Source organism: Scomber japonicus, chromosome 3 (genome assembly GCF_027409825.1).
Source record: "Scomber japonicus isolate fScoJap1 chromosome 3, fScoJap1.pri, whole genome shotgun sequence".
Classification (NCBI taxonomy): Eukaryota; Metazoa; Chordata; class Actinopteri; order Scombriformes; family Scombridae; genus Scomber; species Scomber japonicus.
The window spans coordinates 4,065,252-4,137,340 of record NC_070580.1 but is presented as its reverse complement, the minus strand read 5'-3'; the positions used below and the strand labels follow the sequence as shown (position 1 = coordinate 4,137,340).

The 72,089-nt window shown below is 39.4% G+C and overlaps 1 protein-coding gene across 1 annotated transcript; it reads right to left on the bottom strand.

The window, feature by feature from the left end:
• Positions 1–14,192: 14,192 nt before the first annotated feature.
• nfasca (neurofascin homolog (chicken) a) lies at positions 14,193–69,691 on the bottom strand. The gene is made up of 30 exons (XM_053315076.1): positions 69,519–69,691; positions 64,266–64,462; positions 63,434–63,556; positions 59,551–59,721; positions 59,091–59,138; positions 53,842–53,953; positions 52,405–52,589; positions 51,485–51,614; positions 51,207–51,358; positions 50,568–50,679; positions 50,249–50,415; positions 48,758–48,905; positions 47,610–47,734; positions 45,943–45,987; positions 45,243–45,344; positions 43,852–44,049; positions 43,168–43,238; positions 42,656–42,878; positions 42,319–42,434; positions 41,910–42,120; positions 41,005–41,127; positions 40,682–40,855; positions 38,510–38,536; positions 35,371–35,601; positions 34,631–34,753; positions 30,549–30,698; positions 28,309–28,437; positions 26,148–26,217; positions 24,154–24,195; positions 14,193–14,835 (listed from the first exon to the last, which is right to left on the bottom strand). The coding sequence occupies exons 1-30, from the start codon at positions 69,689–69,691 to the stop codon at positions 14,607–14,609; spliced, it is 4,107 nt and encodes a 1,368-aa protein (XP_053171051.1). The 3' UTR covers positions 14,193–14,606.
• Positions 69,692–72,089: the final 2,398 nt, after the last annotated feature.

The following is a 72,089-nucleotide window of genomic DNA, read 5'->3' as shown; positions in this document are numbered from 1 at the left end:
GCTGGAGCCATGGTGAGAGCATGCTTTAAGTTCTGAAAAGCTTTTCGCATGTCATCAGTCCATTGAACTGCAGTGGGAGCTGACTGCAGTGTGGCTGCTCGCAATACAGAGTCCATAGCCGCATACTCAAAAATCCAGTGTCTGCAATAGTTTGCCATCCCTAAGAATGAAAGCATGCCCTTCTTAGTTCTGGGGGGAGGCATGTTGACCAGCAGTTTCACCCTTTCTGGTGATAGGAGGCGCTGTCCATCCTTCAGGAGGTGACCCAAATATGTGAAATCAGATCGGCAAAATTGCAGTTTGGGCAGTGATGTCCGCACTCAGCCAATCTCTGCAGGAGCAAGATTGAATCAGTTCGACAAGCTTCCTCGGATGGAGAGGCTATCAAAAGATCATCTGCGTACTGCAGAAGTGTTGAACCCCCTGGGAGGTGGAGGTCATTCAGGTCTCTTTTTACCGCTGCTGCGTACACTGTTGGACTCTCGACATAACCCTGTGGCAAACTCCGCCATGTATACTGCTTGCCTTTGAACGTGAATGCAAACAGATACTGGCTATCTGGATGCAACGGTATAGAGAAAAAAGCTGAACATAGATCAATGACTGTGTAGTGTGTTGAATTGGATGGTAACAAGGCTAAAATCGAATTAGTGTCTGGCACAATGGGAGCTGTGGGCACCACAATATTATTAATAGCCTGCAAATCTTGCACAAATCTCCATTCATCTGGACAATTTGCTTTTGGGATGGGCAAAATGGGTGTGTTGCATGGACTGGAAGTTTGCACCAGTACATTTTGATCCAATAGAGATTGGATAACTGTTTCAATTCCAGTAATGGCCCTGTGAGGCAAGTTGTACTGTCTGATACCTGGCAATGTGATATTTGGTTTGAGCGTGACTTTATGAGGTGGAGCCAAATTCACAAAACCTACATGATTTTTATGTTTTGCCCATAAAGATGAGGGAACCTCTGATAACTCTGATGGAAGCCCATATTCTGCAGGGTGAGGTGGCTGAAACAAAACAAATGTGCTCTCTGATAACTGAGTGTTCTCACTTAATGATAAAAATACAGTTCCTCGCCCAAGTGTATTATTGTTTGGTTTTGAGAGGCTGCTACAGCTCCTCTCAGTGCTTGGCATCGAGCTACCATTTTACCAAGATGTTTTGCCTCTTTTCCGGGCGCCTGTTGGGGTTCGTATGTGAGGCGAAGCTGGTTTGGATTTATTGGATTACTTTGACACTCTTTGGCCCAGTGTCCCTTTTTTCCACATCTGCAACAATTTAATCTCTTTTTGTTGTACTTTCTGTATGTGGGCTGCTCGCCACTCTGATATGGTGCCTGTTGCATCATCTTTTTAGACCTAGAAGTGGATCTTTCAGTAGTGAAAATATCACTCTTGTACATATCCATCAGCTTGCCTTTTGTTGTTTTCCAATCTAGTCTGCCAATCTGGGGCTGACAGTTTGTATGCTGTGGATGGCAAGGAGAGCATTCTCCTCTTGTTTCATTCCAGCATTATTATCCCACACTTGCATAAATCGCTGAATAAATTCAGGCACACTCTCATTAGGACCTTGAACACAGTCAACCACTTCTGAGAAATCACAACGCTTTTTAGCACATTTTGTTATTGCTGTTTTAGCTTCATTGTTCATCCAGTCACTCATAGGTTTGACTTGCGGCCACCAGCCATCCTGCGTTGCAGCAGGGAAAACAAACTCATCCTTACACAGAGGCCAGTGAGTGCGATATGTACATTCAAGCAACATTTGGACATCAGGCATCAGACTGTTTACACAAAATTACCGGCGCCAAGGCTCGAACAGAGCCACATTTCCCAAAGGACACAGAGCAGATAGTCCGCAATCTTGGTTTAAGCGAGGTAGAGCCAATTACTATCCCCGAAAACGTCTTTTCTTACAGCTTAAACCTCATGCGGGTCCCCCTGTGCCGAGTGCAGCCCGAAGTCGCCCCAGAAACCAAAACAGCCACAATGTGGCCCTACGAGGGGTTGAAAACACCCTCTCGTAGTCTGACCCTCCAACACCACACACTCTGTTATTACAACCAATCGTTGTCAATCACATTGATTCTGATACAGTATCCATGTTTTAGTCAAATGGATATTTCGTTTTGATCAGTGCCAATTTATGGGCTTTCTTACTTTTACTTTTGCCAATTTGCAAAATTAAAATCAAAAGGTTCTTTTATTTTGATCACGTCAAACAACGACATGGTAAGGCATAAAATTTTAAATTAGCACTTACCCAGTCGTTGTTATGTTGAGATCCTGTTCCGGTGACGCCCGTTTGATAGAGATTTTAATTATGCAGCCCATACATCAATGGAGAGAGTAGACAGGAGACCAGGATGTCTTGTATTGACTCCAGCTGCCTCTACCCCATTCAGGGAAAACAGTCAAACACATATCTGACCTCGGCTGCTATAGCAACTGTATCAGAATGCCTCCTGTTTTCCCCAAAAGGAACAGACTCACTGCTTACCACTATCTCAAAGGGAGACAGTGTCTAAACCTATCATTTGGTGAGGCCTTGCTATGAGCGCAAAGCCTAGTTTGACCCAGTGCATATTAATGATGGAAAATTCCCTAACACCTTAAACCTGCATTCTCTTTAATGGCCATTAGGGGGCGACTCCACTGACCCTACTTCTTACTTGATTTAGTACCTCAGTCAACACTTGCCTGATGTGTGTATGATCTTGGTTTAATGTGGTATTCAATAAGCATGATGTTCATTTTGTAAAAGGTCCCTTTCAGAGTAAAATACATGATTAAGCAGGTTATAATTTAGGGCGTTGCTACATTATGACTGACAGGTCACTACTACAGCATTAACATTGGTTAAGCAATGTTGGTCAGCAGCAGATGCAGAGAACAAAATCCTATAACAGCCAGAATCTGAGCCATGTCATGTTATGAAAATTAATATTTAAACTTAAAATTTACTCTGAATTTCATGAAAGAAATGAATATATGTCATCTTACTTGGAAACCAGAAGTATACATACATACAATAGAAACAATACAGACATCCCTGTTCTCCATTGTTAGCCCAGGTCACAGAGCAATCTTAATTATTTGCACAACATTTGGCTCAGTTGCTGCAGTCTTTTGTATGGAAGAAGATGTAATAATTACCCAACACTACCTCTGAGATGCTGGGCCACGGCTGCTCCCCTCCACTCCTCTCTGCCCTGCCACGGATTGGGTTGCTAATGGCCGTTATCCACTGATGTACGAGATGGCGGGAACGGCCGTCTGTTGAGGGGGGCTAGGACATTAATATTTACCAGCCTTGAGGGGGTCAAGGCAAAATGGATCAGGCCATCTTCAATAAAACATGTCACCACCAAAGCGACTACTCCTTTGTGCTCTCTCTTCCTCTGTCATTCCCACAACTAGATTTACAATCTGAGTGTGTTTTATTAATCTTAGAGCTGCTTTTGTGCATGTCGTCTGTGTAAAATGAGTAGTCGTGGTCATGGCAGTTTAATGGGAATGGTGTAATCCACTTTATCCCAGGGTACAAGGGATAAATCAATAGACTATAAAGTCCTGGTTTGGTTACTTTGTGGTGAAACATGACGATAAAAAATGATCAGTGCGGTGTCTAGGGGTGTAAAAGCTTTTATGCGAAATACTTGTGATAGATATTAAAGTTTTATAATGCAGGCTTTTAGACATTATATGAAAGGGTTTAGTGAGCTACTGGATTTGTAGATGCACCTGGCAGCAGACAGAAAAAAAGGGGTTCACCATTATCCAAATGTGATGTGCAGGGACTTCTGGATGAGCAGGTCATTGACGTACTACCATTGATTTGTGCTGGGGAGGATGTGGGTAGATCATGTATAATGTAACACTATAATGTCTGGACGGCAAAAACCTCAAACACACTACAGATGATCATGGGTGTAGTATTTATGACGTCAGCTGTGTTTTCTGAAGGGTTATTTTGAATCCTGGAGTCCTGATGTCTTTTCAATCAGGTCATGAACCTTAATTTAGGCAAAGGTCTTGAGCCAGCTGAGGTAGGCAAGCACCACTGCCCTCCCTTGCAAGTCACATATTTATAATATGCTTCTGAGTATGTATTATATGCATCTATCTGATATTTTATATTTCCTCCCTTCCTTCTTTCCTTCCTTCATCCCCCTTTCTTCCTTCCTTCCTTCTTTCCTTCCCTCCTTCCTTTCCTTCTTCCCTTCCTGTCCCTCTTTCCTTCCTTCCGCCCTTCCTCTTTTCCTTTCTCCCTCCCTCCTTCCTTCCTTCTTTCCTCCCTCCCTCCTACCTTTCTTCCTTCCTTCTTTCCTCCGTCTTTCCTTCCTTTCCTTTCCTCAATTCCTTCCTCTCTCCTTTCCTTCCTTCTTCCTTCCTCACTTCCTTCTTCCCTCCCTCCTTTCCTTCCTTCTTCCTCCCTTCCTTCCTCCTTCCTCCTTTCTGAAACTTTTCTGAAAACGGACTGGTGTGCACACAGTTTTTTTGTAAACGTGCCCGGCTATTTTCATAAACGGACATTTCACCCTCTCCGTTTACAATAAAAAACTGCGTGCACACCAGTCCGTTTTCAGAAAACTGTAACCCGTGTATATATGCCGTCAAGAGCAGCTCAAGCCCACATTAGCCAATCAGAATCCCGCATAGCAACAACAACAACGTCACTTCATTCTTCCACATAGTGCAGAGGGGTATTGCACAAAAGTAGAATAAAGAAATCCAGGATAACTGAGCAAGCGCAGCTTGATCTAGTCTGACCGGCGCATCTTGGCTTATTCGGTTGCACGTTTGCTGAGCCAGGATGAAAAGGTGCGGCTATGTCAAGCCAGGTGTAGATAGTTGGGATAAGTGCGTGTTCATGGCATTCTCAAATAGACCCATGACATCGATCACAGAATCACAGATTGGAAAATGGAAAGGTGTTGCGCGTCATTCTTCATGGCCGCTGAACAACCGCTCCTGATGGAATTTCATGATGAGGTTAAAGAAATTATAAGAAAAAAAGGCAACACAAGCACAAAGCACTGTAATCAAGGAAAGGGAGAAAGCCTGGCAGACAATCGCGGACCGGCTCAATGCATAAGTAGTGCAATTAATATACAATTATCGGGTTAAGCATAGTTCAGTGTGTAGAGCACTTGCCCCATGTGTTGAGGCTACAGTCCTCGCTGCAGGCAATCCTGGTTCAAATCCCGCACCAAGCACTCCTATCCTGCATGTCATTCCCCCTCTCTGTCTCCAGTTTTCCTGTCTCTCTCTACTAACCTGTACATCAAAGGCAAAAAGCCCAAAAAATATACTTTAAAAAAAAGTACAATTAATACAACAGTGCTCCACTAGAACTGTCAAAATTACAATTAAAGGACTAAAGAAGTTACTGTCCAAGCCCACTAATCACCAGTTTTGATTTAAATTAAATTAAACACTTTGATTTAAATGTGGCAAGTAAAAGTGTATGCTACTCAAGAAATATAATTAAGTGCAAACCATTATTATAATTAGGTGTAGGGCAGGGGGAAGGTACATCTGCAGCTGCAGGATGCACTTCTGCAGATGAGGAGACTGGACTCCAGGCTTGAGGTATCATGTCAATTTTGTGGAAATGTCTTGCTCATTTAGCCCATAATGGATATGAAGTCAGTGATTTGGTGCTAATAGAAAATAACGTGTAACAGGACCCAGATGCTGCTCAGCCTCAGAATTAGCCAAGTAACATTGTGAGTATCGGCTAGTAAATAGTACAAAGTAAATCTACTGTACGTTATACACAATAATGATACCACATGAATGACTATAAAATGACTGTTGCAATTAAACAGTCAACAGACTTTAATGAAACGACAATATAGTCTATTATATCAACATATTTAGAAAGACCATGGAAATGCTGTTAAACCCATTAATTATTTGTCACAAGATTGACAGTAGAACAACCAGATAAATCCCTGAGAATAATCTTAGCCTGGTTGTTAGCCTGTCTGGAGCAGGCTAGCTGCAGAGAATAAATCACCATAGTAACTGGGCCGGGTTAAATTTAACCTGCTTTCATGCAACCGACTTGAGGCTAAATTCAGCCAGGATAACTAACATATCCCGTCTTAATCCCTTATCCTGGTTTTGTGCAATACCCCTCTGCACTTGTATTTGCAAACACAAACATACAAAGGGATTGCACCAGAATAAATGCAACTGCTATTCTGCATGCATCTATGATCACCATAGATTGTAAACATACTGTAGATTGTAAACAATGTCGCATTTAACCCAGGAGCAGTTTCTTTCGCACAATCTGCCGTCGGCTCCCCAAATCTCCGTTTTTCTCTGTTTACATGCAAACATGTGCAAACACAGTTTTCCTAAATCTCCACTCTGTCCGGAGTTTTTAAAATAACCGGGTAAGTATAAACGGGGCCTAAGTTTCCTCGTTTTTTCCCTGTTCTCGGCCTTTTTCCATGCACTGATGCAGACCAGAGCACTACAAGAGAGACGAGCAAGTTGATAACTGCCTGTAAAGTTGTTAAAATTACCATTTTGTTCGAGTTATCAGTTTGGAGGATTTCAATACAAGGAAGAGGGATTTTTCTTTCCAAACCTGACCGTGTGAATATAGATTTTTGTCAAGTGAAAACTATGGTGAGTAAATGCTATGAACAATTAGCGTAGCATGCTCGCGATGCCGCCCACAGCTAATTATTTGCCAATTTTATTGAATATGTCTCCACTGTGTATAGTTATGTTTCTGTGATAGTGTTTAAAAACCAACCGGAGACAGATGAACATGTGCGTTGCGGTTGAACATGTATTTTATTGTGTATATCTGTGGGGAAAAAATGATATCTGTGTTGATTGTGCTAGCATATGCTATACAGTTAAGAAAACTGGTTTGAGTCTTTGAGCTAGTTGTTGAGTAAAACACACACAGCTGTGTGCAATTAAGTTTACAGAAGATAATTATTTTCATTTTCAAATTCATATACATAATTGTGTGTTAGCTGTTAAAAAGTTATTGTGCAGCCGTATATGATAGTTTATCATTGAATAATTCATGTTCATTGATTTAAGATAAAAATAGTTATACTGTACGTTAAGATAAATAGATAAAAAGATAAATATATGAAGAAGAGAGATTAAAGAGATGAATAAGATTTTATTTAAACGTGATGCTACTACCACTGCTTTATGCAGATTGTTTTTTTTGTATGAGTGGATTCTGATGGCGAGCCAGAGCCTAGACCGGTGGATCGTGGAGCGGGACGCAGGCCTACACACGTGGAGGGTGTGACGTTAGCGGGAGTTTCACTGTGCATTGGAAAGAACATCTCTTCCTACAGATAAGACATAAAACATAACATCACACTACCCGGGTAGATGAACAATTATACAACACACTGAAGGTGAACTATTACACAAACACACTGAAGAAGGACAAACTGTGAATATTGACTTAATCCAGACTTGACTTCCCTTGTGGACTCTTTTGAATTTTCTTTCCTGTTTTGTTGGGGCGACTGTGGCTCAGGAGGTAGAGCAGTCATCCTCCAATTAGAAGATTGGTGGTTCGATTCCCGGCTCCTCCAGTCTACGTGTCGATGTGTCCTTGGGCAAGAATTGTTGCGCCAACGGTGTATGAATGGTTAAATTCCCCTGATGAGCAGGTTGGCACCCAGCTCATGGGTGAAGTGGTCGCAAAGACTAGAAAGGCGCTATATGAGTACAAAACAGTCCATTTACCATTTGTTTATTATTTTGGGCCCATATTTCATAACTCATACTGTGAAGCGTTTTGTTGTTCTATTAAGAGTTATTTAGTGTTGATAACTTCTGATTAATTCATAATGTGCTTCCAATGTAAGTAATAGGGGACAAGTATTAATCTGAAACATAATCTGAGGTCTCATCATCTTGTTGTAGGGTTTCGTGGACAGTGTTTCCCTGCTGAGCTGTGATGGAGAGTAACTGTGAAACAGATCCACTTGATTTGAGTAACAGATTGTGAAGCCTCATATTAACTTTGGATAAACTTTGGTATACATGTTTGCACAGAACAAATGTACAAAACAATACTTGATGGGGTAGAACAGTGGTGCAGTGATTAGCACTAAAGCATGAAGGTTCACATCCACATTCTATCAGCAGTCTATATCGAGCTTGTCTCTTCTGTCTCTGTTGGTTTCTTTTCCTCCTGCAGCAGTTTCCACCCAAACAGTGGTAAACCTAGATCTGTGGTCTACCAGCCCTGCTCCTGGAGAGCTACTGCCCTGCATGTTTTACATATCTCCTGATTCTAATTATTAACTCATTATCAAACAGCTGAAGCTTGTCAACAGGCTTCATAATGAGTTAATGAGTAGAATCAGGTGTTTATGGTATTGTAAGGTCAACTTCAATATTGTGGAAAGTTAAAAACTAGTGTACCAGCAGAGGATACCAAACGGGTGCAGCGTGGGAGCGCGGGGCATTAAGGGACACTTTGGGGAGCAGGATATGATAAGTGAGAGTGAGCTGATGCGCATACTAGGTTTGTGGATTAGGGATGTGTTTTGGCATATGTAACTGACTATAAAGTGGGATCTGTTTTGTAATGTTCTTTTCTGTTGCTCTCCGCAAATAAAACAAGCTCTAAATTTCATACGTTTTCTGAAGACTCATTTTAGCACGACAAAATACGATATAAGCAAGAATATATGTCAAAATATTGCGTACTCCTGCTTAGTGCTATTCAAACTACATCAAAAATATCATCAGAAAATTGGAATCAAGACTTCAAAATTATAAGCAGAAATACAAATCATGATGGGGAGATAACTAAAACATGCAGGGCAGTACAGTAGCTCTCCAGGAGCAGAGTTGGAGACCACTGGTCTAGATGAACCATATAGGTCTACAGTGTGTGTGTGTGTGTGTGTGTGTGCCATGTGAAAGACTGGTGACATATCCAGGACGGATGCTCCAAGCAACCACAGATAGTGGATGACACTATTTCAAGGCACTATAACATTGGTTTGAGCACTGGGAAATTACAGTGGCTGCTTAGTGCAAATGATGTTATTATCAAAACAGTGATGGTTGGCTGATTTGATAATGAGCTAAAGCTGATGTCTAAACAATAATCGAAAATGGAATGATCTCTCAGCCAAAAACAAATGAATTCTGTCGAGATGGAAGCTGCACACTAAGAATACTAATCAGCTGTTCACTGATGTTGTTAGCCAGCAGCTGACAACCTCGAAAGATGCATGAATTCACCTGAAGGACCTCTAACAGCTGTTCAACTATACACAAGGAGGAAAGTTTAGTTTGTGTTTTTTTTCTTTCTTTGAAACTATAATAAATAAAATGTGACGGAGAAAATGACAGAAGCACAGAGATGAACAGAGACCAGCAGTCAGGAGGTAGAGAAAAAGAGATAGCTTTACTATAAAGAAGGCGTCGCTAGCAGAAGTTGCAACATCTCATCATACACGCATACATGGTGAATATATTTATGCCATTTTTCTTTAGAGTAGATGTACCTTACAAAAGCTGTTATTTTGCGTGTTGAAGCAAGACTTTGACGAGCTGCTCTGATACACATGATAAAAAGAAGACGCTAATATGAGAATTAATTTTAAGAAAAAGCCAAACAGCATAAAGAAAAAATTAAGTTGCAAATCTGTATGTGCACCAGACAAAATTCTAGAATTCTGCAGCATTTTTGAAATGAAGAGAAACAAAGCTGTAAAAACTGCACGTCGACTGTTTTCTGTTCTCACATGAAGGGTGAGCTGAGAGCTGAGATGATGCGGATAGTGATGCGGACGCTCCGCTCCGTACAGTCCTCAAAATGAACCAAACAACAACAAAAAAAAGGGACAAGACAAAAAGCACTGTGTATCAGCAAATATGCATAATCCTCTTTTCTTTGTTATACAGCCAGTTTACAACTATTCCCCATGTTGATCCACTTGGGAGGGAAAGAGAGAAAAGGCCAAAGGGGGTATATGTGTGTGTGTGTGTGTGTGTGGGGGGGGGGGGGGGGGGGGGGTGCACGTTTCCAGACATCTTGAAGCTTCCAACAAGTCCAGTGAGAAAGTTCAGACCTGCGTTTCCAACCTAAATGTTTGATCTCTTTGTGTTTCTGTTTTCTTCTAGTTCAGCTCTGGTTTCCTGTTTTTTTTTGTGAAGATGTCTGAACTCGTTATTACCGACATTAAGGTGAGAGTGAACACGCTGTGGAACAATGGCATCAGAGAGAACACCCAGCTGATTAAAACTCAGAGGATATTGCTTTGAGGTTCTGACAAAAAGACAGGAACATGAAGTTTTTGGGGTTTGTGTTTTTTGTTTTTTTGATGGAGTGACAGAAAGTTGTGTTTTTCCTCTTAGTTAGGAACGGCTTAGTTAGACGGTGTTAGGAAAGCCAGGCCAGAACTAGTTATACAGTAGGAGCTGTGTTCCATTTCAGGGGTCTTAGTCATGATACAATCACCCTCCATCATAATCCAGCTTGGGCTCATCACCTGTTTCATGGTGCGTTTAGGTGATCCTTGTCAACTTGATATATATCACATGACATGCACCAATGAAAAATGGAATAGAAGCTATAAACTTTACTTATTGTTCTTATCAGGGGGTTTCAGGAACAACGGCATAGGAGAGGGGGTGATATTTCGAGAAAAATACAGAGAATTTGGCTTGTCGTGCATGATGCCTGCCATGGAAGAACTGATCAAATTGTACTTTTCAGTTGGGTTCAGCAATAAGGAGATACTTGTTATCTTAGCCCAGAATCACCATCTCATCCTAGGCATCCGGGTTTTGAAAAGACACATTTATAAATTTGTGAGTTAATTTTCGACTTTATGTGAGAGAACATCCAAAACATCAGTTTTTCATTATGTCAGAGAATATCTGTTTTTTTCTGTAAATGTACAACTTAAATCTCAGAAATGACGAGATTTTTTTCTCTAAACCCCCCCTTGCAGGTTTTGTTTTTTTAAACATATATGGCCCAAATACGCCGTTGTATTGTGGAACTGAATTTCAGCAGCAGGTGAAATGTGTTCAGGTGGTGCATGTATCTGAGTTAACCCCTGAATTGCTGAATGGGGACACAGCTATGTAACAGTAGGCATGTTAGGTGAAAGGCATTATGGAAAGGAGTAGATACAGTCTCAGAGAGAAGAATGTATAAGAGTGAAAAGAAGGGGGAGTCTGTTCCAATACCTCAGTCAATGCATGTGTTTTTTTTTCTCTTTTAGGCCTACAAGCAGTTAGTGTGCCACAAATGCTACAGATGGTATATCGCAGGAGCACTTGCGTCTTATTTACATTGTAGAGAATCTAACATATTTCCTTTTTCACAATATAGAATCCAAACCATCATCAAACAAGCGACTGGTAGACTCGCCACAGCCAGTCCTGTACGTATATTACAATGTCAAAGCCAGGGGGCGACATGGAGTGAGGGATGATTCTTGTTACTTTTTCAGAGTGCAAATGTTAGTCAAAGCTACATTACAAGGGTGCATGACGGACTAAAAGATGCACCAGTCACATTTGCTCGGTGGATACTGATTCGTGACTTCATATTCGATAAAGCATTTTTTTTTTCAAGGGGGAATCAACTTTGAAATATTTACAAAGATTTTTTTTTTTCAGGACATACATGTACAGAATATATGCCAAATAAATAATAATAAGCAACAATAGTCTTTGTGGTGGAAATGTTATGTTACATAAATCTGAAGAACAATACAGGATAACAATAACACAACATGAGTACCAGAAGCACAATGGACAGATAAACATGACCTTTTTCTTCTCCATGTAGAATGACAAGTATTAGTCTTTTTGTTGTTTTGTGTACAGCAGAAAAGCCAGCTGCTACAAAAATATCTTGGACATATTGTTGTGTTGAATGCCTCTCATGATAAACAGTAACAGATTCTGGAGACATCTTTATTTTGGCTATTTCTCGTATGAAACAACAAAATAAGTTGGTCAAAAATGTGTATATAACAATGATTAAATCAAGGGCTAATATATTAATACTATCCACATAATAATGTAATAAATAGAAATATAAAATAAATATTTGAAATACAATGTGAACTCCAGTCGCTAACTGCAGTTAAGATCTATTTGATTTAGCATTGGAGGGTTTAATAGTGCTGTTGAGTAGCAGGTAACTATAGTATGAGTGCCAAAAGAATCAATCTGGTTGAACCAACGAGCACTCTGTGGACATTTAGTAGAAAATAAAGAAACACAAGCAAATCATCGACAGTGAGTCCATCAGTCTGCTAACAGAATGATTCAATGTTTGGAGAGCAAGTGAAATACTGAGCGTACACACCTGAAAAATCATTTCGTACTCCATTTATCTTTTCTTCCTCTGCCAAAACTAAAAAGAGCGCCGATCAGTTCATTTCAAAGGCTGTGAATTGGATGTATGTATTTTCATGCTGTCATTTTTAAAGTATTCTACGTGGCTCTACACAGTTTTTTTCATCTGTAATGGGTTACAAATTGATTTAGATTATAAAAAAGTAGAGGGAAGAACAGAGGTGTTGATTCTGCTGTAAAAGGTCGGTTCAGACAAAACGTGAAGACAATTTTAGAGGCGGTGTGTTAGTGTAAAGACATGATGATGGTGAGTCTGTGTGAGCTGAAAAGATTTCAATTTGAACAAAAGAAGTGTGCAGATGTCCAGCAGATCAGCTGTGTGACCTCACAGAACTGCAGCGTAATACAGTGTGCGGCATGCGTAGGAATACGGAAGTTCTACAGTTGAGAAAATGTAGTCCCAAAAGCAGGGCTGTCTGACAGCAAGGTAAAGTTGTGAACATTTTCTATATATAGCGTACACTTCAACTGATATTGTTTTTTTTGTTGGTTTTCTTTAGGTGGGACTTGTTTGGGTGGCTAAAATATGTTTTGCTGTTGCCCCGTCCATAGCAACACAATGCTTAGCTTCCATGCCATTACTCCTGCCAACCCAAATCTACTGCAGGTAATACACTGACTATGGATAAGTAGTTCATAGAACTGCGCCTCAAAAAAAATCTGAACTAACCCTTTAATGATTCCAGTCTCTCATGCTGCATTCATGTCCTACAGGAGAGAACGTAGACGTTATATCACATGATGAAAACATCGTTGGGGAGTTTGGAGCCAATAACCACCAATAAGAACATGAATGTAGGTGGTAGGTGTAAGTGGTATGATAATATATTTAAGTCTATATATTTTTTTATCATAAGTGACTATTTTATCACCATGTTGGATTGACATAGCAATGTTTGGTTTGGTATAAAATATACTTTTTAAAAGTCCCACTCAACTATTCCTGTGTGTATTACCAGACAAACAGAATCATGGAAGTGTTACAGCTCCAAACTAAATTACAACTTCCAAGATTTTAACTGTCAACTGACAGTTGTTCCCATTTGACATGAATGCAGCATTAGCCTGCATGCTAACTAGGGAGTTCAGTGGGTTCTGGTCTACTGGTGTTTCTCAAGCAAAATTAACATTCCTGTCTTTAGCCTTCTCATTTCTCTTGCACTAAATTACTACATGCTCCAAAATAATATTTATACTTAAGTCTTTTTTTCTTTAAAAAGGGATTCATCAACAACATACCGTAGCAGCGCCTGCTGCTTGTGGCAGAAATGGCTTTTCTTGTATCGGCCATTTTGAACATCTGCACTACAACATTGGATTAGAGGTAAGAAAAACACATCTAGCACGTCAAAAAGGCAAGGTGAATAGAAGCATGTGATTTAGCCTGCGAGTGGGAAAAAAGGAAACCCAAAATGTGTACTCTTCTAACCAGATTAAACCCAAAATGGTATGGAGGAGGTGATAGTGCATAGTTTTGCAGGGCACTAAAATGTGTGCCAGGACTGTATACAGCATTCATTAAGATTCAATGACTCGTCTACCAGCTGTGAAAAAACTAAAATCTTTCATTGCGTAAATATCAATATGATAAACATATCTGCCAGCATCCTGTTGAGTTTGATGTTTAGAAGCTGATATGTTACAGGATGGGGCCAGTGTGTGTGTATGTGTGTGTGTGTGTGTAACCTCTGTGTCTACTTTACTGTGATGCTACACAGAGGTATGAGGGACAAAATATGGGAGGAGAGAAGAGAGACTGAAAATGTTCAGAGCAGAAAGAAAGAACAAAATCTCTAAAGAACGCTTGTTGATGCCTCCAAATGCCTAAAGCTGCCCCAAAGGCACACGTCAAGTCTGTGTGGGTAAAGGGCAGGCAGAGCACATAGGAAAACGAGCACTTGTCCACTTTGTCCAAACGTCACCTCCGAAGGGCCAATTTCTTAAGAGCTGGAAACATTAAATAAAGGCTTGTGGTCTAATTCCACTCCTGTATTCCTCCAGCTTATCTGCAGAGGAAAGCCTACATAGTCTCCAGACAGGCCCTGCTGTGATTCTTCTGTTTAACTTGTTTCATATATTCATATATTAATATATTCGTGTGTGTGTTTGTGTCTGGTGTGTGGTGTTGTGGTTTGTCATAAACGCCCTCAGATCAGAGAGGATGCCACCAAGTCGTCCATGTGCCACTAGGGCGCTACGCCAGGGAGTAGATGGCGTTGACAGGCGAGGTGGCCTCAGAGCTCTCGTTGCCCTCTGTCTCGTCCTTGTCCTTCTTCACCGTGTACTGGCCGATGAAAGAGCCGTCCTCGTTGAACTGGCCGTCGCCGCCTTCGCCGTAGTCCACCAGGCTGTCGTCGCTTTCCTTCACGTTGCCCTCCAGCGACGTCTGGCTGCCCTGCAGAGGCTTGTTGTCCTCGTCGCTGCTGCAAAAATGCGCGAGAAGGGAAAAGGGGTTAAAAACGGGAGTGGGGTGGTGCGTTTGCGGGCAAAGAATCAGCAGGAGTTTGGGACCTTGCCGCCCCCCATCAGCATGGGTTAAAAAGGGAAGTGAAAGTTATGGGGATTGCAGGTAAAGAAATGATTATTAAGAAAAGTGTGAATTCCATGTTTTATGCTTTTCTGTTGACAACTCTTGGTGAAGTGACTGAATGTTGAGGCACTCAGGCCTTTCTAAATGAGAATTTGTACTTTTATGATTCATTTCTTTTCCATATTTTGTTTAAAGGATAGGTTCCGATTTTTCAAGCCTGTATTGACACAAAACTCATACCAAATGCACATTTAAAGAGTTCCTAGTTGTAAAGTGAACCCTTCCTCATGTGACTTCAATGTTAAGAGATCAACAGTGCCGTTTCCATGAACTGAAAACTAATTTGGGCCTCTAGTTCTAAATCAAGAGGGTATCTTCATTTCATACTGAACCCCTCCACCACAGCTCAGTGAGGAAACACTGTCTGAAGAAACACAAAGAAGCCATTTGAACTTTGGTTCCACTAGCTGAGACAGCTGCGGCTCACATTAATTACACTGTAGTCACATTACAAAGGGATTGCTTCGCTGCCAGCAACTAATTACAGTGAATGATAATTCTTTCAAAGTACATATTTTATGTGAGTACTGTATTAAGATAGATTTGAAAAATGTGAAACTATCCTTTAATAATAGCAGCATTTTATACCAAAAAGATGCCTGCAGATCTACATTTTAAAGTCTTCTTGGCTCTACAGTATTCATTGCTATGTTTTAATAGCTACCCTGTCTCCTAAAAATGTCATTCATATTAAGCTGATTGCTACTAGTAAATATGATTTGTAGGAAATGTAATGCTGCCCAGAATATATTTTTAAATGATTCAATCTAATGTACTTATATATGCCTAACCCTTACAAACTGTTCAGGTCAAATTTGACCCATTTTTACATTCGACAGCTATAAAAACACCCCACATTGTGTGGTCCAAAATGCACAAAAATGAAACTATTTTGAAATATTATAATTTTGTATAGGTGCTATAAATCTGTGTCCATTGAGGCTGTTCTGGGTCAAATTATCTCCGTATCTATTGCCTTGTGTTTTAGTGAAATGAGTAGTTAAGTAATAAGATTTCTTTTCATGATGTAGCAGTGAAGACTGATGGCTCTAATGGTTATACAATAAAGCCCACACTTCCAGAAAGTTATAAAATACATTTCCATCATTATTGCTATGTTATATTTTCATGTCTTAGGTAAAAAAGGACATCATATTGTGTGATAGATGTTCTTCCTCCTAAAATGAGTGGTGTAAAAGCTAAAAAATACACTCTCTGAAACATGAGGAGATTCTAAAACTGACCCAGAAACATACTGTGAGGGTTTAGAATATGAACAGTATGTGTAATCAAAACCACCATCTTTCCCTGATCTTGAAGTGTTGTAGCCTAAAGCTAACAACATGTGGGACACAGGACTCTCTGGTAAACATTGTATTTATGTCTTCGATCATCACCCACAATGACAGAATATGAAGGTGAAGTTATGGCAGAAACCTCCACCTTGCTTCTACAGAATACGAACCTTTAAATACAATCAAGACAGCAATTACATTTCCTCAAAAACATGTTTGTATAGTTCGCAAGTAAGTTAATGCATTATGTAAGAGACAAGGTTGTTAAAAAGAGATAAATACTGCCTATATAGAATCAAATAAGACATTTGCATCCACATGCTTTCTGGTGGTCATATTCTGACATGAGATCAAAGCAAGATCCCAGTTCAGAGCATGGCTGCATGTCTCCTAAGTTTTTTTTTCTTTCTTTCTTTTTTCTTTGGGAGGGGGTGGAGACTTCATGCATAGGGAGAAAGAACTACAGACTAGCATTAGCTTTCTCATCTGAAATCAAGCCAGTTGCATAACAGCAGGAAATGCATTTAAAACATCAAGAAGGATGCAAAACGGAGATTTATCGTCATCGGGACTTCTCTTCACTGCTCGTGTCTGTGCATTGCATTTCAAAGTTATCTAACATCATGTATTCAGATTCACCTGGAGAGGACAGAATCTACTCTGTAGCCTCTCAGAATCGTCATGCTCCATGCTGAAACACTTCAGGAACCAGACACATTACTCAATACATTTTTAGAAATCATACATGTTCATGAACAGTACAAATGGACCACGGTAGATGTAGCACCATCAAAGTCTAACATAGTTCAAAGGTAGTAAAGAACCCATAATTTATGTAATATTTTTATCACTTCACAAACAAATTGTTCAAAGTTGAGCAAAGGGACGGAGAGAGAAGAGACACAGAAACAATGAACCCTTTCAGAACACAGGCCGATACATAATAAGGTGAGGAGATGAAAAGATGTTCCACACAAGATGAAGAGTGTAACTGGGTGAATGCGAGAGAAAGGTTGACATATTTTAATCGATTAATAGGCCACCTGAGAGAGGATTAAGTTCATGATTAAGAAGTTAGCTCTTTACTCCAGCATGCTGGATTTGAATTTGAATAATGATTATCATTTAAAGTGAGGAATTTTGGCTGCTGACATCCATCATAGCCTTTTTCAAACTTTATCCCTTATTTTTAGGGGAGAGACGATAATCAGACAAGTCATCACATTTAATACTTGGTTTCTTAGCAGTTAATAATGAATGTAAAGTCTCCTTTCTGTCTTGTACTACAGCCCTCAGGGGGTTTTGGGTTTCTGTCTTCAGAAGGGAATAACTTTACTCACTTAGCTGAGCACTTTGAAACTTCACAGTTGCTTTGGCTGTATGTTAAAGGTGTATGATGATGGCTGTATGATGTCAGGCTTTGCAGTGCTATAGCACTGAAGACATGATAAAACATTGTCAACTCAAGGTCATTTCAATTGCTTGTTCTAGAAAGCTTTGGAACGTAGCATAACCGTATCAGTGGATTGAGTTTGCTCCGTTGCAAGTAGGAAGTTTGGGTGGATGGTTTTGTGCAAGTGTTCTACTTTGACACTGGAGACTGTTGTTTGCATCCTGTTTTCTATAGTACCAAAGTCAACCATGGTTTCTTTTAATCACGTAACCAAGTAGCTTTTGTTGCCTAAACTTAGACAAAAAATCAATCAGTTTTTATGAGCCTGATAAACTATAATTGTCCTATGGGTTATTTTGGAGTTTGGGCGACCTGTAGAAATACCTTCAATTTAAAGTTTATTATTAAATTAAATTATATTATAGTTATTAAGAGAAGCATCATTATCCAAATCCTTATTGACTGCTGTGCACATAGTTGTAATTCAGAAAGACTAGAAATACCACATTGCAGTTGTACACATCTGCCAACCAGTCAAGTAGTAGTTTACATCCATGATGTCCAGGCTCATAATATTCATGTAATATAAGTGCAGTTTCCTTGAAGGTGTTCACATGTTAGGCAAATAAAGCTGATTCTGGTAGAACACAAAGTTGAAGCCATGACAGTAGACAGTGCTTCAGATATGGATGTCTCTGAAATTATGCTATAAATGATAAAATGTGGATGCTTCACACACATCTTAAACCAGGCAGCACAGAAGGTCTATAGAATCTCCAGTTTCAAGGTAGACACCAAGATTAGTGTCATCAATTCAGTATCTGACCAAATGTGAAATACAGTTATGATGTTGAATAATGGCCAGAAAATGATGTCACAGTGAAGTTGTCATCACTTCATCATTTTTATCCTATTAGATATCTGCGTGAAACTTTGTCATAATTAGCATACAAATTCTTGAGTTGTGGCCAAAATCGTGTTTTTTGAAGTCACAGTAACTTTGACCATTGACCACCAAATTCTGAGTCCTAGTGGATCGTTTGTGCCAGATGTAATGAAATTCATCCGGCACAAACAGCATTTCTGAGTTACTGCATTCAAGAGATTTGGATGTAGGTGAAGTCACAGTGACCTTGACCATGAACCACCAAATTCTGATCAGTTCATCCTTGAGTCTAAGTGTACGTTTGTGCCAAATCTGAAGAATTTCCCTCAGTGTGTTCCTAAGATGCCGCGTTGTGAGAATGGGACGGATGACCAACAAAAAACATAATAAAACATAAAAAGTGTAACTCTTAAAAGTGCCCAGAAGGCTTGTAAGTTGTCGATTCCGGTGTTCTCATAACTCATTGATTCATCAGACACAGTGTGCAGTAAGGTGAGCAGCACAGCAGCTGGCAGATAGACATTGCCTCTGTGGTTCAATATCCTTTGAGTGTGCCAGGAGTAAATCAGAAGGACATCTCTCTATGCACCGGTGCCACTGAAACGCTTCAAGATTAGATCTTTTATAGCTAATTAAATAAATCTGGCCAAGAGGCAGAACCTTTTTTTCAAAGTGCCTGCCAAGCTTTCTTTCATTTGTTGACCGCACTGCACCGACAACTTCAGTGAGCCAGAGGGTTTTAAGAAAGAGCCTTTTATTTCAGTGACTTCAAAATGTCTTCAGAATGAAAGAGAGCAGAGTTGGGAATGATTCAATTATCTGATTAGGTGATTTTTTTTGAGTAGAGGAGCAAAGGTGGGGTAAGTAACTTAGAAGGTGGGTAGGAGTTTCAGATAACCTTCCTTGCATAACAATACCCAACCTCATCCATCTGCCGCATTCAAGACTGTCAAAAAAGGACTCCCACATACACAGATTAACATGACTATAGAATCAGACAGTCATGTCAACTCTATTGGGTTTTTTTACTTGACAGATTTACATTCGATGAGTTTGTTATTATCTAAAATTGGATTAATCATTATTTGAAATGCTTTATTTTGGTGGATAGAATTCATTAGCATATTAGCAAGTTAAATTGGCTCTAACAGACATTAATCGATTAAAATCCATTGCAAATGAGTGATAGGAAATGAGATTTTTTTTGTAAGAATAGGATAAGTAGGACTCAGATGGTGATGCAGGAGACTTTTTCTATTCATACCTTTCAAGAGACCTTTGGACCAATGAGGAAAATAAATCAGAACAGAGACAAAAGACAGAGACAAAAGATGGGGTAGGTAGAACAGAAAGACAGTCATGAGACAGATGAATAACCAGACATAAAATAAATTAGCTGAAAAGGTGGTATAACAGTGTGGGTGTAGGGAGATGAAGAACAACATTAACATTTACATAGCTTTGCTAAAGGTAAGTAGGTTGAATGCATCATAATCCAAAATGAAGGCATGAAAGCAATAAAGTCAGAGGTAGAGTGAAGTAAGTTAACCAAAGGATGCCACAGTTCGGCTTTGTATAACATAGTTATTTCTATATAAAAAGGGCTGCATTGCATGCATAGTAGCCATCTACTGTAGGAATTACAAGAAAATTATGGTTTGCTACAACTTGGGTCTTGTTTTCATAGGTTAACCATCATTTCTATTAATTATACTGTAATAACTTTGTACCCGCCAAAATAAATGCTATGATCTGATAACATGGTGACAGAGTTATAATTAAGTCTGATTGGGCACAAAACTATCCTGATAATCAGCTTTTTTACTATTTCATTTTTACTTTTCACGCAGCTTAAGATCATGTTCATGTTACAAGCTTCTGGCTTCTTGTTGATGGGGGTATTTTGTTTTTCCATCATTAATCAGTAGCAAATATGTCTGGTGATTTTCTATATCTTTCATATTGTCAATAAATCTCATGTGCAGAGTCAAGCCAACAATGAACTCATCTACCAACAAGTATTGTGCGCGTTTCTGAGGCCTGATATATCTTATTCCTTTGTGTGGTAGACCTTAAGTGATGTCCAAACACTATTAGAAACATCAGTGAGCCCCACGGCTGCACTGGGTGTCATGTCCCTTCATTGTGAAGATTATGGTCATGGTAGTTAGTTTAGAAATGTCTCCAAAGACGAATAACCTGTGGCCATGTTTTCAGTCTCTGGAGAGACACTACTGAGCATGTGTGAGAATGTTATTCCATTTATAGATCTTTACTAGATGGTTGTACATACCTCGACTTTGTACTACATTTTTATTTCTCAAATAACATTAGTAGAAAGACAGGAGGTTGTAATGTTAGTAGCATCTGCCTTACACAGAACAATATGTACAGCATGTAACCCACAGCTGTGTCAGGCTGATCAAAGCTTGACATAATTCTTCTGTGGCTATTTTTCATGGATGTAACTGAGTGGCACACTTGGTAAAGTATGAAAAAAAAGTCTTATTCAGTCTGAAAAGATCTAAACAATTAATTTAGTGACTACTGTTATTATTGTGGGTAGCAATGATGGCCATGTCTACAAGAACAAGACCCAAGCTGTAATAAATAAGAGGTATCCTATAAAAGAAATGTTTGATATTTTGAGAAATATGCTTATTCACTTTCTTTCCAAGAGACCAGTGCATCAAGTACAGAGCTGTAGTTAGGAGGTACTTATCCTACCTTAGCATTAAGACTGGAAGATGGAGGAAACAGCTAGGCCAAAAAATGTCTATCATCAACTGTAAAGTTGACTGTTTAACCCACTGTGGCTTGTAATGTGGTTTTCCAGTCTTAATGCTAAGCTTGTCTAATCACATCCAACGCCAACAGATATGAAATTGATTCCATTCTTCTCATCTCATTCTCAGAAAGAAAACGTATAAGCTTATTTCATGAGTTTTAGTGTTGAACTATTCTTTCAACATTTGACTACACCTAAAATTGACTTAATTATCGTTACGTTATTTCCATGCGGGACAAAGAAACAAGGAAAATAACTTCATTATGTAGTAATAATGATGCTGAGTTCTTCTACTGTGCAGTAGATCCTTTGGAATAAGACAGAATATAAAACAAGATGGATAAAACAGGAGAAGCTGTTCACAGGGTAAATACTAAAATTACATGTTTTCACTATGAAGAATTTTTAACTTCTTGGAAGTGTTTATGCCGTGTTTTGTCCTCCAAATGTTCTCCAGTTGTTTGTTGTCGAAATCGTTTCCTTAAGGGTGTCAAATTGTGCCAAACATAGATTGCCCTGCCCTCCCTGCCCTCACTACAACCCAAATTGATTTCCCTCGCCATCTCTCACCCTGTGCACCTGGTGGCGGATGCTTTTTAAATGTCAGCCGGTGGAAGAAAAACAAAGCAATTAACCTCTAAAAAGGGTGAAAAACATGTCAGTTGTTGCTTAGCTGGAACAAAAAGGTTCAAGACCTCCTACACTCTTCACTCAGGCTGCTTTCTTGGTTCACTACGTCCTCTTGTACTGCTTGAACAGCTGATCCGTGGTGATAGGGATGGATGCATCTTTGGTCTTTTATTTACAGACACTGACACTGTTGTGTGACATTAAGCTCAATGGAGTAGTGTAATTATGGTTCCAATGTTGAACTCCGTAAAAAGCAGCTTTAAGCCACACAATAAAAGAATAAATGAAACTTTTGTCACTGTGTAGCAGGGGGCATGGCCTGTGTGTTTTAACTGAGGTTTGAATGCTAATGTGCTCTCTCCATGTGATTCTATGTGAATCCTCAGCTGCTGCTCTGCTGTGTTCTGGCAGATCATTCAGAACACAGCAGAGGAATTTTCTCTCCACCTTGGCCTCCAGTGAAATACTGCCTAATTGTGGGTTTTTTTCTATGTACAAAGAAGTAACTATACAAACAGAATATTTATCACCAATGTGACAGAGGATATTCTGTGGCTAGTATCTTGTCTACGGGAAAGTCTCAGCTTTGAGCCTAAAATGTTGAAAGCCTGTCTGAAGGTTTGTACTGACATCACAAAATGATCACTATGAAAAGAAGAAGAAGAAGTGTCCTGTTTCAACTGAAAGAGAGACTTTGTTTTCTTCTCTTAAAACCTGAACACAAAAACATACTTTGTTGAATTTGGTACATTTAAGTTTACACTCACTGATCACAAGGCAACCAAACTTTTTAATGAATAGTTTAACATTTTGAGAAATACACTTAGGCTATTTGTTTTCTTTGCCTAAACTGACATGAAACGATGAATATCAACATTGTGATATGTTTAGCCTAGCTTAGCGTAAAGACTAGAGGCGGGAAGAAACTGTCACCCTAGCTCTGTACAAAAAATGCCTACAAACAACCCTAAAGCTGATGAACTGAATAACCAACTTCCTATGTTAGCACAACAAAGGACTTTATGCTGCTAACCATGCTAAAGCTACAGACAGTGAAGTACTGGGTGGCTAAACAGTTTCTGTCCAGACATATCTCCAACATGTTACTATCCCTGAACTGGAGTTTTAACATTTCTATTTGGTGAAATAGGAGAAAGAGATGCTGGTATATGCATTATGTGCATTGGGCTGGTTGTTTCTTTCTACTCCCAGTCTTCATGCTAAGCTAAACTAAGCTAAGCTGAATACCTCCGCTCTATACTTAATACACAGGCAAACCTCTCATCTCACTCTTGAACATAAAACATAGAAGCACATATCCAACATTGGTAAACTACTCATTTAACCCTCTCTGGCATTCATACTGGTTTAGACTGTGAGCACCAATCAGTATCACTTTAAGGGTACTTGGTTCGGTACTGGTATCGTAATTTTTTAAATGATACCCAGCCCTAGTCGTGGTATGCCTATTTTATGTGTTCTTGTGTGTTTACTGTATTTATTCGCTTCAGAAAACAAGTCTCTAAGTTTAATATTTTCTTAGCCAACTTCTCTGGGTTTGCTCTCTATGGGTTTAGTTCTGGGACTGTAGCCATAAACTTGGATGAATGTTTAATGTTTTTAAAATGTGTTGGAGGACCAGTTACAATGAACACACATAGTGTGAATGGCTCTGTCAGTTACTGTATCTGTCATGTGACCTTTATAGAGGCAGAATGCTCTGGAGCCAGAGTGAAGATTAGGGTTTTTTTTAAATGGAAGATGTTTTGGCTGCTATTGATTATTGGATTGACTGTTTGACATCCTTAAGGAAACAAAGCCTGGCACTCAGCTGCATCCTGTCCATCTCTTTGTTAATCATATCTAAAAGCCATGGTTCAAAGCTTTCTATGATGTCACCTCTATCACATCATTGAAACAGTGCTTTTAAAAACTATTGCAGGCCAGCTGGACTGCATGACTGAAAACTGTACACTCTTTACAGACTGACCAAAGAGCCAACAAAGCATCAATCAGGTGGATTGTTCTACACCTTATTCACACCACGCCCCACCCCCCCCCCCCCCAACCCGCCCATTCTCCCCCAGTTCAGGGGAAACATCTGGTCCCCTCCCCGACATGCGCAGGCCAACAGAGATGCCGTGCCAAAACCAAAGTACCTGTTCTCGTTTTCGTTCCTGTCAGGGACAGATGACCCATTTCAGCGTGAAGAAAAAAAGAGGGACGACATGTGAGGAAACAGGGGAGACGGCAAGAGACAAGAAGCGGAGAGAAAGACAGAGGAAGGAGGAGGACAGAGGAGCTCCAGATGATACATGCATGTAAATCCTTGCATGCACACAAACACACACACACACACACACCCTCAAAAACACACACACACACACAGAGAACTGAGTGGACTTGAGGGATTAGCACCAGTGATGTAGTCTGGGTCAGAATCAGGGTAAAGCAGTGACCTTGGCTGTAAGAGAGGGGTTGGGAATTAATGTTAGACTCATTATTGATTAACAAACAGAACAGGATCTCACACACTGGAAATGGATGGATGACAAAGTGTTAACAGCACAGCAACACTCAGGTGATCATAAATACTGATCACAAGCTCTTTTGAAAATACCCTGCATGCTGAAGATATAAAGAGCCTTTTTTGTTGTATCAATCAAATTGATTGATTTACTTTCATACTTTTTTTAGCAAAAGCATTTTAAACCAAATTAGAGGTACATGATAACATATGTATATAAGTTCCCTTGTTATTTACATATATTTTTACATTATATATATAACCTAGATAGTCATATTTATTCCCATCTTTTCATCAGTAGGATCAAAGGATAGGATTCAGATACTACAGTGACTACAATAACTACAGGTAAAAGTTTTAGTGGCACATGTACATCTTTGTTTTAGTAAGCGTGTTAAACTGAGTGTCAAGGTTGGACAGACAGAAAGAAAGACAGAGTGGTTCTCCTTAAAGAAGAACAAGGCCACAGAGATCAGTGGGACCTGGAAGGAGCAAAAAAACACATGGCTTACCAACACAGCACAGTCACACACACTAGTATACTGTATACACCCCACATTACATACATATAGCCTACATGTTCAGTTTGGGTATTAGGATTGCACTGCTGGATAGCATTGAACCTCAGGTGCTTGAGATAGAAAGCTTTAATCTCTGTTCATGTCTACACTAATGATGACAAATGTAAAAACACTATTTACATCCACACCGACATTTTCCGACAGCGTCCTCAGAAATGTCAAAACAGTGAGAGAATGGTTAAAACATCTCTTCTTCTTTCTCTAAATAGTGTTGGGTGATCGTTGGATGATGGATAGACATAGATACATCCCAAATACTGATCTTAAAAAGGTTATATTTCTCTTCTGTTGCCTTCAACTCTTGAAATCTACAGGCGCACAGCCATTTATGGAGTAGTTTGGACATGCTTGATTTACAGCATTAAATGACCTGTGACACTAAAGTGACTTTGGGGGTAGAAATGACATCTTGTAGAGACAAAGGTGTGTGTTCAGAAAGACATCAGCCCTGTGTGAAAGAGTGCAGCCTTCTCATTCGTTTGGATGAGGGCATGATGGCTCAGATGGCTCGGCAAAAATTTGGCAAGACACAGCGTTGGCCAATCACAGATATGCAAGCACACGTTCTTTGTGGATTACTTTCTTACATAGAATCTGTATTTAACTGTTTCCCTTGCGGTCATAGCAATGAGAGCTAAAGCAGTTGCAACTGTGATGATCCAGAGCTGTAAATCCTGTCTGTGAGTATTACACACTGCTTTGCTGTGTTTTGGCTTCTAAGCATCAATATGTAGCTCCAACTCAACTTTCTGGATTGTATTTCATTATCTCAATAGCACTATGATTCTGCAAACAACATGCTCCCCCCCACCGCAGCCATCTGCACTCTTTTAACACGGGGCTATTTTCAGTTTGAACACCACCTTGGTGTTGGAAACAGCCCTATTCACTATGATTCATTAGATGTGGCATGTGGAATATATTTTAAAGACAACAGTCCAAAGATACAGCAGCAAGCTAGTGATGGAGATGCTGCAGGTATAATTGAGACATGTGAGCTCTGAAGCACGCTGAGAACACAGAGAGTCTGTTTGGTGATACTTACTGGTAATCAAAGGACCCATCCTGGTCTTTCTGATCCACTAGGTCCAATGGGAGATCTTTTTTATCACGGACTGAGGAGAAAAAGATACAAATAATTAAAATTTCATACAAATATGACTATAAAAGTATTTATGGTTAAGAGAGTATTTATGGTTATATTTGATACACAAAACCATCCACATCTGGAAAAAACACCTGCAGTTATTTGATCATAAAAAGCACATGTTAGTCCTCATCCTCATCTGTTGATATAATTCCATATATTTGTGTTTGTTTATTCAACTTGTAACTAACACTGTGTCCCAACAACACAATATGTAGGCTATGCTTTGTTAGCTGATACTGCAGCTTTGGAACACTGCTGTCAATTTCAAATGTCTATACTTCACAAACTGATGTCATACAGTATAGATACATATACATGCAACTTGTTTTCCAAGCTGCATCTATATGTAGTATGTGGTTGGGACCCAGTGCATATTTTAACCTGCTGTTTAACATTAGGTTGCTTTAGTGTTTGTGTCAGTATACAACATGTTTTAGTTCCATTGAGGTAGTGAACTCCACTCATTAGTCTTTTTCAGGTTGGCACTGTGTTGTTACAGATTTTGTTCATCACTGGTTAGTGAATAAATAAAGTTTCACAGCCTCACAGCTCAGCACCTACCGAGACGTTTTCCCAAACCAGTCACGCAACCTCCACCTAGACATTATACAAACTGCAAAACATTAACAGTAATCGGACTTCTGTTTTGTTTAGATGAGAAACAATGTTGTATGAAGACTCTTTATTTTGTATCAACAGTGAAAATGTCGTTCAGTTGTGGAAAATAACATATTAAAGATAATAATAGGTGTAATACATGAAATTAGTTATTTGTACAAATATTCTACAAAAATCATAAATATACTATTTAGACGCTGATTAGTGTTTGTATTTGCATGTTGAACTGGTCATTTGACCCAACAGTTATTTTTTAAATGTACATCTGCTACTACTACTATTAAGTATGTGTTTAGGTCAGCTAACAATCCTGAGTTGTTCCAGATTTACTCTGTATTTACATTTTTATTTTATACCAAAAAACTGTAGTGTTCATAGAATGCATACTACCTTTTGTTAAAAAATCCACAATGGATCCAGTCACCCTTGATGGGTGAGTAAATTACAGTTGTGTGACAGTGCACCAGTCAGTGATGATGGTTCAACTCTTAAATCACACACTGACTGGAGAGCAAACTATTGAGTTCAATAAGAAACATCCAATCAGAGATCATCAAACTCTGCTGCTGTATATGTAGAGTCAGACAGACTTTTAGGATAAATCCAATAAAGTGTTTAGTTCCTGTCACAATGATCAAGCACTCTGACAATGCTCTCATTTCATGGCTTTGGGCAAGTGTTTTCCATAGCAATGGTCACTGAGGCTCATGGGTACTGCAATATTTAGAAGCATTTGACAATTATCAAACTACCATAAAGAAAAAACTATTTCTGAGGAACAAGATTGAGTTCCAGTATTTGTATCCAGTAGTTAGTATCCTGTAACCCTTTCACATTCTTAAATATTGTTAAAGATTCCCTCCAGACATGCTTTAACATGTTTATAAAATACTCTACTTTAATAATCATTTGTGTCTGATATGGTTTTCCATTAAAAAATCAATTATCTTGTTAAAATCCTTAAAAGTACATCATCTTCTACTTCTTTATTAAATGTATTTATTTCAGAACCTGTAAATAAGCATATATATTCAATCTACAAGTTTAACAGCTGGGAACAAGATGTCTCCTTCTTCATTGTAAAATCCATTCTCACTGTATGTGTGCTTCAAGTTTCCACATCACATTTGTGTAAGTTGCATACTGAACCAGGAATGGCTTCCTGTCTGATTTTAGACAAGCACAGAGAAACTTCTAACTTTCAGCAGATGAACGTGAAAGCAGACTCTGCGCATTCATCACTCTACACAGTGAAGTTCAAACATTCAACTGTAGGAACAAGAAGCAAAACATATTTTTGAGTAGAGGGGAACTTTAAATTATCCAGGAGAGTTTTGTGTCAATGATGCCCTGATCCAAGCAAACACCTGTCAGCTTTTGCCAGAGGGCTCTGCTGGACTAACACTGGTCCTCTCATGGGTATGATTAAGAACCGTACCTGGATATTTGCCGCCACGACTCCTCTTGATGAAGCAGACGATAAGAAGGATCAGTATGATGAGAGCAATGGCACACATCAGCCCGATGAACCAGCCTTGAGTGGCTATGTCTACCTGGTCTATGTAGGCTGGAGACACACACACACACACACACACACACACACACACACACACACACAAGGTAGGACAGGAGAAGAAGAGACAAGAGAAGAGTGGAGAGACAGTGAGTGTTTTTTTTTAGACCCACAATGAGTCATAGCTAACACCAGGCAATCTGTTCCCATCCCACAGCGCTCAGCACAAGTCAACATCTCATTATTTGCCCTCTGAGCTCATATCCAGGATGAAGCTGTACAAAACAATCACATCCATAACAATAAGGTGTTAGTCTTCTCTTCCATTATACAGTGTGTGTGCATTTTAATCAGTGACGTTTGGGAGACAGAGGTCTGAGGTGCAAAAAAAAGAATAGTTTCACTTTCAAATCCAGCCAGAGAGGTTTCATTATGACCTGAAAGAACACAAGTTTTTTTTAACAGCTGCTGGAAAGTCCAACTGAAACTGAGCTCTAAATTTGAACAAATATAATTACAGTGATATTTACTGCAACATTTCTAAATTTCCATTTAAAAATGTACACATTCATATCAAAACTTTAGAGGTCTTATATAGCAGACATAGCAGACAAAGTCATTTCATCTTTGGATAGACGATGTACCACTTTCCAAGAAGAACAGTGTTGTTGATGAGTGAGAGGAATAAAATCGAGGTGTTCAACTGACAGCCAGTTACCTTAACATGTAGCACTCACCATTTTGGAGACCCATACATTTTGGATGCCTATTGATAAGTCTAAATGTCAGAGTATTAAGGAACACACTGATTGAATTCAGAGAGCAAAGTCTTGAATGTGTGCGTATGAATCAATCTAACCATTTTTGTGAGATTCTTAACAGAAAACATGTTATGTGTGCTGCTGATAGTCGCTCATTTTCCACTGAAATGCAACTTAGCACATCTACATGTATATTTACTTAACCCTTACATACTGTTCAGGGTCAAACACATTTAATGTAGTTCATGTTTTTCTCTATAAATAAGAACTGTATAATAATGAATAAACTCTCTCAGCTCTCTGAAAGCTTCATTAAGGATTAAATCTCTCTCTATTATCTGTGACCGATCACATATTCATGAATGCAGAAATTTAGTAGATACTAATTATGAGGGGATACTGTGAAGAGTCTGTATATGTGAGGGTTAAGTTCATTCATTTGTCAGCTACAGTTACTAATTCTTTACAAATTAAGACCTAAGATACAAAACATGTGATGAGCTTATAAAATGTCACTCTGATACACATTAAATGACCCAACACTCTTAAAATGCATTCCATACATACACACAATGATACATCAGTAATAGTAACCCGCTGTCATTTTCACAGTTTAAGTCTGTTAAGTCATGGAGAACACTTAGTAACGTAGAATCAGATCCTCACAAGGCTTCACTTCCAGATCATATTCACTTATGTTACTATATGCACCAATATACAGAAATTCTTCCAAAAGCTCAAAACATCAATTACACCCACCATTCTATCCTCTCAACTTATTCTGCATTTGCAAATCTATCATTGTACCATTGACTATACAATGATTCACGGTCCAGTTTGATTTGTTCTCAATCATTCTGACATTGTTGTACTTCCATAGATTATTAGCAAACTTGCCACACCTGGTCAGATACATAGCAGGGTTCATTGCCTCTTGTTAACACATCATACCTACCTCATAACATTAGGTGGCTGGGAGCTAATAGTGACTAATATTTGCAAATTACGGTAAATATTTTTGGCTTTGTTGAACTAGCTTGCCGACTAATTAACAATGTAACCCAACAAAGAAACAATCCAGATCTAGAGTTTTATATAGCTTACACATTGGTGTTTGTCAGATGTCCATTCATTCTCACAAAAAAGCAACTTTTGCTCCCATTCATAAATTGCTCAAAGACAATCAGGTTGAAGTCGTCCAAATATTGTATAAAGAAGTGAAGTGTCTCAATCTCACTTCAGTTTACCTATGGAAGAGCATGCATGGTAGAAATACACAAGCAATAATAATAACTCACCCAGCTTTGACTGAGTTACTGTTGAGTCTACTACTGACAGACTTGAACCCCAGAGTAACCCACCTGGCTGGAACCCCGGTTCCAACCTAGCCAGGTGTGGTCTCACCTGTTTTGGTCTTAAAGGTGACAGGGTCGCTTCTGATGTTGTTGTGCTCATGGGAGTAAACCCTCAGATGGTACTTGGCGCCTGCGATCAGATCCGCCACTGTAATGGGGGGCTGTTGTTTCACCGTTACAATTTTCACAGAGTTGTTGCCTTGGAGACACAAGAAATGGGGCCAATCACACTCCGGGGGGAGGGGGGGTGGCCTTGGTCCCACAGTAACTAACAAAAGGTCACTGTGTCACGATGCTTTGCAGGAAGACTGTTCTTTCTGAGTGATAGCAGGGTTACTGAAGTGAATTGAGACTTATAACAATGCAGTGCACATCCCTATCATAAAGATTCATTCACTTCTTCTACTTACAGTATAGAAGCAAATACATGATGTAGTTTAATACTTCTTGTCATTATACTTCATGGATGAAGTGCAGCTCTTTGAAGCTCGGTACAACAGACACATTCTAGTTCATTTTTATGGTTATGAGACTACATTTTCTCTCAAGGGCATAATTCTCCTGAGAAAACTCATCTAATAATGGGGAGTGAAGGAGAACAGGGGCACAGGTACCATGTGTTCCTTCAGGCTAAATCACTGCACTGTGGATATCAAACTCTTGTGAATTGTCTCCACCGAGTAGAACTGAAATAATTTCAGGAGCTAAGTGGCAAAGCATTGTTTGTCTCAATTATTCATAGGCCCACGCATATCTCCATGAGGGCAAAACAAAACGAAAAAAAGACAGCGACAACAATCTGCATCTTTCCGGCAGAAAGACGTGACCATCATAACATGGCCGAGCTATGAGCATGACTCTGTGAGGTGGCAGTGAAAAGAAGGTAGGGGGGGGGGGGGGGCAGCACGAGGTGGTGACATCATGCACCATGCCGTCTAACCGTTAAGGCTGGAGCAATCCAAAGGAGCTCCTTACAAAGCCATGCTATCAATACCAATTCAGCCAAACACAAGTTAGAATGCAGAAAGAAGAGAAGACATGCCAGTCTTAAAGCCAGGGCTGTTGTTTAGTATCACATGGTTATCTCATGTTTTCAGCTCACAATCTGCTGGATTCGATGTGACCAACAAAGTGTGCATACCTAACCTTAGCAGCACATTTTCACAACATCTTGTTAAAGGTGTAAAAATGCAGTTCACAAGGTTTCATTACTCTTTATGTAATCCTAATGTAACAAGTTCATTTTATGTAACTTGGTAAAGATGAATCTGGGGTTTGGTGATGGTTCAGTTCCTCTAAATTCAGGAGGGAACATTCGCAAATAAAAGCCAGTATTTAAATAATACGATTCTCAAATGAAGTTAAAACCATAAGGGGGGTGGAATTACCTATACTCTAATAGTTAGCACAGTCAATTCAGCATAATGTATTTCCACAGCGCTAATTGCTTCCAGAGTCCCATCAGACTCACCACTGTGTTGCTCATAAGGTCTCTTTTACCTCCCATTTACTACTTAAGTCCAGTCATCTCTACTTTGATGTTCTTTTGACCAACTGTTATTAAAACTCAATGCTTACCACAGATGTTTAAAATTAAAACCTGCCAGGAAGCTGCTACTGGAATGGTTTGAAACATATGTAGAGGAGATGATGGGTTTTACATACATTCTTAATGGGACTATAGATGGTGCATTATACTGAATTCATCAAGGCAACATTTAAACCTGGAGGAGTTTGCATTAATAGCAAATTAAGAAGGAGCAGAGTTACTAAAATAGGATACAATTCTCACAATTATGAATAAAATTCCTGTTTGATTTTGTTCTACTATTACAGGATTTATTTGGGTATATATTATCTGTTTATCATGTGAACTAGCTACTGGCCAAGTTTAAGCAAGTCAAAAAAAAAGTGATTACATTTCAGCAGCTGAATTACAAATATAAGTCTCACACTCAAACTCAACCTTCTCTTTCTTTTCCTTCTCCGTAACAAGTGGTTCCACTTTTCTTCTCTTATGCTACAAAATCATCAGAAAGAGTATCAAAGGCTCTCTGCCACTCCCTCCTAGAGTCAAAGCTTTCAGATTTGACCTTGGAGAACAGGGGATGGGAGGGAGGGAGGGAGTGGGGGGGGGGGGGGGGTAAGACCATTAGATCAGTCTCTCCTACCTCCCTCTCCTCCTTTCTCTTTCTGTTCACATTCTGACATCATTAAGAATTTAAGCCACTGCCAAAGTACATAAAAAATACATCCTCCCTTCTTTCCATCCTCGATCAAAGATCACGAAAATGGTCGAAGCAATAACAGAGATCCTATATTGTGCCAGGCTATCCAATATCAACCAGCTATTGGATTTTAGAAAAGGAGGGATGATGTGTTTCATTAAAGCAGGCGGAAAAAGTGCGTAACATCCAATCAAAAGCAAAGGCATAGATGGGAAGCATGGATGACCAAAAGCAGTGATACATTCAAACAATTCAGAGAAATCAAGCCAATTAACAGTTTTGGTCCAACAAGAGTCATTCAAAGCCAGGCAGGTGTGTTAAAGAAAGAACCGTGATGGTGAACCACACAGGAAGTTAGTGATGAAGGTAGACATGATGATGAGCAACATTTTCCAACAATCAGAGAGACACAGAGAAAGTGCAAGAGAGAAAGACACACATAGAGACTGTGGTATGTTGTACCTTCTGCTGTTGCAACAATGTTAATGAGTTCAACCCTTACATGTCATATCATATCCTTAAATAATAAAGATGAAAAACAAAACAGGCTAATGGAGCACCAGCTGCTGCTACAGCTGAAGGTTATCTACAGTGTGAGATACATATTTTCTATTTTTGATAAATGGTACACATTTGATTTAAAACCTCTACTAGAATTTTTCTTTTTATATTACACATCTTTTCTTCCCCTTTTCTTTATTAATACTGTTCCTCCATTAAGCCCTAACCTTGCTCTGATATGTATCTATTTATTTTTTAATTACCTGCTATTTGTTAGATATAGCTGCCTGGAAGTTCTCTCCACTGAGGTTGTTTTAGGATGGGAGAGGCAGCAACAAGGACACATTTAATCAAAAACCCTTGAGCAAGGAACTTTGTGTAACAAAAATCTGCCATTGAGGTGAAATTGAAGTCCATATGGGAAAAATAAGCCTTTAATGATTTAACGGGAAAGCCACTGAGTAATTCTTTGGTGTTTCCATTCTATTGATCAGATTGGTAATTGCTATCAAAAATTGCTACTAACATGATTGAATTTCACCTTGAGATGGAGGGAACACATGGATGACATTTCTGTCCAATGGGGATTTGTATGGTGAACTGGACAGTCTTACAGAGTGCTAATCGTGTCATTTTAGAGAGTGGGCTTGAGTGTTGTAAATTAATGACTGGTGTATTTCAAATCCAGTCATTTCTGTAAACATTATCTTAGATTAGCTAAGAAAAGACTGAACAAGCTGCATTAATCAACCCAATTAGCCACATCAATTGGAAACTTTTGACATATTATGCACTTACAAAGTTGCACATTTTCATGTCTAACTAATCTATCTGGGGGTTTAGCAGAATGCTGCACTGTGTATCTGTCTGCTGCTGGGCAGGCACTAACAGTGAGTTTTTTACTAAGCCTTTCACTGAGAAAAAATCAAATAAAACATTGATGAGCAGTAAAACTGAGCCAAATAATACATTTGTTGGCAAGAAAACCAAAACAATGAGCTGAGAGACATGAAGTCATTTGACCCAGTGTTCATATCAAAAATATTGATTAGTGCAGCTTTTCAATTAGAGCAAATGAAGTCTTAAATCTTAGAACTTAAGCCAAGATTGGAGAGTCTGCTGGACACACACACAGCACCAGTAAAAAGTTTAGATTCCCATGAATGAGAAAGTATGTCCAAATGTTTGACTTGTACTGTATGTACATTTGATGAATACTGTATATTTCGACACAAATTGCCTGCTCTCTAAAATAACATCCTTTGTCTGCTCCTATTCCTTCTACCAGGTATAATCTTGTCACAATATTAATATCTCACCAGCCTGGTAGTACTCTCTAATAAGAAAGTTCACTTCTATCTGGAATTCAATAGCACAAGCTGGGCTTGGTCTGGTTTCTTACTGTCCAGTGTGAACTCTAGCACAAACTCGCTGCTGCCGGCCGGGAAGTTGTGTTTCCAGCTGACGTTAGCGTAGTTACTGTTAGGCTCCACCGTCAGATTCCAGATCTCCAGCCCAGAGGCCACTACACAAGGGTGGGTCAGGGGTAAAGGGTCAAAGGTCAGGGGCAAGAGGCAGAGAGGGCACAGTTACAACAACTACACGAAGGGCTCCATTTAGACCTATGCACGGTTCTAACACTGAGGGAGTCTTCTTTCAAGAATGACTGTGTTGATTGAGATTGATTCCAATCATGGTTTGCTCAAAGCCAGAAGTACATTTAATATGTTAATGGACTGGAAACTTCTGGTTTTGAGTGGACTCCAATGTCAACTGAGCCTGAAAACTGAAATGGTAACTCACAATTCCTCTTTAGCTGAAATAGAAAACCCTCATCACTCTTAAGTGTTGAAGGGTACTTGCAAGGAACTTTACATTTACCAACATTCATTTGATAAATCAAAGTTTGGATTCTCACTTCCTGACCAGGAGGATATGAGCTGGCTACATCCCAATATTCTGAAGTAATTCCCCACTTTCAGTTCAGCGGGTTGAGTACAGTTTATTGGAATGCAGCCCTGATGTAGTTTCCTGTTTTGTCAGGTGGGAGAAGGCAATGGTCTCCATGAATTAAAACGCCATTCATGGTCAGCTAATAAACTAAAAAGACAGTTCAAACCACAATGGGACAACAGCATGTACCCGGCTTATTCTCATCAATACGTTTGAAGGTGACCACCACAGCAGGTGTGGTCGCTTCGGTTGTAGTGGTAGTGGTAGTGGTAGTTGTAGTAGTGGTAGGAGTCGTTGTTGTAGGAGTGGTAGTAGTCGAGGTACTAATGGTTGTAGGAGCGATGGTGGTAGGAGAAGGAGGAGCGATGGGAGGAGGAGTAGGTGTGAGAGCTGAAGCCACAGAGGCGTCGGTAAGCTCAACTACAAGGGAGGAGGTGGGAGAGAGCAGAGGGTTAAAGACAAGGCAGTATGAACATCAAACAGGTAGCCACACACACTGAGACACACACACACACACACACACACACACACACACACACACAAAGAGAAAGTCAATGAAGCCTTGAGCTGAAACACATGAGAAATTCCCTAAAAGCAGCACTCATCATCACACGCCTGACTGAGGTCATCATGAGTCAATAAATGACAGTGTTCATTTGGTTTTTAACCTTCTCTGTTACGATCCATACACACCTCATCATCTTCATTGTCCTGCACAGACTTAGGTTTCACTGCCACCAAGAGGACAGATGCTGATATTACAACAGGTCTGAGAAAGACACATTGTACATCTGTACATGAAGTTTCTTTGAAGGGGTGACAAAAAGTACATTTTTATAAGAGCTAGGTTTGGAAAACCCCAAAATAGTAACTTCATTTGTCGTTCATCAAGTATTTAAATGGGCGCTCCACTACTTTTAAATGTTAAGTTCAATTTAGTTATCATGGGGAGGGAGCACTCAATGATTATAATGTCATATGGGCTTACCTCAACTTGGACACATTTAACAAATGCTTGTGTTAGAAACTGAATATGTGGATCCAGCATTTTTGTTAACTTGACTCATAGCATATCACCAATTACTTTCTGTTTTATCTGTCTTTCACAAGTCCCTCGTTTTTATAGAAGTGCAACAGTAAATTGTTGGAATGTCCCTTTAAATATTTCTATCGCAATAAAAGCTGTAGTGACAGTCCTTGTAACTGTCCTCATATTCCTAGCTTAGTCCTGTTTTTTTATTACTCTTTGGACACTTTTTGTTGGCAACAGAATAATCCTTTACCCTTGATTTCTATTTGTTGCTCCCTCTTACTGTACCTTGATGGTGAGGTCATGTCCAGCCAGTGAATGGTCCCACAACTGTGGCCCCCACCCCAAACATTTCTCTCATACAACAAACCCCAACCAGCATGCTTGTATCATTATATTCCAAGCATGCTCTACAACCACTTTTGGAGGGGATGGGATTGTGGAGCATGTTGAGGAGCCACAATACAGCCCAGTGAAGTCGGCCAAGTTCAGCCAAACGCTTCAAGCCACCTTACCTGTGATCCCCAGTATGTACTACTGACCCGCTGAACAGTAGTGATGGATAACGATGGCAGAGTGACATGACTTTTGAAAAAGCTCAGAAGCAAGATGACCAAGCTGGTGAGTGAGTGAGTGAGTGAGTGAGCAAGCCAGTCAACTGCTGATGGGGTTTATTCATTTGTCCTCCCAGAAACCCTTCGCAATCATTCGCCAAAATGCTTCCCGTCCCATCTCATCCCATCCCATGCACGCTCCCAAAACAGCAGCGCCATCATGACCATTGCATTCAGTGACTATGAGTGAGAAACTCATTAGTTGCCACACACAGCTTACTTGTGTCTGGTGGCAGACCGAAAGAGCAATGATGCTGTGAGTTTGCATTGTAAAGGTGCACCATCAGGGATTGGTTCAGTAAATCATAATAGTATTTCAACATGAAGAGTACGAATGAAGACTCTACAGGTATAAGGGTGTTATAAGGGTGTCCTAAGCATGAAGGTGATTCTTCCTCTCAGTATAGTCTATATTATTAATGTATCTATGATTTTGTCATCCTGTTTTTCCATATTGTAATTGTGCTATGTTGGTCTATTCTGTAAATACGTCTATTGAATGTCTGTCCATCCTGGCAGAGTGATCCATGAGGTTTCTTTCCTTATTCAAATAGAAGGCCTAAGGACAAAGGATGTTGTATGCTGAATAGATTGTGAAGCCACCTGAAGCCAAATAAAATTGAACTTGACTAATAGATAAAATGTTATAAAGACATTTATAATGTGTGACATATAAGATGCTTCATATATGTTAAATTGTCTCTGTACTATGTATTCCTGTTGACTCAATGTGAGAACTGTAAAGGAAACTACTGTACTCTAAGGCAATATATGAGTTTAGGCGTATTCAATCCCTGACAGCACACAGCCAGCAGCAGATAAACAGCAGCTTTACACACAGAGGAAGGATTGAGAGATGAGGAGAGGCAGACAGGCAGATGGACAGATGAGTGAAGATAGAAAAACAGCATAGACAGCAGTTCAGTCCAAAAAGACACACTCAGTCTGATCTGTTTTTACCTAGAGCTTTAAACATGTTGTCTATTGCATATCATTATAATAACTGGAATGACTTAGGGGTTTTGACAGGTGCTTAAAAAGTATAGAAATGACATTACCTTTGGGCAGTTATTCTTATTTCATATATTTTTTAAAAGAGTTTCAACTAATCTAAATTTTAATTAGATTAATCAACAATGAAAATAACTACTTTTTGTGCTTTCTTATGGTAAGTGATTGGTCTTCTTGAAATTACATTGCAAATATTGTATCTATCACCCGCAAGTGAATTGAGTTGAATAGTTTCAGAAATATTCTCAGACTTGCAGATCTGTAACTCAAAGCTTAACTAATCTACAGGAATATCCAGGCATGGAACAGCTTACTGTGCTGTACTGCATATATATTTTGTCTGTTCATGCAAAAAAAATGTTAATTGTCTCAAAAATGACCTATTAACACTCTGAGATATAAGAGCATGTTCTTTTTAAAATACCTCTACCCCTCAGGCAGAAACGTTTCAACCTGCTGGGGTTAAAACTAATGTAGCAGCTCCCCCTGTTGACTGCCATTGTGAGCTGCAGGGAGTGGTACACCTGCACAATGCTGCACAGTAACAGAAGGGGATTGAATGTGGACTGCACTGCTGCCAAGTGTTAGGATGGACAGATAAAGGGACAGACATGGAGGATGGGAGCAGGGCAAGGCGACAGGCAGATTCGCTGTGCTTCTTGGTCCCCATTACCTAGACCTGTAGCGTCAGTAAAGTTTTCTGCCAACGAAAAGAGCAGGAGAGACAGGAAATAAATAAATAAATGTCCATCTCAGAGACAGAGTGACATTTCAAATCCCGAACAAAACAAACTGCTAGTAAAAGCAGACTTTTTATGTATATGTGTGAAACAACCATTTAAAACAATCTTTTTATGCTCTACATTATAATATTGGATTATCCCCTCTGTTCTGTTCATCAAATATAATCATTAACGTGTGTGTGTGTGTGTGTACATGTGTCAGTGTTGGTGTCATCCATTAGAGAAAGAGCAGCCCTTTCTCCACTCCATCTGATACCCCCACAAAGAGGCCTGTGTTTACTCTCTTACCTCTCTCTCTTGCTTGCGCGCACACACACACACACACACACACACACACGCTTGCACACACAGGTTCCATGGATTCACAAAACCAGACTCTCATAATGTACACCTGTTATCAGACCAACCCAGTTCCCATGCAGAGAAAAAGGGCTGGAAATTAGTGTGCTTGCATAACAGAGGACACAATGCAGCAGAGTGAAATGATAGGAACAGCTGAGCGTCCTGTGGGATGTTTGTGTAATTATTGGCAAATAGAATCCTAGACACACTGTGTGTATAGAAAAACTTCAGTGACTCCATTTATAAAACGGGTCACGAATCAACCTTTTGATCTCTTGGATTTTCTATTTCAAGAAAGTTTCAAGTCTGTGCAAGTTGATTTTTATAATGTACCGAAATTAGTTTCGGTTCACAAAGTCACTGTTGTTCTTTATTTTATTTTCACCAACAAATCCCATGAAAACACCAAAACCAACAATGTCTTGATGCGTCTCACACTACTTTTCTGATTTCCCAGCTCTCAACCTCAAGCCTTATATTTATTCCAAACAGGGCTGGGCAATAAATCAATATTATATCAATATTGTGATATTTTATATATTGTCTTAGATTTTGAATATGGTAATATGGTGATATGGAATAAGTGTCCTTTCCTGCTTTTAAAGGCTGCATTACAGTAAAAATTACATTTTCTGAACTTAACACACTGTTCTATTATCTGCCTTTATCCACTTACTCATTATTTCCACATTACTGATGATTACTTATCAAAAATATCATTTTTGAGATTTGTGAAAGCACCAATAGTCTAAAATAATAATAATAATATAGTGATATTTGATTCTAGCCATATCACCCAGTCCTAAGTCCAAATATAAAGTTTCATTTTTAAAAAGCCTAATTACTTTCCTAAACCAGTTGGGAACTGTGGGTTTTTGCAAACATTACTCCAACAGGTGGAAATAGTGCATTTGTTGGGGACTATTTTCATCTGCGGATTAATACACATTTGGTACTTTAGTGAGTATTTCTGACAGCAAGACTGATAGATAAACTACAGTGTGTCACCATTCAACATTGTGACTCACTGATGTGTTTATTTGTTTTTAGACCACAATAGAGGTCTACAATCATTTCCAGTGACTCATCCATACATTGTTGTGTTTATTTTACAATAAGGCCATTATCAGTCTCATATATCAGTCTATATCTGCTTTACATTGTGATAAAAGGAATACAAAGATCCTAGTGTGCTTCTCTCCAGCTGTGTTCATTCAACATTCATTGTTGGTTTCATTTTTTCCTGGGATTTAATGACTAAAAATATAGAATGCTACAAACATTATCAATATGTACAGTATACATAACTGATCCATACAGTGATACAGAAGAGACAGGATATAATTTAAGCCCTGTATAAGGTGTTAGCACATACCTATTCATATGTGCAATGAGTATTATAACTCAAACTCTCAGCTCATTTGAGACCAAACCTAATCAATGAAACTAATACAAAGTGAATCTAGTGAGCACTTACCTCACTACAAGCATATAATGGCATATTATTACACAACTACATATTACACTCATAGTGATATACTGATCAGTAGAAGTGATTTATCTGCTGTGCTTCACTTCAAGTTGATAACTACACATTCATTGGCAGAGAATCAATGTGACACTGCCTAGTTGGTTGATAATAATCATCACTCTGTGTAAATAGAAAGTTTAGTGTTTGCAGTTTCAGAGGCATTCCCATTCTGTTGTAAACACTGAATATGAGATTTTGTTTTGTTTCTTTTTTTTTCAGAAGCACTCACCTTCATTGGTGAAATGTGGAGATTCCTCTGCAAAGACCTCCCCAGCTCCCACCTGGGTGAGCGCTGACAGAGAGAACTTGTAGCGGGTAGATCGGTCCGGCAGGCGGAGGCTGAAATCTGTCACGTTTGGAAGGAAAGTCTGCAGCTGGGGACGACCCGACCTGGAGCCATTGACTATACACACACACACACACACACACAGAGAGAGAGAGAGAGAGCCACAAGTACATTTACAAAAAAAGTGAAGGAAGAGACAGGTGCAGTGTTGGTTTAAACGTGGCCTGTTGGACTGTACTAGACAATATTGGGGAAGGAATTTTCACCTGTATGGTATTTGAGCTGGTATCCAATCAGAAGACCATTGGGCTCCAGAGGTTTGTCCCATTCTAGCTGGATCAAATCAAAAGTCCTCCGATTAATCCTGAAGAACCTGGGAGCATCCGGCACTACACACACACACACACACACACACACACACACAAAGACACACACATAAACAGAAGACATAAGAGTGGGGTCTACGATTTAGGAAAATGACAGAACGAAAAGTACCTTGTTCTATGCAAGCTAGCGTCATAATGAGTGAAAGCTGAGGCCTTATGATGCTCTACAAAAACATCTCCAGCTCTGCACACATTCATGCCAGTAGCTCCAAAAGAATCTCTTAACCCACACATACTGTTCATATTCTGACTCATAATTAGTCTCTATACCAATTCACATTCATAAATTCTCCATCAGTCATTATATATACTACATGTTTGATTAATCAATTAACTTCCATACACAGAAGTATAAAAAATCTGCATGAATGAAGTGGGATTAAAAGCATTTTAAAAAGTTGCATTTTGTTTCCAGTTTTGTATACTGTGGGTCACATTAAGAAAAGCCAGGCTAAAAGAAAATTTGTATGTGGTGTTTTTACAGCTCTTAAATGTAAAACAAATGGGTCTAATTTAACACTGAACAGAATGTAAGGGTTAAAATTCTACTTCTACATTTTGTTTGTAAATGTCCCATTATAAACCTATGTGTGATGTAATGGATACTTTTATATGTAGTGTATGATTAGTGCATTAGTTAGTAAAACTTCCATATAAAACTGCTATGCGCTTTTGTACCTAATCATCTTGTGGTCTGATGTGTTATGATTATCATCTTTTGAACAAAAGATGTGGCTTCATTACAATGTCAGTTTCTCCAGGATATAATACTTCAGTGTCCTCACCTCCCTCCTTGGTGGTGAATTCCACCATGTTGCTGGGTGGACCCTCGTAGCCGTTGTTGGCCACAACCATGAGCATCTTGTAGCGCGAGTAGGGTACCAGGTCAGTGACGATGCCAGACGGCTCGGCCATGGTGCTGTAGAAACCTTTGGTCTTGTTTTCCTTACTGAACACCAGACCCGGAACCAGACTGGACTCGCGCCAGTAGTACAGCTGGGAGGAAAAGGGAAGGAAGTAAAGAATGAAGGCAAGAACAAAGTTGATAAGTAAGAAGTGTAGAGAAGGGTGGAGAGATTCAACTAGATACATTAAAGAGATCAGACATTAAGAAGGGGAATGGAGGAAGAAAAAAATCTATTTTTAGACCAACTCTGCAGTCAGTTCTCATTACAAAAATGTAGCCAGTCTCACTCTGTACTCCTTGAACTCTCCCTGGATAGTGTTCATGTCCACAGGCTTCCAGTGGATGTTGGCTTTGATGTCGTCTACCTTTGACACCCGCAGGTCAGTGGGAGGGGCGGTGGGTTCTAAACACATGAAAAATAACACAGCATATGAAAAGAGTAAAAAAGGTTCAGTTCTGTTTATGCTAGAATAACAAATTCCCTCAAGAGGTTCTCTCTTTGCTTTACAGTAATTATATGACTAATACAATTATGTGTGCTTCCATAACAAAAAAATATCTACCAGCCTTCACCTAAAAATCAATGTTATTGACTTTCAAAATATCTACTGTGTATCTACTTACTGTCCTCTCCAGAGTATCCAGTGACCATATTAGACTCAGGTCCTGATCCAAACTCATTCCTGGCCTGGATTTTGATCTCATAAGGCACATAAGTGTCTGTGTTTTGGACGACGTGTTTGGACTCCATTGTGGTGACGTTACTCCACTCCTCCCCTGAATCCTTCCGTCTCCACCAAACATTATAGTGCAGGTTGGGGCCATTTCTCTCCAGATCAAGCAGGGGCTGAAGAAATAAAACAAAAAGCTCACTCATGGCTGATTCTTATGAGATACTGGTATGAATTCATATAAAATTAGACTACCACAAACATTAAATATGGGTTGAAGGGATATCGTTCATACCACCAATAAAATGTCAACTATTGCTACTACTTTCAGATTACATGATCTTATTTTCAAATGTCCATGATCACAATACAAACTTAACTCTTTGGTTTGGGTTAGGGTTTAGGGTTCACATTGAATGCAATAGGACACTTACAAGATATTTTCCTGCCTTGTACAAGTCTTACCTCCCAGCTGATCTCCATGTTGTCCTTCTTGGAGCCCCATCCTCGTAGACCTCTGGGAATGGCATCTGGGGCTTAATACAACATAACAAAAATTCACTTAGATTTAACATCAACTCCAACAAATGTCACGTCTGCACTGTACAGGTACAGATTTATGACCTGAAGCTTCTAGAAATGTCTTCTAGAATCTGTTAAATTTACCTCAGTTTACCTCAAATTGACCTTTTATGCAGCTGATACTCTGATCTATCTGAACTGTGACCCTGAACACAACTACCAGAGCAATGCCAACCTACCTAACTGTCACAAAAAATGCTGGTAAGATATTAATCATAGGCCGAGATAGTGCAAACAGCCACATTTCAAACAGTCTAGACAGCATAATCACATTTCATTAATCCTGGCTTCCCTTTAATGGCTACTTGTTCCATTTGTAATTGATTTTAAGATTTTATTGATTATTTTCAAAGCCCTAAGAGGCCTTGCCCCAAGCTATCTATCAGATCTCTTATTACTCTATGTCCTTTCCTGTTCACAGAGATCATCAGATACATCGCTTCCTCTTGTTGCAAAGTCCAGATTGATACATAAAGGTGATGGCGCCTTTGCGAGATATCTTCCAAACACATTGTCAATGTTTAAACACACACATAGTTTCAGGTGTGTGTGTGTGGTGTTTCTTACCAGCTCCACTGGTCTGGTATCGTGGTGAGGGTCGGCTGGGCTGACTCTGGCCCACTGTGTTGATGGCGATGACCCTGAACTGATAGTTGATGAAGGGAGCGAGCTGCAGGATGACAGAGTTGAGGTCCCCAGGGTAAGTGGACAGGTTCTGCCATCTGCCTGGCTCCCAGCGGTCCTCCTCAAACTGGACCAAGAACTCTGCAAAGACACCCAGCATGAGAAAAGGTAGACTTACTGTTCAAGCAGTGGAATGCTGGAGGTATATCTAGAGGTCCTGGAAGGGGTAAACAGGTGATGGACTACCAGCAGTGTAGCTTTATGTATTCTCATTTCATGTCATTTTATCCCTTCATCTCCTCTCCACTTGGTTTAATGACCTTATTGCACTAATTGTACAAACTTCCCTATAAATACAGATTAGAATTAGAATTTTATGACTAATCGGCCCCCAAGGGATATTTCTCAGATGGATTATTATTGTGTCCTATTAAAATGTACCTCATTTCTTACACTCATTTATTAATGTGTATTCTATTTCAATATTCCTACATTATCATTTCTTTTCTAACCTGAGACAAACTAGCTATCCTTTACTAAGAGGTGAATAAAAGCTGCACTGCTTCCACATACTTAAATATAGCTCAGTCTATGCTTGTAAAACAAATGTTTGAGAACGCTGACAATAAAATGCAATTCAGTCCTTCCAGGATGCCCAGGAGAGTTGACAGAGTGTATGACAAGTGTGTGTATGTGTGTGTATGTATGCACTGTGAGGACATTTCTGCATGTGAGGACATTTCTGCACTGTTAGGACATTTCTGCACTGTAAGGACATTTCTGCACTGTAAGGACATTTCTGCACTGTGAGGACATTTTTGCATTGTGAGGACATTTCTGCATTGTGAGGACATTTCTGCATTGTGAGGACATTTCTGCACTATGAGGACATTTCTGCACTGTGAGGACATTTCTGCATTGTGAGGACATTTTTGCATTGTGAGGACATTTCTGCACTATGAGGACATTTCTGCACTGTGAGGACATTTTTGCACTGTGAGGACATTTCTGCATTGTGAGGACATGTCTGCACTGTGAGGACATTTCTGCATTGTGAGGACATTTTGGCCAGTCAACTTCAAAGGTTCAGACTAGGTTTTAAAGTGAAGGTAAGATTTGGATTTAGGTTCAGTTTAGGGTAAGGTTTGGGTTTAGGCATCTAGCTGTTATAGTTAGGGTTAGGGAAAGTGGATAGACAATGCATTATGTCAATGAGTGTCCACACAAGGATATAAAGACAAACATTCTATGTGTGTGTGTGTGTGTGTGTGTGTGTGTGTGTGTGTGTGTGTGTGTGTGTGTGTGTGTGTGTGTGTGTGTGTGTGTGTACTGACCTGTGACGGGGCTCCTGTGGTCATTTCCAGGAATCCAGGTGAGGCGAACGCTGCGGGCTGCTGGGTCTGACAGATCCAGATCCATGGGAGCGTCTGGACGGTCTGCAGGCAAACAGGCAATCACCTGGCTTTAGACATGGCAAACATAGACTGACACACACATGCAAGGATAGGCATGCTGCGAAACAAGTCTCACTCACACCGCGCAATGCCATTTATTCTCATAATCAGTCCTTCAGTGTTAAGTTAAAATATACTCCTTGATTTAATTATAAGCTCCAGATCTTCTAGTTCACTATTGTTTTGAAACACAGCTCACAGTTGAGTTTTAAAATCGGTTTCACTTGTTTCAGGAAATTATAAATATATCTCAAAACTTTACCCCTAATAACTAATAACATGAACAACTTGGACTTATCATATCAAACTACCACATGCTAACAATATGGACAAAATCTTTCAGACTTAATATGAGATTGAATGACTTGACAGGATGGATCGCAGCGCATGCATAGAATAATCCATTCCGCCTTAAAAGCAGTCTCAGCTCTCAAACGCACACAGAGAAAGAAAAGATTTGGTACATAATAAAAAGAAATATCCATTATAAGAGTGTAAAATATGATGATATAACAAAGGCATAATGAGAGATAGAGATAGATAAAAATGGACAAAAAATTCCACCTGAGCTGTGTGTTACCTGGAGGCAAGGCACTAGAGACTGAGGGGTTGAGGGAGGCTTCCTCTGTGGGGCGGGGGTGAAGGACCAGGAGGTGGGTGTAAAGGTTAGAGTTTGCAAGTTAGTCTACTAGCCAATCAACAGCAAGGGAGCACAGTTATTATTGACAGGTGATCTAATGCACAGTACACATGTATATTAATATAAGTCAGTTTCACTGAGCTTCAGTTTGAGACACTGATGTTATTATCGTCACTGATGATTACATTTGAGCCCCAGGAATGAGCCACATTTTCCAAAAAAACAATAAGTTTAATAAGGACAATTCTCAACATGCATCATAATTCTTTTACCAGATCACAGATGGCAACAAGACAATTAGTCAGCTGTTAGAATTACTTAAAACACAGATGTACTATACAGCAGTGTTAATCACCTCCTTAAAAGATTATGGTCTTCAGGAAAATGATAGACAACAACTCCAAATTATGTTTCATTTTTTAAAAATACATTGGTTTATTCCTGTGAGCCAAATATAATCATCAATTCAAAAATTCTCAGATCCCATGAGATGCTCAAACTTCACATCAGCTTCACTTACAGCACATTCTACACAGCACTACAGTGTGTGACTCCGTCTGCTGCATGCAAACTGCTGAATCAGTGGGAGTTAAAGCTAAGCTAGGTGAGTATTTAGTCAGCTACAGCCACAATAAAACATGCATGATTTCCACTGTGAAGGCACTGAGCTGAAACACAGTACAGTGTCAAGAAAGAAATCTGAAGACATTTACAGTAAATATCTAACATCATCATCTAAATGAGAGAATATGCAGCCGTAACAGCAAAGAATAAAGTGGAAACAGTACAGTGTGTGTGTGTGTGTGTGTGTGTGTCAGAGAGGGAATGCAATGTTAATGTAATGCGTTTACTCATGTCATATAGGAGAACATATTTAAATGTACTTGAGTATTTCAATCTTGAGAGTTACTTTTCAAAAAGGGAACATTGTTATGGAAGCATATTTCATTCACTTTAAAAAATAAAAACGCTCTGTTTTTCTGAATTAACAAGATAATTTTCCTGTTTTCCTGTTTTTCAGAATAATTCTTCCTGTTTTTCTGAATTAAACAGGGAAAATTATTCTGAAAAACAGGAAAAATTATTATTCAGAAAAACAGAGCTTTGCTATTTCTTTCAAGTAAAAGCAATACACTTCCGTACATTCTAAATATGACTTCACTGACAGCTGTAGTTAGTAATTAATTTACAGGAGAAGGAATGAGTTTATATTGTGAGACATGATATATGATATATGACTTAGAATGTATAAGATAGACACTCTAACAGACACTTACTGTGACACTTATTGCTGTTAAGATATGATCATTTTTCTATAAACAGTACCAGTCAAAAGTTTACACACACTTTCTCATTTAAGTGAATGAGAGGGTCCTGCAAATCTACCTCTACATTTTATCTTCATTTCTTCATCTGATTCATTTGTAGAGATGGTGGATAAATAATGTACCTCTAGACTATTGTGCCTATGCATTCTTCTCAACAAATACTTATATTATTGAACTTTTAGTTCAAATACAACAACATATTTTCTTCAATAAGGTTTTGAATTGGACCTTTGCTTTAATAGAGTAACTGCTATAAGTCTGCTCTGTATGTGAGTCTACCTAACACAGTGAGGCGGGCTGACGCAGAGTCCTCGTCTATCTCAGATTTAACAGTGCAGGTGTACGTTCCCTCGTCGCCCTCGTTGACGTTGGGGATGGTCAGCGACTCCTCGTCCTTCTTGATCCTGGGAGACGGACACAGAGATAGAATATTATATCACATTTCAATCTGTTCAGCTGTATTTCTCTCGTTGAGAGCAGTTTGTAGTTGCTCATGTACTGATTTTGGATTTCTAAAATAATGCTAAATGGTAAATGGATTGTACTTATATAGCACTTTCCTGGTCTTTTTGACCTATTTGGCTATTTGCTACTATAACTGTTGTGATAGAGAGAACACACCAACTTCTTTGTATATTTGATATGGGTGACTATGTTGCCAGATTACACTGAAAGGATCTAATGGTCAGAATGTTTTATAATTTAATTGAAACCAATTTCAAAATTCATATATTAATCAATTAATCAATCAATGAAACTTTATTTATACAGCACCTTTCATACAGGCTAGTGTAGTTAAAAGTGCTTTACAATGAGTAATGATTGACAAGCTGATAATAAGACAGAACAAGTGACAACATAAAGAATAAAAACAAATTGAGACCAATGCACACAAGAGAAAATAAGAATGATAAAACATTTAATACAATAAGTTAATAAAAAAATAATTAAACAAGTATAATAAGAGAGAATAAAAGTAAGCATTAATTAAGAGTTAGACTAAAAAATAAAAAAGGTTAAAATAGATTAAAAAGACAAAACAAAAATGAAAATGAAAAAAATGAAATAAAAGAAATAAAGTTGAATAAAAGCTGGACTAAAACTAGGTAAAAAAAGAGATTAAAAGACAAGAGAAACAGACAAATAAAATTGATAAGATAAAAAGTATAGAATGATGATAGTAAAATAATGTAAAATAAGGTTGAAAAATATATATATATAAGGATAAATAATGTAAAACATCAAAACAAATGCAATGAAATAGAATATATGTACGATTATATTGATTCATTGATCGTTGAGGGTCAGATATTTTCCAGAAGAAACAATATAGCTGCAGCTGACAATTTTAATAATGATAACAAATTTTAAAAATATGTGGTAATGATGTTTTTGTTATTGAGGGGCCACTATAAAGGTGCCGTTACCTCCATCCCAGATAGAGAGGCTTGTCATCCTTCAACCAGGCCACAGTGATGGGGAGGCTGGGGTCAGACTTCACCTTACATTCAAAGCGAGCCACGGAGCCTCTGATGGTTGACCGGTGCTCGGGGACTCGGGTTATACGAGTGGGTTCTGAGGTAGAGTGAGGTTGAAGGGACACACAATACACACACACATGCAAACACACAAAACGGTGTGAACCAGTGCATCCAGGAACATCTGTGAAAGGTAGAAACTGTGTCTGATGATTGACCAGTCCTTTCCTTAAAAAAAAAAAGAAGCTCATTCACCTCAATACACACGTCACTTTAAGGCCACTTCAAATCTGTCAGTATGTTTTATAAACTGCAAAATACATCCATCTGTTCCAGACATTCAGTTTGTACCCAAAGCACCTACAATCTCTCTTTGTCTGTTGAAGCAAGAAAATACATACATCTTTTATCAGAATTTCCCATCACTGTATATAAGTATATTAGTTAGTTATATGAATATAGGAAGTTCATATAACCCCAAATAGCAAATACATTTTGTAGGAATCCATTGGATTAGAAAACAAATACTACAGATTGGCCATTATTTTGTTGGATGATATATTGTCTCAGAAATAATCATGATAAACGGTATTATTGTGATTTGAAGATAATTTCATACTACTGATATAATGATAATATTATAGCATCATAATACGGGGGGGGGGGCAGAGGCTTGGATTGGAGAGTGGGTGCTACACTTGTGTAAAACCACAGACTGTCATTATGGTTGTGGAGTTAATTACCTTTAATTCTTCTGCAGTCTCCACTCAGGACGTACACAGTGAGGAATGGAGGACACTACTAACTTAGCCAATGTAACATGAATAGTCTGCTAATGTGAAGTGTGGCAATATTGAGGTAAAAAGTCCATTTATAGACATGATGATGTTGATAATTATGTTATTGTACCATAAGTATATATTGTAATTATTGTGACAGGCCTAATTACAGAGCAAATTTGTAGTACATAAACATATTTTGTAGGGTTGGGAAATGTTTTGTACAGATAAGGATCTTTTGCACTTGACTCAAGAAAACTGCAATGAAAAATGAAGTTATGTCACTATCTTTACAGATGAGTTCACACACCTCCACCCTGAATGCTAGGCTAGGATGGATGTTTTTTGCAGTGTACATAGTCTGAATACAATTGTAGCTGTTTGAAAACAGAAGATGAGGCACTTGTAAAGTCTTCATGAAAGGCACCAGAGATTTACATTTAATCCAGTTGCGTGGGCTATTTGGCACAAAGAAAAGACATAGTTTCATGTTTCACATATTGCATGGAGTGCTAGATAAAACATAACAAATAACCTCATTGTTGTAGGGCATCCTATGAAAATTAAGAACTTTATTTGTGTCATCATTTCAAAGGATGAGATTGGATGCTGAGTGTTAACAGGATATATAATGCAAGTCTGATGTAATGTAATGTCTGACCTTTGACCTCCAGGCGGACCTGGTTTTCAGCCGTTCCCATGATGCTGTTGGCCACACAGGTGTAAGTGCCCTCGTCCTCTGCTCGGGCCCGTTTGATCTCCAGAGAGCCGTTGATGTAAACGCGGTACTGACCCCCATCCAGACCGCTGCCCTGTCCATTCTTAAACCTACACACATTAACAAAAAGACACAGATTATGTGCTATTCATTTAATCTAAAACAAGTATATTATTGTGAATTCACAGATGGAGATTTTTAGAGGTTGATGACAAACTAGTATTTTTGGATTTAATGAAAGAAAAAGACATCAGATGCTCACCAGCGTAACTCTGGCAGAGGGGAACCGAAGAAGGGACAGTCCAGGAAGGTTCTGTTGTTCTCTATGACTTTAATCAGCTGGTTTTTAGGGCCCAGCATCCTCGGAGCCATGTCTTCAGAGAGAGAAAGAGAGAGTCAGTTACACCTTTAACACTTCATTACTTACATCTGTAATGTGATGTCAATGTTTACAGAACATCAACATGTATCTGAAGTTTAATCAATCACTGATCGGTTTTGATGTGTTAGGGTTAAAAAATAAAGTACTTTAATTTTCTGTCTTATCCAGAATACTGATATCAGTTTGATTTGATGTGTCCAGTACAGAGATGGGTTCAAGATTTGTTTTTGGCGTAATTCTTTAATTCAGTGCAAATATGAATTGTAGTTCCTAGAAATTCTAACAAGGATGAAGATCAATCCTGTATGTAGTTTTTTAAATAATTGTTGTTGAATGGACCCAAGACATTAAACTGTAGTATATCTCACAGGTATCCATTCAACACAATCCTCCATCCTATCTTCACAGAGATTTTACAGCTACACCAACTGGTAAAGCTGAACAACACTTCCAGCCCATGTTAGTTACTGCTCCGTTCACATTTTGAAATGGCCCGTCCCCCTCCCTAAGGTGTCTCACCGAGGATGCTGACGAAGGCGTTGGCCAGCAAATAGCCGTGCTGGTTGGAGGCGTTGCACTGGTACACGGCGCTGCTTCCCACCTGCACCGAGCGGAAGATGATGGTGTCGCCCATCATCTGACGGCTCGGGTGGGGCACGGAGGCTGGAGTGGAGGGGAGGAGAGAGGATGGAGATGGGGAAACAAGACAAAAATGTATATGTCTGGACCTGATTCTCATATGTGGAAATGACTTTAGACTCAATGTTTATAATATAATTTATTATCTGTACTTACTGTTAATTGGATTGCCATTCATCAGCCACTGGATGTTAGGTTTAGGGTTGCCATTGGCCCGACACACAAGGCGCCCATTCTCATCCGGGGCTAGCACCAGATTTGTTGGTTTGTCCAGCCAATAAGGAGCCGCTGTGGAATAAACAGGAAGTCAGGTTAGCATGACGGATGGACACAAACACAGGCTGTGTTCGAAACCACATACTACATACTTCTATACTACATATTACATACTTCTATACTACATACTACATACTTCTATACTAAATACTTCCATCCTACACACTAAACGACCAGATAGTAAGCAGACTGTTTACACTGTAGTAAACTACATGGTAACCCACAATGCATTTCGTTCCTACCCGAGCTGAAATCAGCAGGCTGAAGCTGATTTCATTTTAGCTCTAACTCTGTAAATATACCACTTTATCCACATTTCTAACCTTTTTAGGAAGAAAGTCAAGTAGTCCTTTAGATCCACAATGTGACGCTAATTTGTAAAAATAACACCTGTTTAAAGTTTTGTTCCTGTGAATTCGGAGCCACTGAAGTTAGCCGTAGCGAGTAACACACTTCCTGTCATTTTCACAAAATAAAACACCCGTTACCTTTTATTATTAAGTAAACCACAATGATAGAATTGGTGCTTTTATTTTGAAAACAGGAAGCCAACATACCCTTGCTGTAGCTATCTGGAAACCACCGAAGTGGTGATATGTGACATTTGTATTTTGAGTTTTTTTCAGAAGTTACGTTGCATCTTGGGTAATTTGAGTGTGAGTAGTCAGCTCTTGATGCATACTCTGCATTTCTGGTGAATCTAGTACCATCAGAGTTAGTACGAGTAGTAGGAAAGTATGCGGTTTCGAACAGAGCCACAAAGTTGTATATTTCTAAAAAGAACCAACCGTAACCTCCTCACCTTTGACCTCAACAAAGATGGAATGGCGTATGCTGCCTAAATAATTGTTGGCCATGCATACATAAACCCCAGCATCCTCCTCTGACACGTTGATTATCTTCAGGGTTTTGTTGTAGTTCTCGAACTTCACCTTCCGTGCTGGCAGGTCTCCACCCTTCTTAAACCACTTGACGGCGGGTGTGGGACTGCAGGGGAAGACGAGGACACAGAGAGAGAGAGAGGAGACACATGAGACTCAAGTGCGTTTGGAATAAATGTGAAGCACATTTTTTGCCTTTTGGCTCTACTTTAGGCAGAGATGTATAGTAACGAAGTAGAACTACTTCACTACTCTACTTAAGTACTAAAATGCTGTACTGTATCTGTACTCTACTGGAGTATTATTTTTTTCTCCTACTTCCACTTTTACTTCAGTACATATTTTCGATGAGTTTAGTACTTTTACTCCGATACATTTTTTATGTGCTGCATCGTTACTCGTTATTAAACATGTTACAAATCATTCCAAACCCACAGTCACTCTAGGTTCTAGTCTACCGTCCCGTTCAGAGTTTATGGTTGCTATAACAACCGTTGCATCCAATTTTACTGTGGCGGGAACAAGATCTACATGACGTAATGTGTGCAAAGGGTGAGAAGACCGCTCGTTCTGCTCCCTGCTCAGCCTCTTTTGCTCTGCTGCCTGCCTGCGTCGAGAGTAAGTGCTTTGAACCAGAGATGGAAGAACCAGAAACAACACCTTCAATTTCGAGTGATCGTGGTGGTGGCGGTGAGGAAGAAGACCACCCCTGGCCCTACTTACAGTACAGTCCATGTTTTCATTTGCCGGAGTGAAAGATTAATAATAATAATTATTAATAACTATTAATATTTAATAACTACATTACACAATACTTTTACTTTTACTTTCAGTACTTGAGTAGTAATTTTAAAAATAAACTACTTGCAATACTTAAGTACAAAACATGTTTAATACTTTAGTAATTCCACTTAAGTACGGTGCTTAAAGAGCACTTCTACTTCTACTCAAGTCACTTTTTTGATAGAGTACTTGTACTTCTACTCAAGTCTGGATCGCTAGTACTTTATACATGTCTGACTTTAGGAAGGAGAAAGAGCAGATGCCATTTGAAGATGAGCAATCCTCTATAGCTATGCTCTGATTCTCCAGACTCCATGCGGCCTAAATCATGACCACTTCAGAAATCAATTTATATCCCTGAATAATCTGTTCAAAACTTCACTTTCATATCCCATTTCATTTGAGGCTGAATATGCTTGAACTGCCTTTTTACTTTTTTCAAATAGCAGCAGTAAAACTTTTGAAATGCTTTGAAAATACTACGATTAATTTTTAATCTTATCGTGTGTGTGTGTGTGTGTGTGTGTGTGTGTGTGTGTGCATGTGTGTGTGTGTGTGTGTGCGTGTGAGCTCACAGTCCAGCAGCGATACACTCCAGCAGCAGCTGCTCATCTCGTAGCACCATTTTGGAACTCTCGCTCCCCGTCGGTGAGAGGAAGGTCGGTGTGGACTCGGCTACTCTGCGGCCTGCAGACGAACAGGAAGTAGTCAACACACACCACACCGCAGAAACACATCCACAATCAAATTCGAGAGCACTGCACTTTACTTTTGTTGCGTAACTCACTTTCTACTAAGAGCTAAACATCCTCCTTTGTATTCTCTGCCACATAAATCTAACACTATTATTCTGATGGTTTCCTCGTAGCGTGGCTGTGTTCCATCTCTGCCAGGCTTTGGCTCTCTCTGCAGACTGTTGTGAGGCCAAAGCGGCCTGTAAACAGGTCTTAAACCCTCTGGCTTCTCTCAGAGGAAGACATTAAGAGATGCAGAAACAACACACTGGGTCATTGATCTTGCTTTATGTTTGCCAAGGGAGCAGAGATGGCAAAGATTGCCATTAAAAGCTTAAAATAAAACAGCTGATAAAACTTGCCCAGTATTTCTGCTGTGATGAGATTAGTGTAGAATCAAACTGAAGTATATTTAAGGTCACATACTTGATGCATTAGCGTTCAGCCCCATGTTAAACCTTCCCACAGGGCTTGCCTAATGCATTAAGTCACAGTCCAATCATGTAACTGGCTGCCTTGGCAAAATTAAAGCCTTTAGAACAAAACCTTGGTGTTCTTTAGAGTTGGCTTTTTATATTCCACACACATTATACAGTGAGTAAAAGGAAGAAGGGGAGATCTATGAATAAACCTCACGCTAAATACATTGTTGCTATCATTTTAGAATCCTAGTTTAGCATTAATGTAGCTTCAGTTGGTGAGAACAAACCAAACTTTTAACCCACTTTGAACCCAAAAACTGACTGTAAGATAGTCAACAGTCAGTTGAGCTCAACAGGATTGGATGTGAGCAAACTGCTAAGTGTTGTCTTTGTTTGAACACTACAATGCCCACACCAAGCAAACACATGTAGCATTTTAAACAGGCATATAGCTGAGGGTGAATTCACTAAATATAGACAAAGAGTCAGTCATCTTATCTTAGAGTCAAATACTGTGTCATGAAGTTATATTTATTTCTACTTACAGCGACCAAGAAACTGCCAGTGAGGCTTAAAGTTCAAAGTGCTGTAAAATGTCAAATATATATATATGAATTCGAACCCTTTCAACTGACTCCTCAGCTGTTCTAAGTGTTTTAACTTAAACTATTGGTTCCATACAACATCTCACATGTAGTCAATTAACATTTCAACACTTTATAACTTGTAACTTTAACACAGTGGTCACCAACTCTGCTCCTGTAGAGCCTGATTCTGATAATTAACTCATTATCAAGCAGCTGAAGCTTGTCAAAGGGTTAGAGTGGGGAGATACCTATGCTGCGTCCGAAATCTACTCCCTATATAGTGCACTACATAGTGAGTATGCCATATTGTAGTGGGAATTATTATACCCTATATATAGTGGACTCAAAGTATCCCACAGTGCATCGTTAAAAGTAGTGTACAACCGATGGTCACTAACCAAGCAATATTTACCATCATGCATTGCGCTGACGTGTATAACGGCACCTGAGTAGTGTCCGAAAGTGCTTTTTTCTTCTGCAGATTAGCTCTCTCTATATAGTCCACTATGTTGGACTCCCTATGTAGTGCTTAGGGGAGTAGGAAATGAGAGTGATTTTACACCCCGAGAACATGCAGGACAGTTGGAGTTGGAGATCACTGCCTTAACAGTATGTGCATCTTGGTTGTAAATTTGAAGTGGGGAGTGGGTATGTAAACTGTGATGGATGTTTCACACAGTTTGGGTAATAATTTGTCTTCATTTCCTCTTCAAAATAAGGTTGGAGACTTATCCTCACCTCTATAATCATCTCACTACTTGTGTTTAGTAATGTTGCTGCAACTTGAAATATTAATACTTTCGTCAACACTATGTTCTCATATTTAAATGAAGCAATGCTCTAACCTACATATGTTTTGTTGTTGTAATAAAGATGTAAGTCTTATTTTGAATGACCACATACAATCATCCGTGACTGTCCATCAACCTGAGCATCATCTACATCCAGCCAAATAATCTTATCAAAAATGCCTGAATGACCCTAACTAGTTTTTTAATCTTTAATCTTATAAAGACTAATTTCTCTTTGAGTCCCAGACTGCACATTTCCAGTCTGATCCAAGCCCAACACAATTGCTGTTAACACAGAGGATTTAATATCCAGTCAGCAGAGAGTTCCAGCCTGTAGGGAAGTGTGTGGGTTTAAATTAGCATTAGCCTTTCTTTTGTGATGTAGATCTGTATGGGATTAAAGCATCTGTTAGCTGTTAGCTTCTCCAGTGGCCGGTGAACACACACAGGAGAGGGTTGTGGAGGCTCTGTTATTGTTAATAACACTGAGAGGAGAAGAACGATTACAAGAATACAAAAAAATACATGAAGAAAGCATTGAGGGGTTAGCAGTAACTGATGCCAAAGCTCTTATGTACACAGCTGACATAGTAAATAGGTGGTGACCCTGGACAGATCCTGCTGGTGATGCTGGCAGGTCTTCCCAGGATGCACTGCAGCGTTAGACCCCATCCCACCCTCAAAATACAAAACAAAAAAAACCCGGCAGAGTTGTGCGTTTTTCTGCTTTCCCATGTGTGTTCATTGAAGATTAGCGGTGAAGTAACGAGTGTTTGCGTGTGAGCATCTGAACAGCTGTTCCTATCACTCCCCCCACACTTACACAGAGATGTGTTGGAGAGCAGGAGTGAGGGACTGAAACCTTATTTCCATACATGTATGACTATTAATGACCGCAGCATGAATCCAGACTGAATATTCATCATGTGACCTAATCCCTCCTCTCTGCTGGAGCCTCTGCCCCGTCTTCTGTCCCTCTGGGCCTGGGAGCCGCCAGCCTTGCTCCGTCACTAGGAGCATCTTCTCCCATGGGGATGTATTCCATCCATCCACCCCAGAGCTTCATTGCCCCCCCCCCCCCCCTCCTCATTTAGCTCATGCCAATAGCACAGCACATATGCTACCACTTTGGCTGATCTGTTCCCTCCAGCTATGGGCTTATTCAATAGCTGTACAACTTATGAATACACACATTCAATTCTCTATGTGCAATATACTTGAATTAAGGATAATTTCTGTCTTAATTACTGCATGTTTATTCATCACGTGTTATTTCAATTTAACATTGATTGAAAGGCGGAATAAACTAATTATAGAGTAAATGAGATGGATACCTTTCTACTGTGTGGGTGTATGATCGTTACAGTGAGAAGTGCTGCTTGTCTTTTAGTCACATGTGGTCAGTCAGTCAACCTGTGTGATCTTGGATATGATGCAGTTGGATTTATCCTTGTTTAATGAATAGCTGATTAACACCACACATTTGATTCTGTTGCTACTGTTGCCTGGTATGTTATCAGAAGTTTCAGCTGTCATCTGCCAAGACAGTGTTTATGCTGTAAAACTTGTGAAAACTGATTGTTCACTGATTTTAGTAGATACTGTAGTTTAAAGTCCTCATCTAGTCAGAAATATATTCTTCTTCTTGTTCCTTCAGTTGGATTTGGTTTCTTTGTGCTAAATGATGCATAATTTCATAAGTATTTGCTGAAGAAGCTGGGTTTTTTCTGTGCTCACCTTCAATCTCAGTTTAAGATGTGAATTAGAGCCAATCCTGATCCAGTATTCATCTTCCAATCCAAACAATTTAAAGTAGGAGACATCTTGTGTCCAGCAGTTAAACTTTAAAAATGAAAAAATATTTTCATATTCATAGATTCAGGCGTCTTTAATGAGGGAGAAGGAGGAGATTTAATTTGAAGAATTTTAATGAGATCATTTCACTTTTAAATGAAAGAATAGAGTCTAGACCAACAAGTCCAAACTACTCCATAAAGGAGCACACCAGGCTTGACTCATTTAATCATCTGATCTTAGTCTTCAGATAGTTTGATTGGTTGGAACAAAAACCCACAGACACATGACCCTTTATGGAATAGTTTGGACATGACCTGATCTATATGTTAAGTGCCTTGAAATCATTTTTGTTGTGATTTGACGCTATATAAATAAAGATTGATTGATTAAAAGTGTTTTCTTCTCCTTCCTTCCTCCCCCTCTTCTTTTCCTTCCTTCCTTCCATCTACCCTTCTTCCCTTCCTTCCTTCCATCTTTCCATCCTGTCTTCTTTTCCTTCCTTCCTTTCATCTTTCCATCTTGTCTTCTTTTCTTTCTTTCTTTCTTTCCTTCCTTCCTTCCTTCCATCCTGTATTATTTTCCTTCTCCTTCTTTTCTTTCCTTCCATCCTTCCTTCCTTTTAGTGATCTGGCCCACATGAGATCAAATTGGTCTGTATGTGGCCCTTGAATGAAAATGAGTTTGACCCCCCTCGCATAAAGGTTCCCAATTCTGTGTTGGACTTTTGTAGCCAACTTCATTCCAACTTATTATCACAGGTTTTACATGTTTTTTGGAAATCATGGTCAACAGGCCTCAGTTATATGAAAATATACCTCATTTTTGAGTTGTCACCTACTGTCCTCCCAAGTTGCTGATGTTATCAGTAATAATAAACTTTCAGTAGTGAAGTGACAGTAAGAAACACTGTTCTTCAAGGAGCAGTGTGGTTTCACTTATTTTAGTTTTAAATGTGCTGATATGGTTGTCATAAAACAAACACTGATCATTCTAAACTCAGTCAGACATTTAGTGTATTAATCCCAGAGTTAGATTATCGTGCAAGTTTAATTATTATGTGTAAGAAGCAGCAATACAAGCACTTGTCAAGTGTCATGTGGCAGGATCTCATCTTGTCTGTTCCTTGTTGGATCTGATGATAGATTATTCTTTATCTTTTTAATGACCTGAATGCAGTATACAGCCAGACAAGAGTCAAATTCAAGAGTTTATACTGAATCCATATAGATTTTGTGTCTTTTTATTTCTCAAAAAGGGTCCATTTTAAAAATCTTTATATCAAAAACTTCAATCCAAAAAGTCTATGTGACCATAAAAGAAGCACAACGACCCATGTTTACTTTTCCACATGAACATCTACATGTGCAGGAACAGTTAGAGGGTTACATTTGTATCTAAGGTCAGTCTGAGCCAGCAGATTAGTGTGCGAGCCTCGTTACTATCGGACAGTACGTGGACAGGAAGCTGAGCTGTCGGGACAGGAAGTGACTCACCACCGTAGGGGTCAGAGACATTGTAAGATGAGTCATTAAACTGCTCCTCTGAAAACACAGGCACACACACAGTGGAACATCAGTCCACACACACACACACACACATAAACACACTCACAGAACCTAAGGGGACACAGTGGTGCTGAACACTGAACAAAGATGTCACATTATGTCAATCCAAATTTCCATTTTCTTCTCTTGTCTTCAGAAACCTGAGGATGTGTCATCAGATGTTAGGATTTCATGGCTCTCATGCCATGCCATGTCATCACCTCTAGGTGGAGATAGATATGTCATATTCCATTAAAACACACTCAGCAGACATAAAGAGAAGTCAGGGTTTAAACACTATTACATCAGTGGCTCCTATTGAAATAGTGACTATTAATATTCATAAATGTGTATGTGTGTGTGTGTGTGTGTGTGTGTGTGTGTGTGTGTGTGTATGCCGTCTACTCACTTGTCTGAACTTTGAGTGTGAAGGGGTTCTTCTGCTGGATGGTGTGTGTGAAGAGGAAGCGAGCGTTGCAGCTGTAGTCAGTGTGGGCGTCTTGGGCCAAAACGTTGGAGAAGTAGAGGTCTCCATTCAGACCCATAGATACTCTCTTATCTTGAGGGATTGGGGCCATAGCTGGAAGAATGAGGAGGAAAGAAGGACAGAGATAGAGGAAGTCAAACTAAAAGGTTCGGTCATTGAATGAACATTTAACCGATTCCTGAAACTTGTTAAAATAGATGTGATAGTAGTTTAACCACTAACATGTTAACAGGTACATCTAGCTGGCTTTCAACACAGCTGGATTCAACAGTCCAAGTTTGGAATCTGCAATCTGCATATTTGGATTCAAGTTCTGAGCAGTGGCCAGGACAGATTCACAGTACTCACTGTTTCACTGATTGGAAACTGTGTCAGAAAGTTTCCCAAGTTTTAAGTCTTGCCTTTAGATCTAAAATGAATTGCAACTATTTTAAATTAAAAAAAGACCTATATTAAGCATTTTTGCAACTTCATATTTGGTGAAATACAGAAATCCTGATAAACTTCTTCTGTATTGACCATCTTTTTTTTTTTAATCTTTTGTCTTTTGTGAGCCCTCTAACTTCATACTAAATGACCTGAATATACCACATGATCAATAAACAAGTCATCTACCCTACAACTAAAGTTTGTATTTTAGCTGTATATACACCGCGTTCCAAATTATGCAAATGATATTTTTCTCTGATTTTCCTAAATAGTCAATGAGAATGACAGTCAATATAATTTTCAAGTCATCAACCGTTAGAGTATAATTCGAATTTTATTGAACAAACGTCCCAATGATAACAGTATTTTTTTCTTTTTTTTTTGCCTTTAATGTTCAGGACAGTAGAGATAGACAGGAAACAGGAGGCAGAGAGAGGGGGAATGACACAGGATAAGACTGCTCGACGCGGGATTCGAACCGGGGCACCTGCAACGAGGACTATAGCCTCAACACATGGGGTGGGTACTCTACCCACTGAGCTATGTTCAACCCCAACAGTATTTTTTTCAAAAATAAAAAATAAAAATGTTCCAAATTATTATGCACAACACAGTTTCAAAACATTTTATAGGTTGTAAAGAACTGAAAATGGTCAGTTGTTGAATTTGCAGCATTAGGAGGTCATAATTACTGAAATCAAAATCTATTTCAATAAAAAAACCCATCTTAACAGGCCAAGTTACATGTTAACATAGGACCCCTTCTGTGAGATCACCTTCACAATTCTTGCATCCATTGAACTTGTGAGTTTCTGGACAGTTTCTGCTTGAATGTCTTTGCATGATGTCAGAATAGCCTCCCAGAGCTGCTGTTTTGATGTGAACTGCCTCCCACCCTCATAGATCTTTTGCTTGAGGATGCTCCAAAGGTTCTCAATAGGGTTGAGGTCTAGGGAGGATGGGGGCCACACCATGAGTTTCTCTCCTTTTATGCCCATAGCAGCCAGTGACACAGAGGTATTCTTTGCAACATGAGATGGTGCATTGTCATGCATGAAGATGATTTTGCTACGGAAGGCACGGTTCTTCTTTTTGTACCATGGAAGAAAGTGGTCAGTCAGAAACTCTACATACTTTGCCAAGGTCATTTTCACACCTTCAGGGACCCTAAAGGGGCCTACAAGCTCTCTCCCCATGATTCCGGCCCAAAACATGACTCCCCCACCTCCTTGTTGACGTCAAAGCCTTGTTGGGACATGGTGGCCATTCACCCACCATCCACTACTCCATCCATCTGGACTATCCAGGGTTGCACGGCACTCATCAGTAAACAAGACTGTTTGAAAATTAGTCTTCATGTATTTCTGGGCCCACTGCAACCGTTTCTGCTTGTGAGCATTGGTTAAGGGTGGCCGAATAGTAGGTTTTTGCACAACTGCAAGCCTCTGGAGGATCCTACACCTTGAGGTTCGTGGGACTCCAGAGGCACCAGCAGCTTCGAATACCTGTTTGCTGCTTTGGAATGGCATTTTAGCAGCTGCTCTCTTGATCCGATGAATTTGTCTGGCAGAAATCTTCCTCATTATGCCTTTATCTGCACAAACCCGTCTATGCTCTGAATCAGCCACAAACCTCTTCACAGTACGATGATCACGCTTAAGTTGTTGTGAAATATCTATTGTTTTCATACCTTGTCCAAGGCATTGCCCTATTTGACGCTTTTCGGCAGCAGAGAGATCCTTTTTCTTTCCCATATTGCTTGAAACCTGTGGTCTGCTTAATAATGTGGAACGTCCGTCTTAAGTAGTTTTCCTTTAATTGGGCTCACCTGGCAAACTAATTATCACAGGTGTCTGAGATTGATTTCAGTGATCCAAAGAGCCCTGAGACACAATACTATCCATGAGTTTAATTGAAAAATGAAAAATGAAAAATGAAATGTTTATGATACTTAAATCCAATTTGCATAATAATTTGGAACGCGGTGTAATGATATATTGGGGTGGCTGTGGCTCAGGAGGTAGAGTGGGTTGTCTCGGAAGATCAGCGATTTAATTCCCGGCTCCTCCAGTCCACATGTTGATGTGACCATGGGCAAGGTATTCCTGATGGCTGCACCAAGAGTGTATGAATATGTGTGTGAATGATGAGCAGGTTGGTCCACTGTGTGGTAGCTCATGTATGAATGGGTGTGAATGGGTGAATGTGACATGAAGTGTAAAAGTGGTTTGAATGGTCAAAAACACTAGAAAAGTGCTTTATAAGTACAGTATGTCTACCATTTACTATATATCTATGATTCCAGGAACAAATCCTCTGCAGTGATAGTGGCATCATAATTTTAGGAGGACGCGATGTCATTGTCTTGATTACAACCTCACACCTTCACTATGACAGCTTCTCATTCTAAATGACTTGGGCACATGTTTGTACAGCAGCTTTTCACAATTACTCTGGCTTACCTCAACAAGTGACTACAATAAAAAAAACTATGGTCATACATAATTAAATATAAAAATTAAAAAATTAAAGGACCAGTGTGTAAGATTCAGTGGTAAATGTGGTAAATGCAAAGTGTTGGTGTTTGGTTTGTCCATTCTGGGCTACTGTAGAAACATGAATATAAAGGGCTCATTCTAAGGTAACGAAAACACAATCATTCTTATTTTGAGATGATTATACACCAATGAAAACTTAATACTTATGAATATTATATTCCAATTCTGCCATGTCTGTTCTACTATATGCCACTAAATTCTACACACTGCACCTTTAAATGTCAGCCTCTGTAAAGTCAGCCACTACCTTATAAATTGTTTATCTTTCATATATTCCATCCAGACTAATGTAAAGTCTTGCTTGTACCTTCACATTAACCCCCTTACACCGGACAAGACGCATACATTTTCACATATAACTCAGTTCAACGTCTGTTCAAGTTAACCCTGCAGATGTCTCATCCAGCGGTCGCTACGGGCAACCGTTAACTTACAGCACACCCCCGAAGACGTCCAGACACGCTGTCATAAACGCTCTGTAAGTGCACCAACTGACATGAGCCGTATGGTTGTCAGATAGTGCCCCAGGACCAATCGTGAGCCGGCTAATAATGCGTCGATGTCTAACACTGTGTTGTCAACATGGCATGCTGATATGTGTATGAGTGTATACACTCGTGTGTGTGTCTGTGTGTCATATAGGCTGTTAACTGTGTGGGGAAAGTTCACACGAGGGCGAAAAGGACAATGTAGCTGTACTGTCGACTTTTTGGATTGGGAGTTTGTTATAAATGAGGTAGTTGACATTTTTCTGTTACACACACACACACACACACACACACACACTGTGTCTGTGTCTGTGTGGAAGTGGTGCTCACCGCTGTTCATCCAGAAGGTGAATGGAGGAGGCAGGCCCGGTGGGGGGTTGCAGGGGAGGACCAGCGGGTGGCCTTCAGGCACCATCACTGGTTCCAGCACCTCTTTAGGCCACAGAGGAGCCTCTGCACAATGGAGAGGAAGGGGAGGAGAAAAGGGGGGGTAGGGGGAGAAGGGAACGAAAGAAATGATATGTGACAAGAATTACAGTCAGAAGAAAATACAAGTCAAAAACTACTCAGCTGATTGGTTGTATTGACATCATGTGACAAAATAAAGGGTATAACTGGTGGATATAGGTAAGTACATTTACATCAGTTTCTCTTCTTTTTTTCTAATACAAGACATCATGAAGATTTGATGAATACTATTTCTCTATAATGACATTTCAGTGTGTGTATTATATCAGTGTGTGTGTTTGCTAGAGCTGGGCAATTCATTGAAAAATGATCGAAACCGACATTTAGAAAATCTAATCTTGCTCATGTCAATTAATGGTGTTGCAATGACAGTAAAGGTTACATATCTTTAAGGAATTTGAAAACTTGTCTCCAGTGATCATTTGAACCCAAACCATGAGCTTTACATAGTTCTAATCAAGTAAACTAGACATTAACCACAGCGTCACACCTTAAAACATCTTTATTATCATTCCCTAAAGATACTCATGTGCAGCAGTGGAAAATACTAAACTAAAGAAACTGTGAAAATACATAATTGTTCATCAAGGGTGGAGATAATCGTTCATTAATCGTAATCCAGGTTAAAAGTTCAATTAATGGCCCAGCCCTAGTGTGTGCGTGTATTAGTGTGTGCGTAACTGTGTGTTCTTACTGGAGACCCGTAGCAGGATTTTGTTGGAAATGGCCATTCCCAGGTCATTGTCGGCTAAACACTGATACTCTCCCTCGTAGTCCTCTGGTCGTCCTCCGCTACGGAAACCGATCTCCAGGGTTCCAGAGCGTTTCCGCATCGACACCCGGGGATCTTTCCCGAAGTTGAAAAACTTCCCGTTCCTTCGCCAGGAGAACCTGAGCCAAAAGACAAACAACCAAAGGATTAATTCACTGGAGCTGAAGCTTATTCTATTGTTGTCCTCTCATTTTGAGATGGTACAGTGTTTCAGGTGATCATCAACTTTCATTTATCTTATCAACCAACATTCTTACCCAAAAAACAACTGTAAACACAAAAAATGTCTACAAGACAGCCCAACTGTCCAACTCAACACATATTCATATCCAAAACAGTGTGAAATAAGACTAGAAAAATGTGGAATTGTGGAGTGTGTTTGAGTCTACTCCAGCAGAAAATGTTTAAAAACCGGTTTGAACCTTTACACTCCATCAAAAGCAATGGAACTTTGAAAATAAAGGCAACAAAAAGTGGATTAAATAATAGATCACTGTGACAGTACCAATACTGGAAGGAGCCTGAACAATATTTACCCCACATGTAACAAATGACACCTTTCTAATGTATTTATCTGTAATAGGTATAGGAGTATTAATATACTAGTTTTTCTTCTCAAACAAAAAGTACTCTTCTTGTTCTCTGTCTATTTCCTAACACTTCCATTTTGCTGTTTTTCGAACACTGTTAAATGAGCAAATTTTCAGTTTTTAATAGATGGATTACAGTATGTTTGAGCATATTTAAGTGGAGTATTAAGTGGACTTTCTTTGTAAATCAGATGGAAAAACGAAAACATGGTATGCTCCAATGTGGTAGCTGTGGCTCAAGAGGTAGAGTGGGTCGTCCACTAATCAGAAGATTGGTGGTTTCGACTCCCAACTCCTCCAGTCTACATGTCCATGTGTCCTTGGGCAAGATACTTAACCCCAAATTGCTACCGATGATTGCACCAACTATGTATGTGAATTTGACATATAGTGGTTGAAAGTGTTATATAAGTAGAGTCCATTTATCATTTAAAAGTGCTTGGGACTAATGCACAGTATTTGTGATTTATTTTTTATGGGTTTATACTTTACTATATAAAAAAACACCAGGATGCTCCTTTAAGAGCAAAGTCATCCTGACATGATGGGATGACAACCAGGCTATCAGCATGTTAACATGGACTCTTAATTGTTTTAACAAGCGGAAAATGTGAAAGTCCTTTGCTTGTCATGTGGTTGCCATCTCATGTTACTCAGCTGGCACATAACAACACTCCAAAAAAAATGGAGCCCAACTCTCGCCCTCCATCGTGCATGTCATAGTACTGCAAGCTTAATCCTGTTCTATGTGCTGTTTCCAGAGAGCTCTGTGATTAGTGATGAACAGTGAATATCTTATATAACACACTCTATTTTTAGTGGGGAGCGGGGATTTACAAAAAGATGCTTCCTGTCATTTTTAGACAGTTGAGCTGGGTCTGTTTGAGCGCCAAGCCTGAACAAAGATCCAGTATTGAAGCACTGGAGGCCGGAGCTGTGTGTGTCCTGGTGTGTGTTGCGTAGTGAGAGACTGATTGCGGGTGAATAAGTGAACGATCCCCCTCGCTGAATGTTTCATGAGCATGAATAGTCAACTGAGTGCATTATTGGAGCACAATGCCTGTCCTGGGAAGGGGAGAGCTAGTGAGTGTGTGTGTATGGGAGAGTGGCCGTGAGTGCCTTATTGTAAGGTTGTGTAAGGGTGTGTGTGTGTGTGTGTGTGTGTGTGTGTGTGTGTGTGTGTGTGTCTTATGTAAAGCCAATCTGTTTCCAAATAAACAATGTGGCACTGTCCTGAGCCGGTCATACCCAGCAGTGATGTAACCACTGGAGACACTATGTGTGTATGTGCATGTGCATGTGCATGTGCGAGTGAATGCATATGTGTGTGCGTGCATGCATTTGTGTGTGTGTGCGTGCATGCCTTCTTCTGAGTGTGAATTAGGCAAATAGTTTGCTGCAGGTACATAAAATGATTCTGTACTTATGATCAATACAGATTTTTTGTGCATTTTTAAGTGTGAGACATTTGTGTGCATGTGTGTCTGGCGAACCAAAGAAGAAAGGAAGAGAAGGAGGAGGAATCCATTATTTCTTGCACTGTAATCTACATGAGAAGAATGCAATAACCCATATCCAAATTCACTATGTATTTAACTTGTATTTTGGATTAGGTCTAATTTTCCTTGGGATTGAATAACCTCTATCATGGATCAAATCTATTATGATGATGATGATTATGATGATTTTCTAAACTCTTATATACTGGCTCAGGGTCAAATTTAACCATTTTGTTTTACATTTGAGAGCACCATATACACATTTATCTTAGCCATAATTGTTCTAATGTGACCCACAGTATACAAACATGGAAATAAAATGCATCATTTTTAAAAATGTTGAGCAGCTGATATACATTTTTATATATGCAAATGTACAAATTTCACCTTTGTTATTTAAAAAAAAAGAAAAAAGATATTTATGAATGTGAATTGATGTAGAGACTAATTATGAGTCAGAATATGAACAGTATGGCGCACAGGTGGTCGAGTGGTTAGAGCGCATGCCATACACGCAGCCGACCCCGGTTCGACTCCTGATCGGAGGTCCTTTGCTGCATGTCACCCCCCTCTCTCTCTCCCATGTTTCATGTCGATCCACTGATTAATAAAGGTGTCTATGCCAACAAAATCTTTAAAAAAAAAGAATATGAACAGTATGTAAGGGTTAAGATAAATTTAAATTAAAAAAAAGAAAGAATCAGTTTGCTTTTCATTCAAAATCATCACATTTGAAAGACTGAAACCAGCTCATGATTGATATTTCTGCCTCAAAATGTCTAAAACAATTATTTTATTATCTAAGAAGTTTTAGATTATTTTCTATCATTCATCTTGTTAACTAATTGGCTTATTGTTGCATCAGATATCAACAAGAAGAGACAGAGAAGAGAAAACTAGAGGGGAATCGGTGGAGCTTGAGTGTGTTTGGAGCAGCTGGAGCAGACAGCCAGACGGACAGAGTGATGGAGGTAATAGAAGGACACTGTGATGGAGCAGGAGACAGCTAAAAGCACAGCAGAACACTTGTCAGGTTGAGGCTTGTAGAGGACAGGCAGACAGGTGTCACACTGAGTTTATGGGGCTGTTGGAGGGCATCAAATAGCTTTAGGTGTTAGACACCACTCAACTGAAAGAGAAGGAGGGTCCATGGGAAAGGGTTGTTTAAAATCAAAATGTGTTATTGTGCATGTGTGTGTGTGTGAGAGAGAGAGAGAGAGAGAGAGAGAGAGAGAGAGAGAGAGAGAGAGAGAGAGAGAGAGAGAGAGAGAGAGAGAGAGAGAGAGAGAGAGAGAGAGAGAGAGAGAGAGAGAGAGAGAGATGTGGGAGGAGGGCAAGGAGACACAAAGGACAGATGCACCAGGGTGACGAAAGGCAGCAGAGGAGACCAGTGAAAGACAATGGCCCTGAGTGAAAAGAATGAATGATGTGGGAGGAAGAAGAAAAAAGAAGAGGAGGGTAGAAGAGATCACATGAATCTCCACTGGACTGCTTTGTCCTCAGCTGTGCTGCATTTTCCTGATTACTCTCCAGCTGCGTGTGATTGGTGCAGACAGTGTGCAGTCTGCAGCCTGTCACTGTGTTAACTTGTCTGTGTTACTGAGGATTTTACAGCCTAGGGTTTGGTTTTTGTTTTTTTCTTCATTTGGTTAAGTTATGCTTCTTCTCGTCCTCAGGCCACAACCCGCCCTCATCATCCCTCCCTCTGATATCATGGAGGATGCTCCAAGTCCTTAAATGCACCACAGAGGAGACAAGGAGACTGCTGGAGGAGCTCAGAGAGAGGAACAACAGGTGTGTCCTTCTTTTTTTACCAGGCAGCAACAACCCTCTGATGGAATGTGTTTGCTGACTGGTCAGCTGATCTGATGGGACAGTCAGAATGTTGCTGTCATACAGCATATTAGGAAATCTCCCTCCTATCCCTCCCATCACCTCTTTGCACTCCTGCCATCATGAAGGAGGCTGCAGAGCATCCGGGCAACATCTGCAACATCTCCAGTAGTTTTTTCCACCACACCATCAGAACTCTGAACCTTCCCATCTATACCTCACACACCATGAGATGATACATTTACACACAAATACATCAGCACTACCTGTCCTTCAATAGACCAATGCATCAGCACTTTATCTTAAAAACGGCCCTTTATGTTTTTAAATGTGATCACGACTGATTTCGAGAACGGCATTTGGCTTCTATTTATATTGAGTGTGTGTTACAGAAGTGACAATAAAACTGATTCTGAATCTACTTGATGGCACAAACAGCAGCTTTTCATATTTATACATCAAATAAAAAATGCTGTATCATAAAATCAATTATAAAAGATATGTATGAGTTTTTTCTCTCTTCATGAGCCAAAAGGCTTCTTTTCTTTTTTTTCTGTTTCAGTACATCTCAGCTTCTTCAGGAAAATATGACATCACCTAGCTGTGAGTCAGACGTTCACAAACTAAATGAGCTATATTTGAATTTAAACATATTCTGCAGGCTACAGCTGTATTAATGTGTTGCTTCTTTACATCTGTCCTGTTCTTCCAGTAATTAACAGATTTAAATAGTCTATTCCTCAGTGGGAGGAGTTAAGACGCACAAACGGGAGGAGATGAGAGGACACATGTAAGTGTAATGAAAAGCCCCACACGTCTCCTGGGTTACCTGCTAAATCTTCCATGCCTGCTCATCAAATAGTGAGCTGCTCCACCTGTCCACTTCCAACACTCAATTATCCTGATTTCTGAGAAAGTTCACTAAAAACACACATTCTCACATTCTTAAATAAATTCTAGTAGTAGTAGTTTTAATTGAAACTCTATACTTATACCTCTACAGCATGTAAGATGAGTCTCATAAAGTCTTCATCATACATGTGTTGGATGTCTGGAGAATCTGCCATCTTTAAATGTACCATCTGTGGTTTCATGTGGATCTACTTATTATAGCAGAGGACAGATTAGTGAACACAGGGTATTGTATTCACTTATCTGTCCTCTGCGTGCGTGTGCGTGTGCGTGTGCGTGTGTGTGTGTGTGTGTGTGTGTGTGTGTGTGTGTGTGTGTGTCCATACGTGTGTAATGCTTACCTTGGCAAAGGGTTGGCCTTGGCCTCGCATTCAATGATGATGTTATCTCTGGGGTCCACAATGTAGTCCTTCACTGACTGCTTCACTATAGTGGGGGGCTGCTTCACTATGGGAGGAGTGGGACAGACAGGGAGAAGGTTACATGGATACAGAGATAATACACATACACACATGCATATTGACACACACCTAAAAACACAGTGCTGCTTTGCCTGACATTTCAGTGTACACTAGAGATGACATAGATTTTCAATAGCTCAATATATTGATTTAAATGAAGCTTCTCTCTTTTCTTGCCAGGATAGAAAAGACTACTCCACATTTTTCTCATTGTCAACAAATCTAATGAAAAGATAAAAAAACAAAGCATATAGTCCATCTCTTTCTTCCCTGCACTGTCTGTAGCATTCAGCCCCAGGTCTAATGACTCACTACTTTAAATAAGGCTTGAGTAATTGACTAAAACAACAACTGTCCACTGCAGTTTTTAGCAAACATTACTCAAACAGGAGGAAACTATGCTTTTTTTGGGAGGGACTATTTTCAGCGGTGGATTAATCCACATTTTCTGCTCTAGTGAATATTTCCAGCAGGACAGTGTGTGTTTGGGATTGAGTCCAAATAAACTGCAGTGTATGTGTGTTCACGGTGAAGAGACATGTCACCCAGTGCAACAGTGTGACTCACTGATGTGTTTTAATAATAATAATGGAGCTCTATGGCCTTTAGATACAAACAACTATGTTTTTCATTGGATTTGTTCATCATCTTTTTTTCTCCTTTTTATTTTACAGTAAAGCTATTATCGCTTTCATGTATCAGTCTGCTTTACATTCTCATAGAAATGCAAAGATCATAGTGTCCTTCTCCTCAACTGTGTTCAGTCTACTATACATATTTAATGGCTCACTTAAGCCAAACCCCCCCTGAACACCACAGACACACCACGCAAACAACATTTCTCTACCCTTTTGCATTTCTAGCTCAATGAACCCTGCAGGGCTTTGAATCTAACACTGTACACATGTGCACACACACACACACACACACACACACACACACACACACACGCACATACTGTGCACACAAAAAACAAGATAACAAGCACTTCAGAGATCAAGCCGCCTGCTCGATTAGAGAAGAAGAAGCTCTAAAATGAAGCTGTGTGACTGGACTGTGACCATGACTTCCTGTCTCTAACACAGAGGACAGAGATGGGAGAACACTTTTTCCTCCTTTAATTAAAGCTCTACCAGCTAATCCCATCCACCACTGAAAAAAACCCACTCTATATATATATATCCCTTAGGTTGCTATGGCAACCATAAGAGTGTTTTTACAGTATGCTTGGTTGTGATAAAAGCCAGCTTATGAGAGATAATTGGTATGAAAATTATTCCTCCACAGCTTATACCACACACTCCAAGACTCTTATTCTCTCATTCTCTAAGCTACTTCTGAGCTAGAAAGACAGTCATCTGATATTCAGAATGCTAATAATGTATATTTAATAATGTATTTATTTAATATAAAAAGTTATAATGTAAGATCATGCCAAACTAGTGTTTTATAGAGAATTAAGTGTTTTTAAGCAAGTTGAATTATTTGGTTACACCACTTAGACATTTTTACCATAATCCTCTAATATATTCTCTCATAATGGATTAAAAGCAGAAATGTTATGCTGAGTCCACAAAAAAAGGATGTGTGCAAGTTATTCATTTGTTTATTTTCTCATTTTAACCCTTTATATATGACTAAAAACAAATAGAAACAAAAAAACATCATTGACCCAAATGTGTCCTGATGCGTTCCAGGCATTGACGTAAGAGGAAAATGAATGAAAGAATGGAGAGCAGTACAGATATACATGGTTGGAGTAATAGTTGTGTATTAGTTCTAGAGAGATTTTTATTCGCTCTTAACTCTTCAGCGTCCACTGAAAAAACAAATCTGGTGCGTGTCCGTCTGATGTGACAGCTGTGAATGGGACCATCTGACCTCTTCAAGTGGTCAGCTGGAGACGCATAATAATGTGAACAGCAATGTGTCTCCAGCTGTCCAGTTGTGATTGGATGACCTGAGACGTGAGGTTAATGCCAGGTGTAAACAGAGCCACAGTGTCAGCAGGTTGTCAAGCGTATGATTGATATGTGTAAGTGAGCTTAACAGTTACAGTCCACTGACTGTGTGTACGTGTGTGTGAATACATACGAGTTAACCTGCTCAGACAGGATGAGGCTGTGTGGAAGGAACAAAACTACTTTTCTGAACTCTTACTATTCCTCTATTGTTTTTATTTATTATTATATTGTGTGTGATTATATTGTATTTTAATATCTGTGCAGCACTTTGGTTCAACTATAAGCTGCTACTTTGTTCCCATGCTTTGAACCTCGCGGCTTAAACAATGACGCGGCTAATTTATGGATTTTTCCCGGTTTCACAAGCTTCGTCGAAATATTGCATGACCACACGGTGTTTCAGTTATCACGCAATATTTCAATGATGTTTACAACTTTAGCAGTAGCAGCAGAGTAAAAGTCATTAGGTAAGTGTTATTTTAATAAA

What these genes read in the sequence shown, in the direction of transcription:
- nfasca (XM_053315076.1), bottom strand. Translation starts at nt 69,691, where the DNA reads ATGTGTGTATGTGTATTATCTCTGTATCCATGTAACCTTCTCCCTGTC. An exon ending in AAGGCCAACCCTTTGCCAAG is followed by an intron (nt 64,463 to 69,518) that starts GTAAGCATTACA and finishes CTTTTGGCTCAG; the next exon opens with GTTCTCCTGGCGAAGGAACG. An exon ending in CCAGCTCAAATACCATACAG is followed by an intron (nt 40,856 to 41,004) that starts GTGAAAATTCCT and finishes GTGTGTGTATAG; the next exon opens with TCAATGGCTCCAGGTCGGGT.